Genomic DNA, 72089 nt, shown 5'->3' with positions numbered 1-72089 from the left:
CGTCACCTGTACTGCCATTTCGAAAGCCTCCCAGTTCACCAACGTTGCCTTCTTGGTGCGGACCACCGGTGGGCCATTGCGTACTACAAATTCCATAATGTTATGGTCGCTGCCTAAATTTTCACCGGTGTTTGACCACGCGGCGGAAACGAACCCTCCGGTTAGAGTTACGTCCGGAGATGTGTCGAAACGCTGCTGCCCTGGCGGGTTGGTTTCAGGGCATCCGTCAGAAGCAATAAGCCATTCTGCTGAATGCTGTTGTATAGTTCGCGTGCTTTTTCCTGCGTGTATCTATACCCAATGTCGTGTAATGGGCGGTAAAGTCCCCTACTATAAATAGGGGTCCTCCTTTCGTGATCACTCATGCTTTGGCGAAGAGCTCATCGAAGCCGCATTGACGTTTTGTCGAGGCGGACTATATGCATTGAGAGTCAATAGACTTTTGAATTTTATTTTTTGTGGGAATAAATTATGGGAAATTTGTTGTCCCGGTATTATGCTGCAACACCGTTATAAACTTTTTGACAAGGGTGACAATTGGTGTGTTGTCATCTCGTCCCGTTTACGGTTTGTGCCTCGCTAGCTTAGCTTGCTTACCGCACTCCTGTAACGCGATTACTTCGGGTTTGTCAATGTTCGTCAGAAAAGTTTGCGGAACCGCACTTGCGAATGAGGCCCCTACAGTTCCACTGCCAAATGGCATTTCTACTGTGATGCAGAGCCATTTTTAAGGTTATGAATTTCTTGATAATCCAACTGAATTCTCTCGTCTCTCCTTGCAATTTCGACGCACCTGTCTGCCACAGCACCATGCAGGTGTTCTAATACGGTCATAACTTGTTGCTGGAAATGTTTGTAGTCCTCTTTATTTTCGTCTTTCCAATCCTTGGACGCGGGTTTTCAGATCCGGCTCGGGACCTCTTTTGTTTTTGCTGCAGGAGACTTGTCGCATCTCAATTTATTCGGTTAGCATTTATTTTTTTATTGCAGCTCCAGTAAAGCTTTTCTAAACAATCACAAGTTTTCTTCCACTGGTTTGTCGGATGTTGCAGTTATTGTCGCCAATGCGAACGTCTTCAATAAAACAGATAAAGAAAGAAAGCATTAAAAATATTAAAAGCAGCAGGCTGGATCACTGTGTTGCTGCCTATTGTCGGAAATTGTTTTCATCAGAGTCACACGATGGTGCATTGTATTAATACTGTTTGGTCATTTATTTTTATTTCTCCAAAATAACCCTACTGAAAAATCCTATATAAAACTCGTACAGGAAATCGTATACAGGTTTACTGCACAGGATTTGGGATACAGGATTGGGCTATTTCAGGGAATTCCTGTACTGCCCTGAAAAGTCCGGAATGAAACCGCGTGGAGTTCTGATATCGGAAGGGCCTGTATGGTTGATGGCCCTAGTTTCCGGAAAGAAACGCGTCGCCAGGGTGGAAAAAGCATGCAACAATATAAAATACGACTACATTTAAAATATTAAATAAAATAAATGAAAAAAAGTTTACTACCAAGTGTGGAATCGAACCTTGGTCCTCATGGTCTTTAGACGGCCACCTTAACCACTACTGTACGGCCTTTTCTTTCTTTATTACCAATTTTTTTTAAACACACAGCATACACTCTAAATACTCAACAAGAAAACAAAGCAAAAGGAATGCTAAAAGCACTAGGCACGTTCTGCCTAAAGCGCTAGATTTAAAAGGGCTTTACTGAAGCCAGCTAGTCCAGTACAGGTAGCCACTCCGGAGAATTATCTTGTGCACGCAGAATTTTTCTCAGGTATACTGCGCTCTCGATGAAGTAGTGACCGAGCGGGGTGTACAACGGTTCGCTCATGCCTGACATCCATACGCGTTTTCCATACACTATGCATACATAATAGCATCAGCATGTCATTCGGCACTCCTTCAGGGTGGGCGCATGGCAGATATAGGATACCGAATCGCGTTAATGGCAATCCCATTTTAAAGTTCGCTTCAAGATATCGCAGAGGAAAACTGACTCTACGGCTGGTTGTGGTTAAAGTAGTTATTATTCAGTATATGTAGCTACTTTTGCTCTTTCATACTTTGTATATTTTCCTTGGGTGTAGCCTTTGTGGCCGTAATTCACCGATCGCCCTTCAAACAAGCTAAATATCTTTGCAGGCTATGACGAGGGTTCACAAATGTGCCGTATCTTTAAATTGCGTCGCTTTATTGAAGGCAAATTTCAAGACATCATAATTTACTAGTGCTGATGTGTTTTTCATCGTCTACGAGCGCTCGTAAGTTTTCCTACATACAGAGATGTCCGGTGCACTAATACTTGTAATACTGGGCGTTTTAGCTTCACGTGCTACCAGCGGAGCATCGATGTCAATGAATACACTTCCGACTGAGCGGTTTCAATATGTAAACATTCGAGAACGCGTCGCCCGGTGTGCGGCTATCTGCGCATCTTTCGATGGTCAGCGACGTTTGTTTATTTTTTCTCGAACAGTTTTTTGTCATCGCTAGCGAAACGATACGTTCGTGCTTCCACTTTCGCGTTGAAGGCGGCAGATCTTGGGTCGCAGATATGAAGACGCACCGCAAGATCGTACGAGCTGCAGCGACTGTTGTACGCGCGAAAGCGACGCGACGCGCGTAAATGCTTGCTAGCGCACACTTCGACGGCTGCGTATTTTCGGGGTATTTGGAAAACGAAGCGTGCCCTTCACTTACAGAATAGTTGTATAATATGTATGGTATCATGCTTATTTAGTGCGCTGGAATGTCCGGCATGGTCATTCTGGTTGAGCTTCGTCGATCGGCCCGGCTTCTGTTCAGAAGCGGAATACTCTGCCCGGTATCAGTTCCAGAAATGACGCGTTCGTCCGGTTTCTGGTTAATTGATACACGCTGAACTGAAATGAAACCGCGCAGAGCTCTCATTCCGGAAATTCATGTATGGTCCGTGGCCCTTGTTTCAGAAAACAACTGGACGCCAGGCTGGAAATAGCCTGCAGAGCTATAAAATAACACCACTACATTTGAAAAAGAAAAATAAAAGAAAAAAGAAAAAAACGTTTACATGCGATTCGAACATCTATCTTTTCAACCAGGAAACACGCACTATAACCACTACACCACGGCAGAATACGGTCGTAATGGCTATATTTCTGCTTATGTAGTCGGCATCGCTCTTTTGTAGTTTGTGTATTTTTGCAGGGTGTAGAATTTAGGTCGTAATTGAACGATCGCCCTTACACACGCTGATTCTTTTTCCTGGCTATCACGAAGAGTTATTCGTGTCCCGCATCTTTACAATGTATCACGTTCTTGCAGAGAAACCTCAGAATGTCACAATTTACTAGTGCTGATGGGTTTTGTCATCGTCTTCGAACGCATGCAATTTTTGCTACATATAGATATATGCGGAGCACCAACACTTGTAATACTGCTTGTTTTAGCTTCACCTGCTGCCAGTGGAGCCGCGACGTCAATGAATTTACTTCTAAGTGTTTTGCATACGTAAACACTCGAGGAAGCGACACGCGATGTCCGGCTGACCTGTGCATATTTCGATGGTCAGCGATGTGTTTCATTTAGACTCGAGCGTATTATATCCTTTCTAACGAAACGCTACGTTCTTGCTTGCACTTTCGCGTTGAAGGTGACAGATCTTCAGTCGCAGATATGAAGATGCACCGCAAGATAGTACAAGCTGCCGCGACTGTTGCACACGCAAAAGCAAAACGCGATGCGTGTATGTACTTGCTAGCGCACACATCCGCGGCTTCATATCTTCTAGGTATTTGCGAAACAACGCGTACTCCACATATACAGAAAAGTTTAAAGTATAATATGTATGGTTTCTTGCTTATTTAGCGCGAGGGCATGTTGCGACGTAGTCATCCTGGTTGAGCTTCACGATCCGCCGAATTGTACTGAGAAGCAGAAAAGCTCTGTCCCGTATCAGTTTCATTCATATCAGGTTTGTCCTGTTCCTTTTAAACTGGACATGACCTGTCCTGTATATGACTCAATACAGCACTGGTCCGACCTGTTTCATATCCATACCGGACTGGGATGTCATATATAAGATGCATACTGGATTTGGTCTGCCCTGTATTAATTAACTCGATACCGGTTTGGACCGTCCGGATTGAGATTCATACTGGACGTGATCTGTCCGATATAAACCCATTTAAGCTTCATACAGGACTGGTCCGCCCTGTTCCATATCCATACCGGACTGGAATGTCATGTATAAGGTGCATACTGGAAATGGTCTGCCTTGTATTAACGGCTTGTAATACGGCTTTACGAGGCTCTGTTTGTTGGCTACATCCGGTACAGTCTCCCAGTACTCTCTAGTATGAGCATTACCTACTTGCGCACTTTAGAGAGCGTGCAAGCGCAGGCACTGAAAATATGCCTTGGACTGCCCAGATGCACCTCTAACAAAGGCACAATTGAAGAGGCACACGCTCGCCCAATGTCCATATACTTGTCACACGAACCACTTCGTGTATATTTACGAGCAATTACAAGACACCGCTTTCACCCACTCAGCAAGATTCTGGATGAGAGGCCGGACTGCAGTTTTACAAGTGCACTCCGCTGCCATCAGTCGCAAGTACCGACAGGATATGCCCTACCCATATCGTCCCACCAAACCACCATGGACGATGGATAAACCTTTGGTGCACCTTTGTGTTCCCGGAGTACTAAAGAAATCAATGGTACCAATTAGTGGACTCAAACAACTTACTCTGGCACACATCTGGTCAGAATATCCGAAATATATTCACGTTACACTGATGGATCTGTGTCAGCACAGGCATCCGCTGCAGCTGTGGTCATACCAGCTCAGAAAACGACTCTGCATTTCCTTTTGGGACATACCTCTACATCAACCGCTGCCGAACTTGTAGCCATTCGGGAATCTATTCGCTATATATGTGGGGAACCACATCAAAAATGGTGTATATTCACGGACTCGAGGACTGCATTACAAATTTTGGAAAACTCTTACGCCACACTGCCTATAAGTCCCTGGCACTAAACATTATGGAGCTCATCCCATCTGCCCAGCTGCCAGGCCACATGATAATGTTTCAATGGATCCCTGCCCACTGCGGCCTCCATGGGAATGAGCAGGCCGATGTTGAAGCGAAAAGCGCACTCATCAATGGCTTCCAAACAGCGGTGCCTTTTTTCAAGAGCGGATACTACGTGTCTTCTAAAGAGTTGTATGAATATTGCTACAGCAGCTTACTGGGCTCAACCAGACGCCCGACGCATCCGTCTAAGAAGGCTCGATCGAACATTTAAATTTAATGTTCCGCGTGATATTCCGCGTCGTCAGGTATGCTTGATACATAGACTTCGTTTAAACGTGGCTTTCACGCGCAAGTACTTACATTTATTTGGACAGATGGAATCACCGAAATGTTCAACTTGTGGCATCCCAGAGGTTGTGGACCATGTATTATTGGTGTGCCCAGAGTATGCGAACGAAAGAAATGTGCTAGCTACTTCCTTGAAGCGTTTAGACAAGAAGCCTCTGTCAGAGGAACTGCTGCTGGGCGCTTGGCAGGACAAGGGGAAGGGCGTCCAGGCAGTGCGTGCTCTTTGCCGTTATTTGAGCGCCAGCGGACTTGATTCGCGCTTTTAAAGCAACCTGCTGTGCCTTTATATATATTTCATATGCCTTCTCCCACATCATCACCCATCATGACCTTCATTCTTCTCTCCTTCCCCTTCCCCAGTGCAGAGTAGCAGGCCAGATTTGAATTATTCGGGCCAACATCTCTGCCTTTTTCTTTCAATAAATCCATCTATCTATCTTGCATTAACTCTATACCGGACTGGACCGCCCGGATTGAGATTTATACGGACATGACCTGTCCGATATAAACCCGTTTAAGATTCATACAGGATGGTCACACCGGTTTGAAATTTATACGGGATAATACAGGACCAATCCAAACCCGTTTGTCGCGATACGGGATTTTTCGTTAGGGAAAGCCTGATATATAAACATATTCAAGATATCTACTCGCCACAAGACGATGTGCTGGTGGCATTAAATGAGGAAGATATTTTGTGGCCTTCATGCAAGCGATACGCAATAAAACATTAAAATAGGCATTCACAACTTCCCGGAATAAAGCAATGCAACTAAATTTCTAGAGAAAGAAGAACGATATAACCGTAAGCAGTTTCAAGACTCCATAAGTAACTGAGCTGAAAAGTAATGGGTATCAAATGAGCTGCACAGTTACAAGTTTCATTAAACGTAAGATTGCCTGACGGAAATTTCGGCATTACAAAGGAGATGTCTTGATAATCATTCCAGCCCACATTTTTCTTTGCTTCATGACCGTCAGTTCTCTTGTGTTTTTTTTTTCTGCGATCACATGTGTAAATTCTCAACCTATGGTCTGTATTTTACTCTCATATGAGCGATGCTAATTTATTGAAAAGATTGCAATTACATTCGAATGGCTATCATAGCAACAAACTATGAGATCATGAAGGGCATGCGTCTGTCTTTGTAACAAATGGAGTACCTAACTCAGTGCAATGTGCAAGTGTTGTCCAAGGTCCAAAAGGGCAATTTCAGAATTTGCAGAATACGGACTGCTACAAGTGTCGTTCTATTGAACGCAAATATTTGAAAGATATGCTTTCACAGTTAGGTATACTTTATACAATGGGCGTGAAATTATTTCACACAGTGAGTGCCGTTCGTGGCCCATGAAAGAAAACAAAGGTTACTGAAAGTTGCCTCGGACTTCTTGGGCTCTACATTCGAACGTAATCGGTTGCCTGTTTGATGTTATGCCATAGTCGAAATTCTATCGCTAATATATCAAGCTACAACATTATTTCTTTGAGAATCCATGATTCCCTTCATAAATCACTTTTCGTAGTGTACCCCCGTCAATATAGGTTTGCCACGCTATTTATTTATAAGAATTTGCAGACGTTCTCTATGCAGCAAATTAAAACAATTTGTTCCCCGCAGCCTTGTTTCTGAAACCTATCAAAGCAGTTCGCACTGCTAACTATGCCACTCAAATAAATATGAATTCCGGGGGCATTTTATAGTTTAATTAATTACCGTTACGATTCATCAGATTCTTCAGGTGTCTCTAGGGAAATTATTCATGTAACAGTGTTCCAATATGCACTAGTGTTTCGCAAGGTTAGGTGTTTTCTCCATCGCAGTTTTTGAATTTTTTTAATGACTTCGCTTCCATTATATTTAAATGCATGGTCTTCATGCATGCTGCCGACGCGGTACTTGTTAGACAGCTATTGCATAATACAGAATTCGCTATGCTGGAATATGACGTCTATAAAACAATCGATTATTGTATAATGAATGCGATTGAAATGAACCCTCAAGAGTGAGTTGCTTCAGGTATCCTTTGAAGAAAAATGGTTAATGACTGTCCAAATTCTCTCTATAACCTGCTCTGTTCACCGTGTTGTTGTTTTGCCGCAGTACATGTCCATAATAAAATAGATGAGAGGGCTATTTGATTGCGCATGTATATAAAAACTTGCTTGTCACATGCTTTAAATAGTCTTAGAAGCCTTCCTTGATTGATTTTTAATTGAAAATGCATGGTTGTGTTCCCATTAGGAAAACATGGTTGTTATAGAATTAGTAGGGGTACATGGCTGTTCGGACTGAGGGCGCGAAGAAAAATCTCGCTTTCCGCATTCAAGCTCCCGATGAATTATATGCGTCTAATACAGAGGAAGTACTTGCACTTTGCCGAAGTTATGTCCCACCATGTCGCAAACTGACCGCGTCCACCACATCCTGAAAGGATTCAGTTTTGTGGCCTTTAATACCATAACTGCTCAGAAGCTTCCAAGTGGTAATTTAAACTATCAAGGCCGCGACCAGCTGCCATCTTCCTGATTGCAGCCCGGCTTCGCTACTGGCCCGACCGCTTCTGACATCGATCTTTGGACACTGGTTCGAAAAATCCGTTCGAAGCTTCAAGCCCTCAGCCGTTTCTGCTGGCACGGGTGCGATCATTCTTCCGTACCTTCTAACGATGTCGGTCTCTACGAACATCATTAAAGAAGAGTTGGCAACAATCTCACACCTTATCGCATCTGACACTCCAACGACGATTTACGCTCACGTCTCTGCATCCTCCTCGCCTTTTCTCCCTCCATCCTGAACGGCCCCGCCCGACACCCACATCAGCGCAACGGCAAAAGCTTAACCTGCGCCACCCTAATACGTACCTTGGCACCCCTCTTTTCCAGTCTGCTACTACTATGGCATTAAGGGACTGTTGTCGCCGTCTTCAAAACAAGCGGCGTGGCTACGGCGCCTTGTAAAACGGCATACATTCTACTTCATATTGTCAACGCTGGCCTATTCCCAGCATACCCCGTCAATCGGCTCCACCAGCGGTATCCTAGTCTGAACCTAGTGAGGCCCAGGTATTCCTACACCGGTCCCCATCATCATACCGCCGCTCAGTTTCCCCTCTCCGACCTGCACCCACTCCGCCTGTCCGCCATTCGGAAAACTAAGTGATGCAGTTTCCGAAGCTCAAACTGCACTCTACTAAATAAAAATCCTCATGATCAGGCGTACAATATGATTTCGGTTTTAGCTGAAATATTACCGGTCGAAGCTTCGATTGGCACAAGGGTTGCAATTTCTGTTATTGACGCTGATTTGTGCTACCGTTTGCGACAAATGACACCATATGATGGCCCTGAGTTTGCGCCCTTCAGCTAAGTGCACTGTTTGAGTTGTTATTGACGGCATCTGCCACCATGTGCAGTTTGCTGTATTGTCACCTTGTGCTGATCTGATGATTTTCGAATTGCATTTGTTAGTCGACCGCTTGGCCGTTATTTCCTTGTGGAGACCGTGTCAACCACATGACAGAGAGCGATTTTTCATCTGGCTTTTCTGAACGACATCCCTTCATTGCCACAGATGATACTGTTTTGCTTCTTCTGTGCGAAAAACTACGTAGCGTTATTTTTGACCACATCACTGAGGGGGAAGCAGTCATCGTACCTTGCACGCGATATCGTATTCGAGTCAAGTCTTGTCTGGTTCCGCAGTAGCTCAGCGATAGTAACGGCCACTAAAATCCCTCCTGCTGCCAAAAGGAACATCTCTTCCTTGCATAGTGGATGTTCAACCTTTGTCCCTGATTGTGCTCACCGCCCCTCCGCCTCAACAAGTTTCGTCAAACGTCTCTTCTTGCTCTGTCGAAGACTGTTAATCCGTACCTCACGCCGAACTAACGTCAAAAACTGCTTATATTGCTTCAACAACGGCTAACCACTATTGATGCCCCTTCTCCACCCCTGAGAGGGACTAGTGTTGCACACCACTGTATCTTTATTAAAGGTAACTCTATCGTCCGCCGATGATCTTATCGTGTTTCTCTCTGAGCGAAAAGGAATTGAAGAAAATGTAAATGACATGCTTTCTCGAGATATTACTCGTCCCTTAACAAGCTCATGCTCCTATCCATTAGTGTTAGTTAAAAAGGATGGATCGATACGATTTTGCGTACTCAACAAATTTACCCGCTAAGATGCCGCGAAGTGATGGCGCCCTTGACTATCTTTAAGGCGCAGAATATTTCTCGACTGGACCTCCGCTCAGGTTATTCGCAGATACTTATGCTCGAGGACGACAACGAAAATAATGCTTTTGCAAATCCCGATGAACTTTAAAAATTTAATGCTATGACCTCCGACCTTTTTAATGCACCATCGACATTTGAAAAATGATCGATACGGTACTTTGGGGCCTCAGATAGAGAACTTGTTTATTTTGTTGGATGACGTTGTTATCTTTTCGTCAACTTTTAACGACCATCTCACGCGCCTGAATGAAGTTCTCACATGCCTTGCTTCAGCGGGCTTTAAAGGGAAGCTGAAGCGGTTTTCACATTGCATGAAATTCGGTGGTTGGAAATAAGGGGTATTGTTAATCATGTGTGTCAATGTTTTTGCAATTCTTATGAAAACAAAAACGGAAATCGGTTGTTAAAAATGGCCGCGGTCACGCCCTCGTCGCTACCTTGAGCGGCGAAGGCGGTGCGTCGAAACCGCGGGACAGGCGGCTGTGACGTCAACTTGGGAAAGCCGGCAGGCCGGCTAGGCCGGCCGCGCGTTTTACATACTTGCTTCGCTCCGTCCCGCGCTTTAGGGATCTACGGATCAGCGCAGTCTGCTGCTGGTGCCGTTTGTTTTCTCCAGTTCTATCATTCTGTGCTTAAGGTTCCGCGTGCTCAAAGATCCCGTAAGGTCAACCAGCAGATACGCAGCTGTTGCGGACTGGCACTCCGCGCTGTTCGACGCCCTCCGTCTAGTGAGCCTCTTTTGTAAAATAAACGTCGTTCAGTGTTCGAAAATTGTTTTCTTGTGTCATTAAAAAACAAGCGTTCCTGTGAGTGCGTGAAGGAACTGGTGGCTATCAGCCCGGCTTTTCGTTGTGCGAACTTTGATGGTCCAGTCGACATGGTGCTTTATAGTCTCCCAGAGGATACGAAAGTTTCGGCGCTGTGGGCCTCTGTCATGAAAAGGAAAAAAACGATTGCCTTTGGAATCAGCTGTCTTTTGCACTGATGATTTGCATGCCGATGACTATAATCAAATCTTGGCAGCGATTGCGGCTATTTGGGATTTCAATTAATCAGCATAACTGAACTGTGATTGTTCCCGCACCTTTTTAGGTTGATACCACTGCTGCACGGCTGGCTTCGCCATCGTTGCACTTAACCTAAAATACCGAATTAAAACGCGATTCGCGGCTTACTGTTGTTACAAAGCTCGCCGCTCTTCTCGGCTACGTCAACAATTACCCACCAGGTACAGTGAACGAAATGAATATGATCGGTTGAATGAAGCTGCATTGCATTAGTCATTTATAACGCAGTGTCTAGATTGCCGTGTAGCTCGCGAGGCAACAGCGCGCTTAAGCATCATCCGAATGCAGCACTGCCTCCACATGCCACGCCGGCCACGCCTTCCGCAAGCTGTCCGTGGATCCCTTGCGATAGCGTCAAGAAAGCGTGCTCAAATTATTGCTGTCGTAAATAATGAGCGCAGGGATAATGGACTGTCAAAAATTAACCCTTACTGAGGCTCGCTGACTCGTACCGAGATGCTGGTAGGATAACTACGATACAAGCAAGTTTCTCTTCACAGCTCTGTTGCGGCAGTCACCGGTGCCATCGCTGCTCATCCGATCTTCCTGTAAGTACGAATACATTAGCTCATCTTCTGAGGCGGCGCTGTGATAAATAATATCTTCATTTTATTGTTAGACAAATTGATTTGCAGTAGGCAGTTATTCGAGTAGCCTATCTACTAGAGCGCTGCTCAATTTACAAGGCGCCGATGCGAAACAAAATATAGGCCTAGCGACGACCAAGAAGTGCACTTTTCCAGAACGCTCGACCGCCACGCTCGCTGCCGGTACCGCTCCAGTAAGCTCGCTTCATCTGGCGCTGCAGGCGCTGCGAACACGTTTGATTTCATGATGCGGTTGAAGCCGGACCATTTTCGGCGTGGCGTTGAACAGGGCACCGCGCAAACTAACTGCAAATATATATACGACGGGCAGCTGCAGATGTAGTACGCGTGCGTTTGTTGCGCCGTTGGGCGATACTCGAAGGTTGTAGAAACGCGTTCTTTACTATTGTTGCATCATATACAATGCCTATTCCTTTTGTTGCTACTAAGACGAGCATTAGACTGTAAAGTGCAATTGTTAAAGCGGGCCAGCTCTTACACTTTACGACTCCAAATGTGCTGACTTTGCTTTCGCTGTCGACGTACTCGGCACCGCCTTTCGTAGCGCCGTTTTTTTTTTTTTAACTGCTGGTTGCTGTAACGCGTACGGTAAGTGTTAGAGGTGTTTTACATTATTCGAACAATTATTACACATTTTAAATTGAGCTCTCAAGCCCACTGAAGCGACGCACACGCAGCAACACCGCCGGCGCCGGCCTCGTACACCCAAGCTTGACGTCATGATGGGCCCGGCCTATTACAGACAACAGCGGCGTTTGTTTGGAGGGCAGTCACACTGGAGCTTGTTTTCTTGTTAAAACAGCCGTTTGCGCTTTTTTCTGCCTTTTTTAAGTATGATTGTCTTGTTCAGCGAAAAAAAAAACTATAAAATGCCGCACAAAACTCATTTTTTTGCGGAATGCGTTTCAGCTTACTTTTAACCACTACACCAAGAAGTGCCACATTGCAAAGAACAAAATTAAAATATTTCGGCATCTAGTTTGCCATGACAATTTGTCTAGACGCTGAAAAAAGCATCGCGGTCCTCAACTTTGCTCGTCCTCAATGAACTGTAGATTAGCGCAGTTTGCTCGGCCTGGCGTTCTCTTTCCGGCGTTTTATAAGGCATTTTGCAACTATTGCTGTTCCACTTCAAGAGGTACTTAAGGCACGCAGCCCTTTCGTGTAGACTGAACAATACGACACTGCTTGTAACAACCTCAAGCATGCCCTCACATCGGATCCGGTTCTTGGCCCCTTCAGGGACAGCGCTGCAACAATCCTGGACATAGATGCCAGTGGTAACGGTCTCGACGCTGTACCTCTCCAGCGTAACGCAGCTTCACGTGAGAAAGGGTTTGCCTCCGCCAGCCGGACCATGAATCCAGGTGAGAAACATTACACCGTTACCGAGCAGGAAACTTTTTGCCGTCGTCCGACCGGTCCAGAAATTTCACCCTTGCCTATCCCATACAAAAACAGTTTTGAGGTCATGTTGGTGTTCTGTTAAGGATACTCAACATGCCGTGTTGAATTCATGTTGGGATCATACAGGAAGGGTGCCAGCATAAGAGTTAAATTTCAACGAAAAGTGGCCACTGTGATGTAGTCGAGCATTCTTACATTATTTCCACCTATTCTCATGTTGATACCTTGATGAAATTAGTGGGCTGATTCAACATACAAATATTTTCTCTAGATAAAAAAACAAAACAAATAACGACCGTGTGCTGACGTTCAACACATGAAGTCCATATATCGAGTATTTTAGATACAAAATACTGCGCACACAAACACATTTGAAACTCTCGCTCCTTATTATTACGCACCAACGCTCACAGGTTACAAAGCATGAAGCAGTTAATTTATTTGCAGTACATTCAGGGTACATTACAAAGGAGAAGGGCGGATTCTGTACAGGACACAGAGTAACTTGGAGACAGGTGCTTTTGTTATATATATATATATATATATATATATATATATATATATATATATATATATATATATATATATATATATATATTGCAAGGCTTTCCCAGACCACGAAATACATACATCAAAATACATCGCAGAAAGAAATATCCCGCCAACTCATACGAGTGTGGCTTCGCCAAATAAAACTTCTCTAAGCGCAACCAAGGGCTCTAACTTTGGTATCCAGACCCGGGCATACGTTTGACATTTAAAAACTTGAATAAACCTTTGAATACTTTAACGACAGTACATGCGTGCCAAACGGGTGTCAATATATCAGAGTGATGCCTGGCGATTCGCGAGCGCCATATACAATGGATGCCCACGAGCACAACTAAATGAAACGGACAACCATCTCCATTATCTCTAGGCGAAAATCTATTTCCATACGAGGTGAGCGGTAACTCTTTTTAATAGTCCTTTCTTGCCCGTCTCAAAAATAAACCCCTTCCTAAATGTGTAAAAATATGTCATTTATCGTTTCGGGGTTTTTACAGATGAGGCAGTCGGATCCACATGGCAAGAAAAAGGCAATCTTTCTTGAAAACTCTTTACAGACAATGTTCGAGTGTAGAGTTTGAAACAAATTTTTTTTTGTTCTCGGCGGGACCTGCTTCAAATCATTAGTGTCTGGCCCTTCAGAATATAAGGTCCTAGGACCTTATATTTAAAAATAATACGGTTAGCTCTAGCACAGTGAAACTAATTCAGAGCTGTTCAGTCGCCTATGCTGACCTCTATTATTCTTTCATTCACTGAAGTTAATAAATTAGTGAAGACTAATTAGGTATTTTGAGAGAAAACATGTCGATGAAAAATTTGTAGACCTCAAAAACAGGTCGCTATGTGCCATCGCGTTAAGACTTGCGCCGCCTTGTTTACAGGCCTTCAAAAAATGCTGTCACGGGACCAGCTGTTACTTTACATGATTTGCCAAGTGCCTACAACCAGCTTATCGTAGAGAGCACGGCCAAGAAAAAGATTTTGTTATCTCGGGTGCGACTCGAGGCTTTAAAGCGACGCCGCAGTCAGTGGAAGACTTTTTTTATTTTCTTTTGCGCCAGGCATTGTTTTCGGCTGGTAAAAATATCACTTTGCATAAATGCTAGTTTGATAAAAACAACCTAGCTACCTGTGTTTGAGGTCTACAATTTCTGCATTGGCACTTTTTCTCTCAAGCCAATAATTAAAAAAATAGTTAGTCTTCAATAAATAACTGTAGTGAACGAAAAAAATACTGGAGGTTAGCATTGGTGACTGAACAGGTTTGGATTGGTTTCACTGTGATAGGGCTAACTTTATTTATAAAAATCTTGGTCGAAGTTACCTGGGACACCCTATATATTTAACAATCTGCCTTTTGTGGGAGGATGTGGCACCATCATGCGGGATCGAAGGGAAACACACTGGATGGAACTGTAGCGGACAACACGAAAGCACACCATGCGAAATGGCCAAGCCAATGCAGGTAGAAAGCAAAAGCTCCCCCCTTTTTTTGCCTTCGGGGTGGAAAGTAGGGACAGTGATTGCAGTATCGTGTTCACGCAGTATGGGGGAATGTTTCAGTTTTCACAATCCACTCGTAACGCATGCATATACGGTCTTCCTTAAGCTGAATCTTATCAGCGAGACTTCACTGTAGTGCCCCTATATAAAGGAATGCGCCACTGATGGCTACATTACAGTAGTACTATGGTGGACATATAGTTTTGTGTGAGCCGATCGCAGAACGTTGCACGTGTTAGTTGAGATGCTGGTCTGAAAAAGCATGAAAGGGACACAGGGACGAAGAATGAAAAGACAGTGCCGTGTCTTTCTATACTTCATCCACATATTGCTTTCGCCTCACTTGTCAGCCCTGTATGAGGAGCTATGTTAGGATTGCCTAAATCACAATAATTTTGCACTTTAGGTATGCAAAAGCCGCTTGCCAATTCTGAGCATGTGTTGACCTCAATTGATGTGGACTTAGTAGAGCAACAAAAGAAAAAAAACTTGTTAACGTGGAGCTGATTTGAACTTAAGTATTTCTTGTGGGAAGCAGGTACGGAGCAATTGTTGCGACCAAGCGCCCTGTGAGTTTTACTGTTACTTTCTCATCCTGTACATTGCAGGTCGACTTCAAGTTCTAAGCACAAACAAACAATGAGCCGACAAGGTTAAACACATATCTTTTGCTCTTGTTTTTTGCACTGGCTGGATATACTCTTGCTTGTCAATGCAGAGCAACAACTCTGTACAAAGCACAGATGTGACCATAATCTACCTATAAAACGTTTGATAGCCACAGACTGCTCTCGTCTTTTTGTTACTTGCTGTAGTGACTCAATGGTTAAAGTGCTCTACTACTGAGCTAGGTAACATCGCATCACTATATTAGCCCACTGTTGCAGCTTTGTGTCGTGAGAGTGCACCTATAGCCACTAAAGTAAACCTTTTCTTTTCTTGCAAGTTCACATTGGCAACGGATTCTTTTTGGGTGAAGAGAGATGGCGATGGCTCATGAGCCGTGAGCCGTCCAAAGGATTCCTTGTTCTGCAAGGAGGTGGCGAAATTACTTTGGGGCGTGCCAGCGCTTCGTGGCAGGAGCGTGACTGGTGCCCCCTGCCGCCGCTTTCTGAACACCGGGCGGGCAGTAGAAAAACCTGCCTTGAGCCCCCAAAAGCTGCAGGCTGTTGGCTGTACGTTTCTCTGCTACACGTAATAAGATCACAGAAGCGTCCTGGACTTGGATCTATTAACACAGGGGCATGATCAGCGCTAGCTGCTAACTATATTGCTCTTTTATGCCAAGTCAAAGGGAACTTTAGCCTCACCTTGAAGGCGGCACATTGTGTGACAGCAACAATGGCACCCTTTTTCTGACTCCCCTCATCCATATGCATGCACTCTGCTACTTACTTAATCAGTTTTTTCTTTTGTGCATATGTATTTTCCAAGCACAAGTTGGCAGTGCTTGCCAATTCAGCCAAATCATGTGGTCTCATGACGCCACACAATTTAATGACCAGTGAGTGTATGGCATTTCAGCTGACAGCACACTTCCCATAGCGATTGTCATTATTTTTCACTGACAATGCCGACACTACACTTTTTGGAGAACGGGGTTTAATGCTGTTTCATTCAAACATTATGCTAAGTAAAATCCAGAGCAGGTGGCACCGACATAAGAAGAGCATTTCAACTGGGAACAAAATCTGGGCTGCACTGTGGTCTGTAACAGAAATGGCACTCCCGTACATAAGTGCCCGGCACACTGTCGCAACCACGTGAAGAAAGTGCAGCTCTTACAAGAATGTCATATTCATGGTTTACATTCAAAACACAAGTATTCTGTGACTGAAATTCAAAGTATTATTATAATTTTTTCAGATGCATTTGATGCATACATCAAGCACCCCGCAACAACCCAAGAAATCAGCAACGAAGCACGTCGTGTAAAGCTAAACGGCTACCTCGCTGACATGCTGCGGGATTTGAAATAGGCTCATAGCCTCCTGCTATGTGCTACAACTCTTGATTGCAAAGGGGTTGTGTGGGGGCCCACGGATATGTGAGTCGCAAACTCCTTGCTTAAAGTTTTATCCATTCATTGATTGCAGCATATGTGTAGTGATTGCAAATAAATAGTCCTTGAAAAAAAAGGGGCATTCTTGCCTGTGTCAATCTTTAGGGCAGCCTGCTATTTTTGGCGTATCCCTACGCTTGAAATGTATCAGCTGCACTCTGGACAACATCTCGTGCAAAGGTTTTGTAACATATTTGTGTGCCTCCTTAATATGCCGCATATGCCACGTATGCTCGTATGCCACGTTTGCCCGAATGCCACATTTCCTCATATGCCACATTTGCTTGTATGCCACGTATACCTCACATGCTGCATATAGCACTTATGACACATTATACACATATTCCATAATCTTGTATATATGTGCCACGTTTAACTCGTACGTATGAGTTTTTTCGCTAGGGCTGTGCATTGGCTCCGGTAACAAAATCTCACAAACGTCTCGTACAATTTCTGTTGCTTACCATTGCTTAGGTAATCCACTGAAAAGCGGGCAGCCAGAAATCTGACATAGAAACCACTTCTTTAAAGAAATATTAGTTCCCTCCTTTTCCAGTACCAAACTCGGAAAGCGCATGCCTAAGCCTTACTTTGCACATAGTACGGAAAAAAAAGAGTCTTTATTGTTACTGCGAAACATGAACCTATTTACTACCTGCCGTACAAACAAGGGCGCAAGACGCAGTTCCTCTACCTTGACGTTCCTGAAACAAATCGTCCGACTGGACCACTCCCATGTGGAGATCTAAATAAAGACTGAAAAACCGCGGTGGAGCTTCTGCACGTTTTTCCACGAGCAGTGGAGCACTAAAAATATGTAGAAGATTTTGCTGATAAATGAAATGTTATAGACCGTTGCTCTGGAAAACAGATAGATGCTCGGTTTCCCATTTAGCAGCTTTTTTGTTTGTTTTCGGAACCTTTGGCCAATATGATTCCGTATCGCATTAAAATTCCGCAGGGATAACCTAAATAATTTATTGAGGTTGTAGCCAATATTATATTAGCAAGGACGTCTGGGGTGGAGGACCATTCCCCGTGCAAAAACCCCTAGCACTTTCACCAGGAAACGAAACTTCCAGCAATCACACTGAAGCGCTTTACCACATGCATTATCCTGCAATACTGCACAAATAAAGGAGACAGGAGCTTTTCACGCATGTTATAACTCAAGGCCATCTATATTGTTACGGCGCGCGCCGTGGAGCGCTGCGACAGAAAAAGAGGCGCGGGACGAGCACGAGACGAGCGTGCGGCGCCAGCGCGATGGTTAGAGAACAAAAGAGCGCCGGGGCAAGTGGTGTTTGCCTGGTGTCCTCCGTTCTTCTGTGTCTATCTCTAGACGGGCACAGCGTCCCACAACATTTTGGTGTCGTGGGATCATGCCGCTCACCCGCTCCCAAATTCAAGGACCCAACGTGCCAGACGACAGGACTCTGCCACCAGGCGATGGCGCCGATGACGCAGCGGCTGGCGCAGCTAGACCTAGACGCTCGGAGGGGATCGGTCCTTCGCAGCAGCTGGATGGCGGTATTGAGCGCCTCCTGGATATAGTTACTCAGCGAATGGACGCATGGGAGGCCCGTCTGGCTGCCCAGGCTGTGGAGATGGAAGCTCTCCGGGGCGACTTCCGTCGCCTTGTGCCAGCCGAGCCGAACACAGGTCATGAGTCTTTAGGCGTCACCGCCACCGCTGCCGCCAGCCCTGCCGGCGGAACGGTGCCCCCTGAGTTCCGCCAAACCGTTCCGCCGAATAAAGTCCCTCCCCACACTCCTTCGTTCTCCTTGTCCCCTCCTTTCGTCGGCTGCGATAACAACTGAAGCTCCCTACGTACTCGTCGACGTCGCTCTGCTTGACCGGCACGTATAGGCTTTGGTCGACACCGGAGTGACTGTCAATGTGCTGGACAAATCGTTTATTGTTAAGGAGCCCCACCGGCTCCTTCCAACCGCCAAATCTCGGCTCTTAGCTTTTAACGGCGCCGCGATGGAGCATGTCGGACGTGTCATCGTAAATCTGACAGCGCTCGGAAAGATCCTCTCCACCGAGTTTGTTGTAGCAGACAGCCCTATTTGGCCGGTGGTCCTCGGGTGCGGGTGGTGCCAGCAACCCGGAGTCGTCCTTAATTTTACCACAACAAAACCACGGGCGAGCCGAACTCTGCGTGGGCCGGATTGGCTTAGCCGGATTTCCAGTCTCGGTGTCGCCCTGTGGCAGTCCCTGATGTCGGCGACCAAGCGTGCCTCAGAATCTGTGCGTTACTTCGCAACAAAGTGGCCACGTCGAGTCAAGCCGATCGACGTCACTACCGTGACTGTAGTGTCCGCCGTGACTCTGCCACCGGGTGCGGCAATGTGGGTGTATGCCAAGCTTGACAGTCCGATCACAGCGGACGTGCTTTTCGAACCCATCCGATGTTCAGCTCCAGCCCGTGAGATGACCTCCCTTCGAAGCCTTCTGCCTGTGCTCAAAGGAGAGGTCCACGTATTTATGCTTAACATCAGCCGCGCACCTCTCGTGCTGACTCCTCGCATTCAATTGGGTACAGCCTCAGTACTGAACTTCGGATCACCGGTTGCGTCTCTGCAACCTGAAGCACCGCCTCATCACCCTCCAGCACCGGCGGTCCTACCATGGGAAACATTTAACTTTGGCCCCATCCTCGCCGACGCGGAGCTTGCCTCTCTCAAGGCCTTGCTGCTCGAACATCGGAGTTGCTTTGCTCTAAGCGCCGGTGAACTCGGGTGCACTTTATTTATTTATAAATCGTTATTTATAAATCGGGTCGACGCCACCATGCCGACACGCTTTCTCCCTTTCTGCTATCGGAATCAGCCTGTTTTTCTACGCGATGCTGTTCCTTCTCTGAGCAGAGCCGACTCAGTCTTCATCCGATGCATATCACAGCAGTTGCTTTTGACGATTCCGGCAACAAACGCGCTCTCACCTCACTTTAATCAAGTAGCCGACACGTACTGCCGTCCCATCATCGAACGCCTTATCGGCTGCGGACGAAGCCAAGTGCTCGGCTCCGCCGAGAGCTACGCAAGTTCAAGCTCGATGATGGCGATCTCACTCCGCTACATGTATTGCTTTGATGAAACCCGCTGGGTCCCAGTCGGGCCGCGTGTGCTTCGCCCACATATTCTAGCGTCTCTCCACGACGACGCTAATGCAGGTAAGCTAGGTGTTTTACAAAACCTACACTCGCGTGAAGAGATTATTATTTCGGCCTGGTCTATCTTCTAGCGTAGCTAAATATGTCGCTTCCTGCCCCTGTTTTCTACGTCGAAAATGGCCGACTTCACTCGCTGGCCTCTTAACCCCTTCACTGTCCGCCACGCCATTCTAACTAGTCGGCATCGGCATATATGTTCCCCTGCCTCTCTCCAGTTGGAACAACAATTGGATCATCACAGCTCTCGATCACCTTACGCGCTACGCTCAGACAGCACCCGTAACCACTGGCTCAGCTCAAGAGGTTGCTAATTTATTTTTGCTATTTATTGCATTGCGGCATGGCGCTCCCCAGGTGCGCCTATTTTTTTTAAACTGGGAAAAAAATACGTGCGCCAGGAACGCCTAAGCGACCGCGGGACGACCATCTTACCGCCAGTCGTTGTCGAAGTTCTTTAGGCATCACACACTCTACAAAAGACTGCCTTCAGCTACCATCAACAGACTAACAGCCAGGTTGAGCGATTTCATCGCACCCTCTCGAATATTATTTCCATGTACGTCAAACCGGATCATGGAAATAGGGACACTATTCCGCTGCTCGCCACGTTCCCCTATAATACAGCAGTACTACAGCAGACTACCGGTTACTCTCTATTTTTCTTCGTTTGTGGCCATCCTCCTTCCAAAATTCTCTACAGCTCTTTCTTCTCTACGCCCGACTATTTGTCCACATCAGTACCTGCCCAGTTCGTATTCCGGGTGGCCAGAGGCCGTCACTTTCGCCGCCTCAATGCCGAAGCCTGCCACGAAGACCGCAAGTGTCGCTACTATTATATTCATCATGTAATCTCTTTCCGTCCTGATGACGAAGTACTACTACTTTGCACACCACTGTGCACCCCAGGCCTTATGGACAAATTTTACCACCGCAACCTTAGTCCCTACACGGTCATCAACAAAACTTCCCCAGTGAACTATAAAGTAACAACATTTGATACTCCAGCCGATCCACGCCACTGTGGTATTTAAATAGTTCATGTTTCTCGTTTGAAGACATTTGTGCGCTGTGGTAGATTCGTTGCTAAGGAGCGGCCAGGCTGGCTTCTTCCGACGTCCCGAGCAGATTGTTTGAACATTCCATACATCTTATTTCTGCTATATATACCATCGTCATCACCCCGCGGCGCCGCCTGTGGCATGCTGCTTAATTCGCCTTCGCAATAAAAGCCAGACACGTCACACCTTGCCTTGCCGTCTCGACCTCGGCTTCTTTCATAGTATTAGCAGTAATACAGAAGAGGTAGGGTTCAGAATCGTATTGCTTGCGACGGAGATTAACAAAGTAAATGTTGAAGCAATGAAAGCAATGTCCCTGGCGCACTTACAAATCAGGATAAGTCACCCAGCTGACCCTTCATGACACCTGTTTCTAACCTTTGACCCGAGCCATATATGAAAAATGTTCGTTTCCAATTCCTTTTAAAGGAGTCGGGATCTCAGCAAAAAATATCCTTTATCTACCTAAAGGACATTTATAGAGTACAGCAAGGTTCATCGGTGAATCTAGGCCGCTTCCTTATAAGAAAGGATCTATGTATCATAAATGGAGGAAATGTGTGCAAGAATACCACTACATATTTTTGGACCTATTGTCACAGCTACATTGAGCTTGTTTGAGGACAACGCAAGGCACACTAGTGACGCCAAGTTCGCAAGCGTTTCACCTAGAGGAAAAAAGTGTGACAAACATGCGGAGGGGGGGGGGGGGGGTTCTGGTGGTTCGTTTGGCTGGATGTCAAATACTGTAAAAAGCATTTTCACCTATAAGACCCGACACTAAACAGCTTTAAAATGTTGAGGAGGATCGACATCACTGGCTGGAAATCATTTTAGAGTACATTAGAGTTGTCAGAAAAGCGAGGTCACTAGAGAAGTTTTAAGCAAGAAGGCGTATGATGCCGAAGTTTCCACTGCACTGTCTAATATGCAATGTTTGCAGTTTCTTCTCAATAAATGGAACTTCTATGCTGTCACAAGGAAGTTCTCAGGTGATTGAACAGAGCCATTGTTGGGTCTTCGTGCGAAGAGCAGCTTGCAATTGCGCTATAAAAATAGGTAGCGCTATTTATGACCTGTAGAATATCCTGAAAACAGGGATTGTTGCATCATTTCAAAAAGGCAATGCAAACTGTTCCTGACCATTCTTCTCCTCGCAGTATATCACAGGATGCGATGTGAGAGGGATAACAACCGCAGAGTGCGTTAGCACGAATCGGGTGCAAGAGACGCTATCGCTGCTTATCATTACCCTCTATCTGCCGAGTCCAGATATGGCCGCCAGTACATTTGTTTCGAGCTATAAATCAAATGTACTGACTGGAAAAGCTCCTGCCAGAACTATGTGACTGTAGTCAGAAAGCCAAAGCGAAATGACCCATTGAAGGATTGATTTTGCATCAAGACAGCGGTCGCCTGTATTACCATACAAAAGCGCTCATTACATCTTTTTGTAGGCTCAAAAAAAATGTGGAAACATACTGTTGACAGACCAAACATTTATAGTGAAAGCCATGGGCCAGTGCTTACGGCAGTGTCAGGTAACCACAACCTTGCTAGCTTTGACGAGTAAAATATGCAACGAGTGTATATATCAGTTCAGTTCAGGCGTTCAGTCGTGTCCGACTCTTCGTGACCCTATGGACCATGTCACGCCACGCTTTCCGGTCTCTCACTATCTTCTTAACATCACATAGCTTCATCTGCAATGCCTCGAGGATGCCATCTAACCATCGCGTTCGCTGCCTACCCCTTCTCCGGCGACCCTCAACCTTTCCCAACATCAAATCTTTCTCCAGCGACTCCTCTCTTCTCATCAGATGACGAAAGTAGCTGAGCTTTAACTTTAGAATTTGACCCTCCAATGAGCAGTCAGGGTTTATGGTCGACAATATCGACTGATTTGATCTTCTGGCAGTCCAAGGAACTCTCAAGAGTCTTCGCCAGCACCACAATTCAAACGCGTCAATTCTTCGGCGGTCAGCCTTTTTCACAGTCCAACTCTCGCATCCATACATCACAACTGGAAAGACCATAGCACGAGTTATACGGATCTTGGTTGGCAGACTAATGTCTCTGCTCTTTACTAGGCGGTCAAAGCTAACCATTGCTCTCTTTCCCAGAAGCAGGCGTCTCCTAATTTCATGGCTGCAGTCTCCTTCCGAGGTAATCTTGGCGCCCAAGAACAGAAAATCTGTCACAGCTTCCACTTCTTGTCCATTGATGCTCCAGGACTTGATAGGGCAAGACACCATGATCTTCGTCTTTTTAATGTTCAGTTTAAGCCCAAACTTCTCACTCTCTTCTTGTACGCGCATCAGAAGTCTCTTGAGTTCCGCTTCACTTTCTGCCATTAAAGTGGTATCATCCGCATATCTAAGGTTGTTGATACGTTTTCCAGCAATCTTCACTCCAGCTGAAGACTCGTCCAAACCGGCCTTCCTCATGATGCACTCTGCATATAGGTTAAATAGGCAGGGCGACAGTATGCAGCCTTGCCTCACTCCTTTCTCGATCGGAAACCAATCAGTAAGACCATGCCCAGTTCTGACTGTGGCCTCTTGCCCTTCATACAGGTTCCTGAGGAGACAGATGAGGTGAGAGTGTATATATAGCTGATGAGTTATGATAAGCTTTTGATATGCGTAATTATGAGTGACTGAAGCGTAATATACCATAAACCTAAAGCAACAAGACTTTAAAATAAATCCCTAAATGGCTTTAAACAATATTCAGCGAATTCAAAAGTAACAGTTACAAAATCCGCGGCCCATAGGAAGTGAGTCAAGTATGGCTTAGCCAAGCGGCTAATCAAGACAAGCATTCTTTGTCGGAACGATGCCAGGTACCGCACTTCAGTTGTCCTTTGTGTGATATCTGATCACAAACATGCGAATATTTATATTGCAGGGAAATTGGCATGCTTTTCTGGGGTGTCGGTATCTGGAAAGACTGACTCGACACTGATTAAGCGGCGTCTGTGTAATGGACCTAAACTTACGAGGCATAGTATTTTTATGCAAGGCGGTTGTCTGAACGGCACTGCACGTAGTTTTGTTTAATAAAAGGAGCAAAACAGTTGTACCACAATCCCACGCGGCGCACTCGAAGTATATGGCGGGCTTCTTGAATGCCGGCAGGCATGAGGGAGATTCCACTATAGGCTTAAGTCGAACCATGGGGCAGCCCATGCTACATCCTTTCATTTTTTCGTGAGTTGTTTTTATCCTTCTAGCTGTTTTCAATGTAGCAAATTCTTCTTTTCTTTGTTTAATATGTTTTGCAGTATCTTGTGCATTTGCGAGTTCATTTTTTTTTGCATATTTACCAGTTTTGACCTTAATATGAGGAATTTACTAAAAAAGCACACGACAGTTTCAGGTCGTTTTTAGGTGTTTGGGCTCATTTTGTTTTATTTAGTGAAGCTGCAACGCAAACATGCTCGTATCGCCAACTTTATTGTACAAGACTTTGCCCCCTCCGAGCAAGCCTATCTGCGCGTATACGCTGTGCGAAAATGTTTCTGGTACAATAGAGAGTTATTCATCTACAAGAAAATAAATAGAATGATGAATGACGCTGGTTAGACCTTTGGAATTCTAATTAGCGTAATGCATGCATTCTACGTAACTAATGTTTATTACAGTTTGAGGTGTTTTGTTACTTTGGCTCAGCATTTTTACTCCTACATACCGTGCGTCGCTGTATAGAAGAAATAGGTGACTGCGCTGTGCGTTATTCACTAGAGAGTACTAGTAGCAAGATAAATATTTAACTGAAGGCATTACAAAAATAAAACCCTTTTGTACTACACACATGTGCTCCGAGAGAGAAAAGGACAGCGAATGAAAAGTAAGCAGAAAAACAGAAGGGAGATAAAATCATAATGGTAAAGATATGCACATTCACATGACATTCGCCTGCGTTTGTCACTGCGGTTGAGTCCGTACGTATTTTCCAAAGTTAAGCACTTGGACGCGGAGACTTCATCGAAAGGTTTGCCCCCCTGTCAGGGTGAAGACACTTGTCGTGCCCATTACTCTTATCAGAACACTGTCTCGGAATACGGCTAGCTTCCACCTTGCGAGACGGCATTTTCTTCTTTGAAATTTTGGGTGCCCAGCTTCTAGAACCTGTTTCTACGCCCAAGGTCAACTGCCCCCTCTCCACCTCGAACTTTTGATCGTCTCAGTGAGCCCTGCTTAGGCTGCGTACCTTCTCTTTCAAAAAAAAAAAAAAAAAAACGCTCTCGCCATCCCATTGCGACTACTCCTATGCTCCCGTGTCGTGGCGGGAACGCTGTCCTGAAGAGGCACCACCACCTCGATAAAACTCTTGCACGCTGGATATGAAGCCATTCGGACTCTGCGGAAGTTACATCCACATCATAGAGACCCTTTACAGCGCGAGCGCATGGGCGCTGCCATATTTGATCATGTGAACCTTCCGTCATCGCCGGTCTTCGGGCCTTCTCGTTTGACGGCTTCCGGCGAGCTGCCACCCGGCTGCACAATTCTGCGTACCCGCTATCGCTGGGGGCAACAAGCTTGCAGACAGCCCAAAATCTTCTTGTGAATGCGTGTCGACAAACCCGTCAGCCGTCGGCTTGTTTTTTTTTCTCTTTGTGTGTGTCATTTTCCTTTCTAACGCTTTTTCTGAAAAACATGGTTTGCTGTAAAACGGAATAGATTACAAACTGATTATCCCCTGAAACTTTTTTTTCTGTTTTGTTGCGCGAATGACGAACATATGTTCAGACCGTGATGGCTGAGACGTATTATGAATGTTCACTATTTAGCATTGTGCACAATATTTACAGCCAAAAATTAGTGAAATATAATTTTACCTCCCGCAAGCTTCCTGGCTTCAAGAGACTATTACGCTGCTCGAAGGTCGCATCAGGCGCTCAGCGCGGCATTCACCTGTGCTTGGGCGAAAGTGTCTGGAAATTGCACCGGAATTCAGAACCTGCAGTAGGCAGCCCGAACAAGCGGGAATATAAAATTTTTTTGTGATAGCAAATTTAATCATTGACCCGTACATTAGTTTCATAAAAGAAGCAGTTATCACACGTATTGCAGATATGCATGACTAATTAAAGTAAGCAGGTTCGCTGACATGCCCACACTGATTTTGCCTTTCTGCACAATCAATTCTTATGAATGCATACACATTAATAGCTACGTCAGGTACTTCTTAACACCCTGCAAAAATAACGTGGCAGCAGTGCAAAAACGTATATACATCACCTCAGAAGACGTCACGGTCGTTCTCGCATTCCATGGCTACTGTCGGTGCCTAAATGAGCTGGTGCGTGAGGTATAGCTTTTCCCTGTGACTCACAGGAGCTTTCTTGTCCCAGCAAAAAACATGATATTGTAATACACCTCCGAGAAAAACGGTGGCCTAGGCAATGCTGTGCACCTTATGTAGAAAGCATCCTCTGTTCTTTTGTTAATAAATAACAGGGTCATTAGCTGTGCTTCCCCACAGATAACTTCGACAATACAGATGACACCTGCATCAAAAAAGCGGTGTTTAAAAGTCAGCCGGCATTTTTACACAAGATGCATAGCAGCAGTCCGCACTGCGCATCGATGCATTCCGAAGGCCAGCAATGACGGCCGTCCTAGTGGCGCCACCTGTTAGAGAGAGCGGAACTACTCTCTGTAAACAGTATATACCCGGTAAGAACTTCAGTCTGGTCTTCAAGAGATGCTGTTTATGATTACCACCCTCATTTTACCATGCGGTACGTTGGATGTGAGTATGGACTACATGACGCTTTTATTTTTGTTTCGGCAGTAACAAAGACACATTCTTTTTTCAAGAATCCTTAGTGTGAAAAGCAGAGCCTGAAGTTGTGGGCAGAGCAATGCTAACCGAAAGGTGAGAATTTTGTTACATGTCTTTAATTCAGAACAGAAATTAGGAGGGCATGCCTTCTACATTTGCATGCCTCGCGATTAGTTTGAAAACAAATTATTTAGTGAATGCTGTGAGAGGAGGCGCTATGCGGCGAAATGTTTGTACGATTTTTTTCTGGAACGTCGTCGCTGATAACGCTTCATCCGCTGCAAGCGCTTAAATAAGTTTTTGGTTTTCGTAACAGCAGCCACAATCGTGAGAATTTTCGTTTGCTTTAGACATGTTTGTAATCCTTTCGCGCCCGTAAATCAGTGTCCTTAGGTACAAGATAACACGCATATTTTATTCTTATGTAGTCGCTGTAGCTTTCACTTAAAATATGATCGCGATTCACTCATTTAAACTTGTAGCGCATAGAATTATTCTCCACTTTATTATTTTCTGTTTCATTTTTCACCTTCCTATACCATCGCTTTCTAAAAGAGATGGTCAACCTGCGGCTTATATGATACTTAGTTATTTGAAACTTTGCGGCTGAATACAGTTCAATAGCGAAACAGCTGTCCATGGTTAAAAGCAGAGGCTCTCAAACTATTAGTGTCCATCCATTTTCAATGCGCTACAGTCAGTTGTCTGGCATCTGCCAGTCGTCTGGCGCCTCACCGCATTGTCATGATTATTGCTCGACAGAGCGTCAAAAATCTTCGTTTTTGGATAAATTTATATTAAAAAAACAATTTGTGCTGAATGACTTGTGGTTTTACTACGGGAATCATTAGCTGTATTTACATGTATGCGTTTTTATGCTTTCTATGCTTGTCTGTTTGAACAATAAACATCGTTTCAGTATCCGGCCGTTATGCCTATGCTTTATTCTGGATTTTAGATGCCATGCATGAAAAGCAGGGCGTACGTTTTTAATACTGAGATTCATTGGCAAATGAGTGCCGGGTTCGTTAGAGCAAAATGGCGGCAGGAAAAGCACGGATCTTCATGCCGTGCTGCAAGCCAGACATATTTGATAAAAAAAAAAGATTTCCTCAGATTCCTTTTGCTTGCTTTTTTCACAAGTCTGATGACTGCAGGAGAACAAGTCTAATATTATATGGTTTGCTGCTGGCAAGTGATAACAAAGGGAAACAAAATACTGCAGTCTTCCTTAAAAGTAAAAATAACACTACTTAGAAAACAATGTGGGGCCACAAACTTCAGCCAGTAATTTTCCACTGGTGTTTTAAAGGCAAAACCAATGGTTCACTGTAAAAAAAATTTCGCCGATTTACGTAGAAACATGGAGGTAATTTATTGCCGAGCTGTTTCCGTATTTCATATAACGGACGTTCCTAATATAACGTAAAACCGTAAAACGGACTCTGTTAATTGGTTACGGAATCTCTGTTTTCTGATTACAGCATAATGTTTATTTCTGCATTATAAGGTTTCCGTTTTCGAAATACAGCATTGAGTTCATTTCTGCTTTACAGATTTTCTGTTTTTTCAATACAGCATCAAGTCCAAATTTCCATTATAGGGCTTCTGTTTTCTGAATACAGCATTGAGTTTATTTCTGCTTTACAAAATTTCTGTTTTCTGAATACAGCATCAAGTCCATTTTTGCATTATAGGATTTCTGTTTTCTGAATACAGCATTTAGTTCATTTCTGCTTTACTGAATGTATGCCTTCTGAATACAGCATCAAGTCCATTTCTGTATGACCGAATTTTCCTTTTTCTAATTACATTAAGCAACCTGTTACACAGACCTTCTTTTGCAATTATGAAGCTGTCTGCTTTCTGAGTCACGCGCATTCTCAACAAAAAATGAAATCTGTTCTTTTACCGACAGTACAGCATCGGCTGGTACAGTTTGTACCAGCCGATGGGATATGATTGTTGATTTCTTTTTAGGAAAAATGTTGGTGTTCTTTCAGCATGCAGTTGAAGTGAGAGTAGCGTCGGTGACCACATGTGAATTTTGCGATTTATCTAGTGAAGAAACATGCACGCATGCAAATTGTGTAGGACTTTGTATGCAAATATATTTAACACCCATTCAATGGAACACGTACATACGGTTTATTTCCCTTCGTACATTAAACTGCCTTCGGGGCATGCATCCTCTTTTGTAATCTGCCATTCTGTCTGAGATCCTCTGAAAAGCACAAAAAAAGATAGTTTTTCAGAACCGTTAGATTCTAGGCACTGGAAAAAGACGGAGAATTGGTTTGGTTTGGTTTGTGGAATTTAACGTCCCAAAGCGACTCAGGCTACGAGAGCCGCCGTGGTGGGGGACTCCGGAAATTTAGACCACCTGGGGTTCTTTAACGTGCACTGACATAGCACAACACACGGGCGCCTTACTTTTCACCTTTAACGAAAAGACGCAAAATGTTGTTTGCAGCGCTTCTAAGGCAGTGATAAAATTAACACCTGAGTTTCTCGAATCCGACACAAGAAATAAAATAAATTATGAAAAATCTATGAACCAAACTGCAGCCGAGGTGACCCCACCGGGGTGGTGCAGTGGTAAGACGCCCGACTACTGTGCCAGAGTACCCGGGTTCGAAACTAACATGCAAAGAAGGGATGTCAGACATATAAAAACCTTTTACTGATAATTTGCACGCTTAGATAGGGTAAAGGACTTGAGTTTAAACTTAAAAAAAAACTGAGTGACTATCAGTGATCTTAAATGTACCACTGTACAAGGGCAAAATTATTGCAGAAGTCAGAACCATTTTTGGTAGGTCAGCTGTTTCAGTTTTTCCATGAGCAAACTTTCGACAAATGGGACGCTGGCATTTGAATGTTACCCCTGGACGTTCATTTTTCTCTGCACTCAATATTGGGAAGCAAGTGGCACATGTTTCGAATGTATTACTACATGCTAAATCTGCCATGCCTTTTACTTTCTCTATGTAAAAAAGGTAAAATACTTGTTGAAAGTCACGCACGAGATGAAATGGGAAAAAAGCTTAAGTGATACGGAAACGCAGAATTTTCAATTATTACACTGTCTCCAGGATCATGGTTAAACACACACACACACACACACACACACACACACACACACACACACACACACACACACACACACACACACACACACACACACACACACACACACACACACACACACACACACACACACACACACACACACACACACACACACACACACACACACACACACACACACACACACACACACACACACACACACACACACACACACACACACACACACACACACACACACACACACACACACACACACACACACACACACACACACACACACACACACACACACACACACACACACACACACACACACACACACACACACACACACACACACACACACACACACACACACACACACACACACACACACACACACACACACACACACACACACACACACACACACACACACACACACACACACACACACACACACACACACACACACACACACACACACACACACACACACACACACACACACACACACACACACACACACACACACACACACACACACACACACACACACACACACACACACACACACACACACACACACACACACACACACACACACACACACACACACACACACACACACACACACACACACACACACACACACACACACACACACACACACACACACACACACACACACACACACACACACACACACACACACACACACACACACACACACACACACACACACACACACACACACACACACACACACACACACACACACACACACACACACACACACACACACACACATATATAAATGAGGAGGCATCAGTTGTTTTTAACGTAGCAAGAATTCATCAAAAAAGATCAAGAGAGCCATGAAGGCGTGCAGTCAAGAACAACCATGAGAAAATTGACATACATGCTTAGTGTATCAGGAGATGGAACGAAGCTTCTGCGCCAACTTCATAACTGTTGAATGGACGCTGGTGAGTGACTTCTTTCCGCCTCGCCACTTGCTCCCTGACAAGGGACAGATGAAAAATATTTGCATGTAAAACAGAAATGACTTGTTTTAGTTATGTTTGTTTTACCAAAGAATACATTGTAACATGCTTGTTATGTTTGTTGCTTAGTATTTCATAAACCGTATGAAACACTGAATAGTTGGCTAAGTAGTTCTGCTAGAATATTCAAAGGCGAACAAACGTTTTCAGTGCAACTATTTAACATTCATGTAATTCTCGAACACTGATGTGTATCGCTGATTGCTTACTATTCCAAAAAATTCGGCTGCAGAAAAAGGTGAAATAGTGGCTAAACAACCTGTAAAAATTCTTTTAGTTATTTATATATCTCTGGATATAAGTAAATAAAATCGTAATGTACAGTGGCATAGATTCACGTATTCTGCAATACCCCCAACAAAAGGGAATTGCAAACACGCACAAAGGCACAGGTGTATATTTTGTTGGAGCTACGACAGGTTGCACACTAACAGAGCTTAAATTATGTGCAAAAATATTTCGTAGATTTTTCTTACAGTAAGGAACAGATCTGGCCATCACATCGGTGCATGTCAGTAACGTGTCTATTAAAAAGCCCTTGGGCTAGGTGTTTAGAAGGCTCTTGACGAAAGTGACAAGGGCACGTTGTGCGGCCTAGTCCCGCGAGGCAAGAGCCATGGTGGGGTTCGAGGCAAAGAATAAGTGGAAGACTAGAAGTCTGTATGGCGTTGTGTGAGGCAATATTCTATATCTGCTTATATATGTGAACAGCTAGGGCACTGCGACATGGAAGAGTGTTTGTACAAATAAAGTTTGGCTGCTGTGTGAAGGCGGAATTGCTGAAGGATGCACTTTTCACAGATCGATAAGGGTGGGCGTCCTAAGTGGCAAGTTAGCTGAGTCAAGTCACTGGTGCGTGCATTATTCATAGCCTATCGCTTTGTACACCGTCTGCATTCACCCTCGGTGGGCTCGTCCATAGGAGCCTCAGCACCCGGTTTACAATAGAGCAGGCAAGCTAGTAGTAAGCCAGCTCATAGAAGTGCACAGAAATTATGTTTTCTTGCCTGCACCACTGCTGAATTTGACAAGATAGGGAATACTATTTTCTTAATGAAAAAGTTGAGTCCTGGAAACAAGACTAGAAAAGTAACGTTACATGCATTAGTATATACAGCACATAATTATAAATCAATTCTAAAAGCAACAAGAAAAGTAAGGCCAGGAGGAAAGATATTTTCAAATGGTCCTTTGAAGGCACTATCCTGAAATGCTTCGCCTCAACAAGTACAATAAACAAAGAATCAAGTGTTAAATGGAGAAATGACATTCATCCCATATATACGATACAACCAGAAAAAAAAAAAAAACGATAAGAGCCTCACCTCTGGATAAATTCCAGCGTCGCTGCCGCTGGCTCTGCATACTCAAGATTCAGGACTTATTACAGCACGAAAAGCAGGCAAGCTGCCTCACTGAATGATGCTGGCTCTATAAATACAGCCTCCTGTTCACAAAACACGCACTGCTTTCCATATATGGTATCTGAAATAGAATAAACATTTTTGTTTTGCTTCTAATGCAACACAGTGTCAGTGCTTTATTTAAAGTAGCCTAAAAAGTGAAGGCATCATACATACGCACTGGTGCTGTCAATATGAAAGGAGCAGGTAATTTGCAAAAAAAAAAAAAATGAAGACATTTTTTGGTTAATTTTTAATAACATAAATATTGACTTCAGTATTGTAAGCCATAAAAAATGCTAGTAACAAAAAAAAAAGAAAGATGTGCCTGTGGCGCAAAATTATATAGTAATCATTATTTGAATACTCGAAGTGGCAACTTTGTCCCATTCTTTTTCGGAAGTCTATGCCTTCAAATGGTCATTTTGACTGAAATAGGAACACATAGTGATCTTGTATAATGCTCGCATATCTACAGTTTACAAGAACATATACCCATACCCATTGGTTAGATATATGACAATATCTCGTAACCTATGAAGACAGCTTCCCAAAATTTAAACCGTAATTTAATTTGATTCGTTAGCCTTTTTGTGAATGAAGAGCTAAGCAATCCAGGAAAAGGCATGGATCACTACAATTAGTCCAACCACACAATCTGCTGCCGCATCCATATGTACAAAGCATGATAATAAATACCGTCATCAAGCTTACCGAGTACAAATATAACTGGCATGGACGGCAAATCGGAGATCCTGGATGTAATGCTCGTGCCTTCCTGATAAGAGACGGGAGTAAAATCAAATTCATGTGGCAACGAACAAGAACAGTTTATAGTGCTCCAAAACAGTGATAACTGACTAATTTTATAGCCATGCTTCTTTACTCAGCCGATGCACCGAATCCTTTGGTTTCTGGGAACATATACGCGGCAAACAATACAGCTGCGGGTATTCCGACAGTCACCTGCAGATTTAACTTCAATGGTACAGCTCTCTTTTCCATACTACAGATGCTAAGTATTTCAACCAAAATAAAACGGCGGTGACAGGTGTACCTTTTCTTTTTACAACTAAGAAGTTTCCTTTCTTTGATGGGTTCCACGCTCCTATTCCGTATAGCCATAAGCATCAGTCTTGCAAGTAGAGAAGAGTGGTGCCAGCATATGGTAGCTACCGAACCTAACAAGCATACTGAAAAGACGTAAGGGAAGTCAAACTGCAATAATCAAGGTTTCTAATAATTATAGTTCTTTCTTCTTTCTTTCATACAGTTCCAAGTTTCAATGAATAAGGCGAAGAAGGCTGTTAGGTTATACCTGACACCACAATGGTTTCACACTATTTTACAATCTCCAAAATGGATTGCTCAGGATTCACTACTGAGGTACAGTGGGGTTTATAACTCACTTCAAAGATACGGTAGAGAGCACGAGTGTCGTCCTTGAAGTATGTGGCAAGGAGATGCATTACCACATCTGTTTCAGCTCTGATGTTGCTTTTTGTTTCTTCGAGCTGCCGCTCTGCAAGCAGGTACATGATTTCCTTTGAAGGTGCACTGTCAAGGTACTTCACAAGGAGTGGAGCGCATATTGCAATACTGTCCTGAAATGTGGCCTGGAATAAATTAAAACATTTTTTTATCATCATTAGCAAGCAAAGATTATTGGTAGGCTTCAATGGCAAAAAGCAAATGTTTGCTTTGACATGTATGCAGAAATTTAAATTTGCAGCAAGAAACACTGCAGTATGCTACCAATTTTCTACGGCTATCACAGTATCACCATTGAATGTGATGCGGGTCTGGCAGTCCTAAACCAAAGAAACAAATTATCGGGAAAAAAAATAAACATTTAAAAGTTCTCATAAAATGATGCCCATTTACATCTTACTGATTAAATTTAGCTGCAGATCTTCACCACCCTAGGATTTCCACAACTTTCGCTGCTCTGCACAAGGTCTGTGCTTGTAATGTTCAAATTTTTCATTCGCAAAAGCAAGATCTTTCACAGCATAGCTTGGTTTCCTCACATATCAGTCAGCAGAACTGAATATTCACAACTCCAACTTGTTCACTGCAGCCATTCTCCTTATCTTACCTGAACATCTTTCCCAAGAAAGTTATGTGCGTGACTGTAGAAGAATGGTCTGTGAAATAACAATGGCCATTCTTCTTTCACTTGGGCTGTGGTATGCAAAGAGTTAGCCTAGTTGATGAACACCCGTTGGTAAAAATATGTTTCTTTCATGTACGCCATTGCAAGCGGCACGTCTATATCTCTGAATGTTTTCCTTCCTTCCTTTTTCAAAAAAATCAATTTTTTCATGGTCATTTTCGGCAATTGGCTTTTGAACAGGCTGCCAGTTCTGACAGCCATAGCTGCTGCTTTTACTTTTCTTAGCTTGTTTTTTGATCTGCTGCAGTGCCTGTGTTTCACCATGCTAATTTTCTACTCGGTTCTCTATTTCAAATGGTCCACAATATGTGACACAAGCTTCATCTGTAATGACTCGTATCTCCCGCAGGATGGCACAGTACACAGGAAGGCAATGTTTTCTGTTTCAGCATGGTTTCTGTGGTGCCTGAAGACATGGCTTCTGAAGGTTCGGTAGTTCTTGAACGTAGCATCGCACGGACTGATTGGACATAAGGCTCCACCGAGTACACTACTATGATAAGAAAAATGTTCAAAGTAGGCCAGCCATGTAGAAAAGCTCTGCGCACATCTCGGGCATCTGTTCATCTTTCAGCACCATCCGGTAATAACGCTATAATAAAAAATAAGTTGTCATATAATTTACAAACAAGCTGTCATACGAAGACCACCCCGCGCACAACCCTCTGAACAATCAGCACCATGTCTTGTCACCTGCCAAAGACACGCCCGTGATTTTTCGCTGACAATTAGCCGAATTTTCTGCTAATCGGCAACTTTAACGCTATCGCATTATTATTGCATACTGCGGTCGAACAGCTCCAGTTGAAAACAAACTTCCACGGTACAAATGAGCGGCTTAGTTCGCGATAGACAAGTGGTTTATGCCTCCTTAAATCTGATCACCGGATCACCGCAGCTGACCAAAATACAAGCCAAGGTGCTGCTGTGTGCTGCTTAAGTACCGCTCAACACCGGACGTTCGTTTAGTCGGACAGTGCTATAAAATAGTTTCGATATGGTCCTAGTAGTTCCTCTGTCTGGACTCATCATGCGGAGAAACGAAAATCATATGAGCAATGCAAATAAACAAGTTTGTAAAGATAGCGCGCCCTGTATCAAAATTGTTCATTGAATAAAACGTTTGCACCGCCTGAATGGCGCCTTTGCGAAACGCGCAGCACTGCTCTTAGACACCCGTACGAAGCCAGTCACGAGTTGCACCTCAAAGACAATTGTAAGATTGTTCTCACCTGTTAGGCGAACACGTTGTCTTTTTTTGCTCGTCGGTGATCCAGATGTATTCGCAAGCGCACAAGATGGCTGGGTCGTCAAAGATAAAAAGTTGCAATGCAGTATCGCAGTCCAGACGTTCAGCTCCACACGTCCACGCCCTGTGCTCACTTGAAAAAGGCGCGAGAATGCAGTGCGCAACCGCTACGGCGCATGCGTCATTGCCCTAGCGACGAGGGGACGAAGCAGTCGTCGGCGCGGGCGCGGGCGGCTTTTTGCAACAAACGGTGCGGAGCAAGCGCGAAGGCGTGAGAACGTTGTTTTCCGCTGGGAGATGACACGTACAAGGCGTGATTAAAAAAAAAAAAAGAAAAAAAAATTGGCTTACATCGAATCGGCCAACACGGCGACAACCGAAGAGCCTGGGAACGCCGACTTCTAGAGCAGTTTTCTATTTGTTTTTATAGTAAATGGCGCACTACCCAAGGTCTAGTACCTCTTACTTGTCCGTGGGCGCAGCGCCGGGAGGGAAGAGGTGAACGAAATAATGAAAAAAAAAAAAAAAGTACGCCAGCGGAGGTTTCGATCTCAACTTACACTGAGACCGCATAGCAGACAGGCGCACCTGTATTTTGACTCCATTGCAATACCGCCGCCGCGGCCGCGATGAATGCGCTTCTCCGATCACCGGCCGAGAGCGCTTTGCTTTGCGCGTTAGGTGATGCTGCTGTGTGTACTATGCTTGACAGCAGCAGCATCCGGCCAGAGGAGAAACGGCTTTGGAATGTTGCTCTTGTGCAGGTGGTTCGAGAAGCCCAGCCCGGCGGGAAGGCGTGGGAGCATGTACAGTGTGCATGCTTGGGGATCTTCCATACTTGGGCATGCGGGCGTCGCTGTGGCGTGAACTCCTCCTTCATCCATGCCCGGTTCACGGATTTTCAATACGTATTGAATAAAACGGAAGCGCCTGAAATTCGATTCACGGATGTTCAATACTTATTGAGTAAAACGGAAGTGTCTGAAATGCTTATAAGGACATTCTCCTTCATCCGTGCGCCAATTCTCGGATGTTCAATACGTATTGAGGAAAACAGAACCGTTTGACGTTCTTTCAAGGAGATTGTCTGCGTAAAATTACGGCTTTTTTTACAGTGTTTGCCATATTGGTAATCCAGAGGGTAGCCAGATTATACCAGTAAGTATAAACCCCTTTTTAACTTATATTGGACCGATCACTGGCGATGACCATATGGGACTATTGTGGCAGATCATCAGCCTTTTTTTTATTACGTCTTTATTTCTGCTTACGGTAGGCGTTTACCTTGCGGCAGAACTAAATTGCTTCATGGATGTAGGGGTGGGGGAGGGGTTATGGGTGGGGGTGAGGGTATGGGTGGGGGTGGGGGTGAAGGTTGGGATAGATATGAGGGACCGGTGTCCACTTCTTTCTTGAGGTAGGGTCGTCCCGAGGTCGGCTCCGCGAAGTAATTTCCTGGTCCTTCTTCTTCCTTGAAATAAGAAAGAAAAGTTCGCCAGAGCCGGGTTGCGTCTGATGGCCCGATGTGCGATGGGGGATCGACCCATGCCTGCAGGGTTGCAGGTCGAAGCCCGCCCAGGGACTTGAGTGCTCTCTCGCGTACTGCGTCAAAAGTAGGGCAGCTCCACAGGAGATGTTCGGCCGTGCCTCTGGCCGGGCATGCCGGGCACTGAGGAGAAGGGTATACCTGCGGGTTTATGAGGTGCAGCTTCGCGGGTGACAGAAGCTGACCAGTCTGGGCTCGCGAAGGAGTACTGCTTCCACTCTCCGGAATGAGCTATCTGGGCGGCGATACAGTTGCTCAGGGTTGGCCAAGTGCTAGAGTATGCTTCGACGATAGCGTTGTGCTCGATGCCATGTCTCCGCCCTATCCATATGAGGCGACGACAGATGCGTAACGTCCTCAGGAGGCCACGAAGCGGAAACGAATGCGGATCCAGGCAAAGGTGCGGAAAGAGCTGCTGCGAGCGCTGCCTGGTGTGCCTTTTCGTTTCCAGTGATTCCTTCGTGTGCAGGAATCCATTTGATAATTAGGGTGTAGCCCTCCTCTCTCAGGCGACGGGCTCGTGTTCGAATAGTGTTACAAATGGCATAGTCTGCTCCCCCTGCGCGGCATGCAGTGTACGCTGCTTGTGAATCTGTGTAACCATGGTAGGTGCACGGAGCCCGATCCTGTCTTGCTACTATTCGAGTAATGGCAAGTCGTATGGAAATGAGTTCGAGATTGGTAACAGTGTGTTCCTCGGAAAGCCGCTGAACTACCGAGGTATCTGACACAGAGTCATGACAAGCTATAGCTGCGCAGTGTTGAAACTGAGCGGCGTCTGTGTATAGTTGGATAGCTCCTTCCTGGGCTAGCTTGTGTGACATCTTCCTATGACGTTTGGCGGCAGCTTTGCGCCTTTGAGGATTAGCCGAATTCATATTCATTGGTAATGGTATACCATGTGCTAAGTCATTCAACTCCCATGTTGGGGCGGCGGACGAAAGTGGCTCTAAATTGTCAACGTTGTAGCCTAATGCCTGCAGGATCTGTCGGCCAGCCGCCGTTGTGGAGAGACGGACTCGCTGGGCTTGCAATTGCTGCTCTGCCAGACCCTGAAGGGCATTGATATTGCTGCATGCGTGTAGGTTCACTACTGGGCAGTACTGTGGCCGACCAGTAACTAGGCGCACGCCTTCCGATTGATTCGCTCAAGCTGAAGGCGTTGGGTCGCGTTAAGTCGCATGTACGGATATGCGTACAGGATTTTCGATGTTATGAGTGCTAATGCCATCTGATGGAGACGCGGCGCATTAGGTGTAAAGCCTGATGACAGCTAAGCATCGTGTTATGAAGCCAGCTTTTGGCTTCTCCATCCTCGTCAATAAGCATGCCTAGTATACGGATTGTTGGTTTCTGGCAAATAACCGAGTGCCCTAAATGAAGAGAGATAAGCTTGCGTTCGGCCTCGGCTCGTACCCGCGGGCCGTTTATGACAACCACATACTCGGTTTTTTTCCGGAGAAGTTTTCATTCCCCACTTCTCGATGTATTCATGGACGGCATTGAGGCCTGTCTGTAGGGCTTGTTCTTGCTCTGCGGGGGACCCTGAATTGGTCCACAGCGTTATATCGTCCGCATACACGGCGAAATTGAGACCAGGTATCAACGACAACATTGGCGGGAGACCTGACATAGCTATATTGAAGAGAGCTGGTGATAAGACAGCTCCTTGGGGGACGTCTGTTTGGTTGCGTTGCCAACCACCCTGAGTATCTCCAACGATTACTGAAAAGGTTCTTTCTGCAAGAAAGGCTTTCACGAAGCGGCAGAGGTTGCCGCCTATCCCCACTTCCTGGAGCCGGCGAAGTATGGTCGAGTGGGGAACGGAATCAAACGCCTTTTAGACGTCGACCCCAACAACCACTCGGAGCTGTGCGCTGCTAGGGTATGCGAGAACGTCGTTATGAAGCCTTCTGAGAATATCTTGGGCGCAGAGACCTCGAATAAAACCTACTTGCATAAGAGACAGGACGTTGTACTTGTCTAAGTACCATTCAAGTCTTCTTAGAGCCATACTTTCCATGACCTTACAAAGGTTGGACGTCAGTGATATCGGCCAGAAGTATTGTAATGTTCGACTTGGCTTGCCAGGTTTTGGAATTGGTATTACCACTAACTTCTTCCAAGCAAGAGGAAGATCACCGTCGGCCCAGTATTTGTTCATCTCTTTCAGCAGGGCAAGTTTGTGTGACTTGGGAAGGTTCAGAAGTGTTGAGTAGCTTATAACATCCGGTCCTGGGGCGCTATTGTGATTGGAGTGATAAAGTGCTGCCTCCAGTTCGTCTAATGTGAAGGGAACGTCGTATTCGTTTAATGTACCGTCTGTTACAGAAGTTTGCGGCCCAACGCGCCGGGCAGAGGAGCAGTATCGCTCCCGAGAGGCGGCGCTGCGCCCGCCGGCGCTGCCTGGTGACGTAGCTATAAAGAGTGAGGAGACTTGTTCTCTTCCCCTCATCCCGCGGTTGAAAGAGTGAGGAGGCTTGTTCTCTTCTCCTCATCCCGCGGTTGATATCGCACATCTTTGCTCTCAACCGCGGGATGAGGGGAAGAGAACAAGTTTCCTCACTCTTTATAGCTGTGTCACCAGGCAGCGCCGGCGGGCGCAGCGCCGCCTCCCGAGAGCGATACTGCTCCTCTGCCCGGCGCGTTGGGCCGCAAACTTCTGCAACAGACGGTACCTGATAAGGGGTTCGCAGGCAAGGCATCCGCATTTTCAGGTTGGGGAAAAAATACCTTCCCTGCTTGTATAGCTAACTCTGCCGGGGAGACGTTCAATTTCAGGGCCATAATTTGGGCAGGGGAAATCGTTTTCTTGCTTCCAAGCATAGCTCGAAATATGTGCCAGGCCTTCGACAAGTTAACTGTTTTATTGAGTGAGTGACACAGCAGCTGCCAGTCTTGGAGAACGATGTGCAAAGTATACTTCTCAACTTCTTGGCTAATGCGAGCGAGAGCACGCCTCCGATGGGATGGCCGGCCTGATCGGCGATACGCCTTGAGAGCACGAAGCCTGCGATTCCACAGACGCAAAAGGTGAGAGTCTGGCTTTGGGGCATCAAATTTGAGTGAGAGCTTCATTGTAGCTTTCTTCTTGGCATCGGTGATCTGAGTGATGAGCTCGTCTAATCCTTTGGGAACGTTCACCGCACCGAGCATCCTACGGAAATCGTCCCATGAGACGTGCTCCTCTATTCGACGGCCTTGTTGTCGCTGTAATGACTTTCGCCTTCGAGGAGCCCATGAGACCACCACGGGATAATGATCACTGCCCATGACATCATCAGCACGTGACCATAGGATCTCACTGGGATGAGACACTAGTGTCAAGTCTGGGGAAGTGTCTTGTTGACCTTTGTGCTGGCCAAAGCGAGTGGGTAGAGTGAGGTCGTTGGCTATGGTCAATTTCGCTCTGAAAATGTGATGCCAGAGGTGCCTTTCCCTAGCATCTGAGCGATTATATCCCCAGCTGGTGTGCATGGCGTTAAAATCACCCCCAACCACAACGCGATCCTTGGGATGTATCCTTAAGAAGTGCTCTAAAAAAGACATATCCATTCGATATGTCGTAGCACCGAATGATCTCGCATAAACTGAATAAACTAAGGCTTGTTGGTCGCTATCCAAGCTAAGGCGTACTCCCGCTACCTCCTGCGTCTGCGTGCACTACGCGGAAGTATCTAGTTCAGTATGGACAGTACGCGACGGAACAAGGACGCATGCCTGCCCATTGGCCATTGGAGCCGCTGTTCGCGATCCTGGCCCGGGGCGTCGGTGCTCTAGGGAAGGGGTGCCGTAAGAATTGTACCCTATTAAATTGGGCTTATTTTTGGCGGTCTCCTGAAGCAGGATAGCTATAGGAGGCGTTGACGTGATGGACAGTCTCCTCTGAAGTTCCGCTTGTTTGCGATGGATTCACCGACAATTCCATTGCAATAACCATGTAGGAGAGTCCGAAGCAAAAATGTCATGTGGTTTCGCGCTAATGCCTGCCATTTTTAAACTGAAAGGTACGTGGAACAGGAGATGATGTGTGCCCAATTTCGCACTCTTGATTAGGAAAAACCTGTGACATTCCCAAATTGGCAGCATACGCTTGATCACCTCGGCAGTGACCAGTTCGATAATGTGCGTGAGCTGGTTTTCATCTAAGTGTAGCGTATACGAACGTTCTTTCGCAAGATTCATTTGTGCGCCGCGTTGCGTATCACGGAGAGATTCAGCGTGAGCCCGATGTACGCGCACTTGCTTTGGTGCCGTCGCGGTATGCTCAGAAACTGTGGCTAGGGATGAGGTGGCGTTCCTTTGACTATTGCTATCAGATTGTGTAGAGGATGTATGCGCGTCTTGCTGTTTAGTTTTACGTTCATTGTCTCGTGTTTCGGCAACGCCTGACTTTGTAGGGGAGGGAAATCCTGATTATCAAGCACAGTTGCCTCCGAGGTTGATTGCTGTATGCTGACAGGGCTGTTGTGCGCCGTCGTCGCCGCCGTTTGGTTACCACGTAGAATCTCGGCTTGTTGTTTGCGATCTTTTCGTCGCGACACTCGTATACGGCGGAAGATGTCATTCCTCAAGGTTCTTGTGGCCTGCTGCCGAGCAGGACACCTTGGGTCCGTGGCTACATGCGGACCTCTGCAATTGCGGCAGAGTGGTTCTGTCGGACAAACCTCGAGGTTTCCATGCGCGAGGCGACCGCAATACGAGCATCGTCGTTGATCGACTAATGGACACTAATTTGCCCTGTGTCCGATTTTGTGACAGGTCTTACATATGACAGACTTCGGGTGATAAGGTGTCACCGGAAGGAGTATGCTGCACAGATGCATTTTGCCCTTTATTGCTTCAATTCGGGCGACGCTTAGAAAAAGCACTGTTTTCCCCAAATGCCAAGCTTGGACTGATATTCCCGCAACTTTTTGACACTGTTGCGCCACTATAGGCCCCTTATTGGCGTGCTGCTTTGGTAGCTTGTGGTCCTCGGCCTCCGTGCTGACTGGTGCTAAATAATGATCTGTAAATAGTGTGGTTTTTTATGGTTTGTGGGGTTTAACGTCCCAAAGGCGGCGTAGTTGAGGACTCCGTAAATTTCGACCACCTGGTGTTCCGTATCGTGCACTGAGATCATACAGCACACGGTCTCCTTGTTTTTCGCCTCCATCAAAAAGCGGGCGTCGAAGCCGGGATTAGATCCCTCATCTGAAAATAGTGTATTAAGACGCCTTTGCTCATCTCATCAGCGCTGACTCGGTACCATCGCCACCGTCAAGGGAGCAGGCAGCTTTCGATCACGAAGCGGTTGACCTGAGCTACGAAAATACTTCATACAGCACAACATCTCGCATATTAGCGCTGTACTACCAAGACCACGATTTTCTACGCACGTTAAAACAAAGATTGATTGATGATTGAGCATAATTTATCTCGTATTTTGCGAACATTCATACTGTTTTCTTTAAATAACGATGACACATGGGCATAAAATAAATAAGTAGCCGTTAATTTTCTTCACTTGAAAAATATTTATTTCATGCGAATCTTATTCATATGCCACAAAAGCATTTGACACGATGTGTGATGCTATATTCCTACATAAGCTCTACAATTGTTTTCTTGCGTGATTTTTTAGGTTGTTGCGAAATTTCTTGACAGATCATTCCCAATGCCTTTCAGTTTGAGATAATGAGAGATCCTGTGGCTGTCTTAAAAGGGATGTACTACAATCCTCAATTTTGTTTTCATTACCTCTTAACGTCTATGTTGAGGACACGTGCGATGTTGTAGCCACTTGCATATTATGTAAATATGCAGATGATTCCAAATTTCAACCTAAAGTGTGATTTTTTCAAAGTGATTCTCAATTCTTCAGAATGATTAGGCAAAAATATTGGCCTGGTTTCATACAAATGTGATCGTTCTACGTCAAGATTGGTTTTCTTCTGCTTACCAATTGAGAGCGTCTCTTTCTTGGTGCCCTCATTTGCACAGATCTCGGTGTGTCAAATACTTTTGTATTGTAATATTTTTTTCGTATTCGGTGAACATATTTAATTGTGGGTTTCTTTCCTTCACTAACTTGTCATGTATGTGTCCAAAGTTTGTTAAATTGTGTGCTTATTGTACCGTATTCAAACTGTGGCATAAAGTGCCTTCAGGTGCGGAAATACCACATTGTTCATTGTTCTAGTACATGGCGTTAAACTGTGAATGGGCTGCTAAATCTGCGTTAGAAAACGTTATTTATAACATATACACTGTACAAGAGGAGAAGATTTTTTAGATGCTGAAAATCCTCTATTGGCCATCGCTTTTTGTTCAGGCAGTGGTGCTCAAAGATTTCTGAAACGATACATTTAGTACAATAGAAATATATTACTGTGCTTTGCCGTTATTTAAGTCATGCACTTATTTTTCTGTCTCACACACTCAATTTAGATTTATAACATATTTTCGAATTTATAAAGGGTCAAACATATTTATTGATTTTTCTTGCTGAACTCAATTCCTGTTAATCTGTAGGCAATATTCTCCAAACCGTAAGAGAATTTACACATGAAATAATTACGGCGTTAATACTCTTTCTCTCATCAGGAACACCTCCTTCATTTCTCCTTATTTTTGTTTTAATCTTGTTGTCCTCTAAGTTTATCATTCAAAGCCATTATTGCAGATTTTCGAAAATAGCTAGTATTTGGCTGTCGGCTTTGGCGTGACATGGTAATGTGATTGCTTAGGAGGACCTGATTTTTGTAATTTTAGTCTCAGGGTTGTTAACAACACCACAAACTATTGTTATAGTATAATACACCAGAGACACTAAGTACGTAAACCTTTCCCAGATTTATTAATTGCTGAAGCCTGCTGGATCCCCTGTTTTGAATGCACACAGCACGGCATTAGGAAACGTCCATCCCCGAGTGGCCCTGGACAGAATGCTTTCTGTCGATGTTCAATGTTTTAAACAGTTGCAATTAAATTGGCACTGCGATCACTCCGAAAATTCTATTAGATAGGAACCCTGTAGTCATATAGTTGAATTATTGCTGGCAATTGCCATGACGGCATCCCAGCAAACGCCAACTGTTCAGTTTTGAACTCGTTTGTATTGGTTTGGTACCGTAATGCAATTAAGACATTATTGTAAAAAAAAAGAAAAAGCGCAAGGACAATTGGAAACGCCTCAGTTACCCGAAAACAACTTCTTCAGCCGCCAGATTTAGCGCTGTTTTTTCCTCTCATTATCGTCCTGTTTTCAAAACATTGAGAGATACACGCCACGCCTTATAAGACATGGCAGAACGAGGAATGGCAAATATTGTTCCAGTCGTTCATTTATTCACTTCCTTCGCATGTGCGTGGCTTATAATTGCAATTTTACCATAGAAAACTCGCAAACGACAACGATACAAAATGACGACAAAATGCGTAATGGTGGAGTTTATGACATTTCGGTGGGCGATGTCAGCCAGTTAGGAAATACGTCTCCAATTCTAGAGTATATTTCTCAAAATAGCACAACATAGAGTCCAAAATGTCATTTTCTTGTCGATATGTAAACGCCCTGCAGAAATAGTAGCATAGGACCCCTCATTTCTTTTCGCATAGGTCCTTGTCATACACAAAGTACTTTTCCGGTCCGCAGAGCAAGTCGAACAAAAACAGGCAGAGGGATTTCACATTGTGTATTTGTCCCGCCTTCAACCAGAGCTCACAAGCTAGAATAAAATTAGGAGAAGCACATTGAAACCTCGGGAGGAGGAGGAGAATGAGGAGGAAAGGCAGGGAGGTTAACCAGTAAAAGCAACCGGTTCGCTACCCTGTACTGGGGGAAGGGGATGAGTGGATATAAAAGCTGTGAGAGAGGGATAGTTTAAGTTCGGAGTTTGTTAAACTTCCCCGACAACTTAATACTGTCGGGTTTTCTACCTTTACCCGATACCTTACCATTACCCCGGTGTGGCACCCTCAGAATGTCGCAGTTATCACGCTCTGAGGCGGCAATCCCGTATTCAACGGCGAAATCTTTTTCTAAAACGAAAACGAAAGCACATTTCAAGTGCTATAAAGGTTAGAAGGCTGTCAGTATTACAGTCTCTGTCCAGGCAATTAACATAACATATTTAGAAGACAAAAATAGAGATATTGAGGAACAGAAAATTAGATATGCCACAAAACCTCTTCATCTCGCTTTTCTGCTTCCTAATAACTAAAAGAAATACTACAAAAGTAATGTGTGATTCAGTATAGATAAAGGATCCACCAGGGATACGTGTTTTTTTTGTTGCTACTTGTACTCAGCATTGCCATTCCTGGGACATTTAAAGTATTGATAATAAATAAATAAATAAATAAATAAATAAATAAATAAATAAATAAATAAATAAATAAATAAATAAATAAATAAATAAATAAATAAATAAATAAATAAATAAATAAATAAATAAATAAATAAATAAATAAATAAATAAATAAATAAATAAATAAATAAATAAATAAATAAATAAATACATACACATTCGATGCAGAGAGCGCGAAAATGTCGAAGAGAAATAGCAGGAAGTTTAACACTGTATAAAAGACAACAGTAATGTTTTTTTGTAACACACTGCATCTTTTTAAAACACAAATGTCGGCCCGTCGGTCGATGCTATTATGGATAAATTGAGCATCACAGCTCGTAAATAAAGAGTGTGCTCATTTCGGAAGCACAAATTAACGGTCTTAGTATGAGATGGTTCATTTTATAACCACACCAAATTGCCTTCGGTGTTTCATTTCATTATTGTCTTGAAAACGCCTATTGCCTAATTCGTTAGCGTTTATTTCAATGTCCCTCGAACTACGAAACCCACTGGATCAATATAATATTGTTGTTTTACTGAGGCTTTAAAAAGCAAAACTCTTATGCACCGAATGGTTGTAGGTATTATTTCGACCACATCGAGGACATAGCACGTGTAAAAAATGCTGAAGTATCGGATTAGGAAGACACTGCGCTTACTATCAGTGTACTTGCCTCAATGTACTCTTTGTCAGTTAAGTTACATTGTTTTTTTTTTTTTTTGAATGAGTAGCAACAGACACGCTTCGCCAGAAATTTTAGTCTTCTCAAATAAAGTGATCTCTAGTATGCAGTCGACACAATCCCTCGCTTACCAAGAGCTGATAACGACTCAATTGCGTTTGGAGTGGAGTAATCTTCTGTTGCGTAAGCCCAGGCAAAAGCTGTTCGGTTGCTCCTGACAGAATAAAAAAATAATAGGCATTTTATATTTTTCAGTCACAACAATATACCTTTGGACACAGAAACAGTATATTCTCTAATTCTTCACGAAAATTAGAGGTTGGTTATATTAAGCTGGCTGGAGAAAACAAATCTGAGTTGTGCGTGTCATCGCACTTCTTGGCAGCTTCAACAGCCACACAAAGCCACGGAAGAAGACGAAATGTTCCCTCAACAGAATTATGCCTAGAAATCATTTCATTGGCAAGATATGTTCAAATGGGGCCTGGTATATGATTACATTCGGTGGACTAACACTGAAGACTCACTACTATTTTCGTGTAATACCGATTTTTTTCTAGAAATAGAAGCTACGCAGTCACCGAAAGTTGTGAATGCCCTTAATTCGTCTAGCTGCTCATTGGGTTGCGTGCTGCGTCCTGCACGCAAAGTGGCCAAATACGCTAATAGGAACCGAACATATGCTTAAATATGGCTTTGAGAATATTGAATACCGTCTAAGCTGCAGTGTCTAAGAAAGATTATAAAACATGCTTAACCTTTCACACCTGACATCATTCTCGAACAGTTGCTTACTGCTTATTTACTAACAAAACCATGTTGCTATAAAACGATTACAGCAAAACAAGCAATTTGGCTCATTCTACCCAAACATCTAGGTGCGCGGACAGAAAGTATTCGGTATATGGCGTGAAAACTCCTCCATAAAATAGGAAAAGGCTTTTGTAATAGCACCTTATGTAGTTTAGACAAAATCAGTGTGGAATTTAAAATACATTCTTCATTTCTGAAACTGGAATTGATATTCTTAACTTGTGCATTCTTGCTCGGTGCAATTGTTTTTTATATGTAGAGTGCAATAAAAGTTTTTCACCACCCTGATTTCACTGATGATCTGCAGCTACATCCTATTAATGCTGTTGTGTGTATATTTTTCTTATTCTTTTTATTCTATGTTTATATAGAATGATCCTAGTCCGTTCTAAGCCAAGAAATCCATATATCATTACCAAACAATACATCTTGCATCCTTTGCATGGTACTCAATATTCTTCGTGCAAGTAAAGCGCGATTAGGGAAATTAGAGGATGAAGCACCTTATAGCTTAGTTTTCATAAACACCGACAGAAATTGCAGCACAGTTTGAAGGTAGCTTGCCTATGCATAAAAAGCATGTCACGCGCACTTGTACCTCATACGGGCTCATACGTGAGACGATTTGTGCAGGCATCCAAACTTCGGCTGTCTCATCAATATGCTTCTTACACTATTTTGATTTTGGCGATTTTGGCCTCATGGCTGACTTTCTGCCACTTTCTGGCCACGTTGTTGAATAATGAACAGCCAAGAAAAAATAGGAAATTAGATTTTTTCCTCCCCAGCAGGGATATTTACTTGCGCTTTTGTTGGTGCTTGCTACGATTGAGAATAAAAATAATAATAATAGCATTGAGAGTGCGCCTCTTATTTTTAGGCGCTAAGTTGAGGCTATACAAAGGCCATCGAGGATTTTTTCGTTCTCTACACTATACAGATTTGGCCGTGAACACTCCAACCCCATTTACCAGTCCCTTAAGCAGATGTGAAGTATTGTGAACGAGCGTAATTGAAAACTTTCAAATTATATTTCTGCGCCCATACTTTGGTTGCCAACAGGGATATACAAAGAATTTTGTCGTGGGGTGTAGTGCTGAAAATGTGTTACATTGATACCGACATACAAAATGTCATGACTTGCATTATTTTCTTACGTTTGCGTGGGCAGCATGAATGTTTCTTCGTATTCACCAAACCGAAAAGCACTAAGACTATCGGAATTTTACTTACGCTGTCCCATTCGTGGGGTCGGTTGCATTGAATATATTTTTGGTGTACTTTTCCTTTTAGTTCACAAATAATAGCTATGAGGATACACATTTCTTAAAGCCATAGAGCAATTCATCCTCGTAAGGCCTCATGCAGTGGTAATATTTTCCGGGGACGGTTATTGCCTGTACCAGGAACGGTACTGTACAGCTGTCACTGTATTGCACAAAAGAGAACATTCGTCAGCGCCTCAACGCGTGTACGTGCATTTTATTTATTTATTTCGATACCCTCAAGTGCCGAGGCATTGCAGAGGGGTATGGGCAAGCAAACAACGTAAGAATTTTTTTTTTTGTTGTTAAAGGCGGCATGAAAAAGTATCAAGTCTATTAAAAGCACCAGTGAAATTAAAAGTGACATCATATCATTCGAAGACACGCTCTTCGAGGCATGCCTCAGTGCAAATAAAATAGGTACGCACTGCACTTGGGAAAGATAATTCCCATCATCCCAGCGATTAAGTTTATAGTACCATGCTTTCCCATGCATATCTTGGAGAGTTAGTTTTTACTTTATATTCAGCAGATACTCATCCAAAAAGAACATATTATTGCGGATTTTGTCTCGTAGCCGAAAATGTCGACTCTTACTTTCAGTGATCTGATAGACATTACCTGTTTGTTTCATTGCGCGCTCGGTTGGTTTGTACGGTTTAACTCTACAAAGCGACTCAGGCTACAAAACAGTGGGGGGCTACGAAACTTTCTGCCTCCTGGGATTCTCCTGCATGCTCTCTTATTGCACAATACACGGAAACCTTGCCTTCCGGTTCCATCAAATAGAGGCTGCCGCGGCCCATATCGAACTAGCGTCCTAGAGACAAGCAGTCCATTTCCGGAACCGCTGAGCCGCGGCGGAGCTTGTGACGCGATTAAGATTACATAATAATATATATGCGCACATTGCTGAAACCTGTCTATGAACGTCAAAAGAAATATCTTTTTCCTAAACTTTCCCTAATGACGCTCTAAATACAACGGTCACGAGCAGAAACAGACATCTGCAAGTGGAACGTGTCGTTCAGTTTGGGATAAGCGGATATACCCACCTAAAAGACACAAATATATATATATATATATATATATATATATATATATATATATATATATATATATATATATGTGTGTGTGTGTGTGTGTGTGTGTGTGTGTGTGTGTGTGTGTGTGTGTGTGTGTGTGTGTGTGTGTGTGTGTGTGTGTGTGTGTGTGTGTGTGCGTGTGTGTGTGTGTGTGTGTGTGTCACTATTTTCAAATTAAAATAAACGCATTACTTCCTTTTAGATGTATGGAAAGAAATATCATAAAAAGAGAGGAAACGAGTGCGCTCAAATACTGCACAAAAGCGGACTGCCTAAAGTTTTATGTTGCGCAGGTGAGAGAATTGTAATTCTTAAATATACAGTTGGCATTAGGCAAATTCTTTATGCTTACCTTTCAGGCGTCTTGATTGTTTGATAAATAAGGCTTGTGCTCACTGAGTTCCCCTTGAACAAGGATGAACACCATCATCATAACAACAAGACGCGTACATCCCGTAAGATGTCTTGAATTCCTCAGTGTAGAGGGCATCTAAAAGAAGTACAAAGTGGAAAGAAAAGAATTTTTTATTGGCAGAGTTATTATATGTGCAATATTTGAAACGCAGCATTGATATTTAAGACATTCGGCATAAAAAGAGCTCAGCGAAGACATACATACGCTTAGCGGATACTATCTGCGTACGCGTAGTGGAACTGGTAGTACTACTGCGGATGTGGAGCTTGCAGTGCGCAGTTGGCATCCGCTATATCAGTACAGGTCTATGCTAGAACGTGCCTAGTATACAAAACATCTTGTTTCAACCCAATTCTTTTCAAATGCCGAGGTCATAATGCTACATTCCTAAGTGATCAATCTCATAGCGCATGGAAGTAATCATGAGTAAAAGAACCAGGCATCAAAACACACACTAAAGGTACTGCAAATTCCACCAAAAGCAAGAAAAACCTAACGCTTTATGAGCGTAGAGAAGTCCGAAGGGCTATTAGTGCAATATTGGTGGCCTAGTTGAGTAGACTGTCCTTGCAGGTGCGCAATTGCTCTCACATTTCTGACTATTTTGATTAGTAGTTTAACTCAGCATGAATCATGTGATCGCGCCTTGTTAAAAACATGCAGTGTGAACTCAAAGCAATATTGCCATCTGGCAGTTTGAGGTAGCGATTGAAAGACGAAGAAGTTGTAAACTCTCGCTTCGACTAGCTAGGACTGTGGACTCTTGATCCTGTGTCTCTATGTTACCGTTTCCCGTGAACCCCTGTCTTGACTGTGTGTCTCTGCCCTGTTGCGGTTTCCCATAAATCTATGTCTTTGTGACAGTTTTGGTGGAGGTGCTGGGTATTTGACCTCTCAATGTCGCACACCCCTCCGCGAACCAGCGACACTGAGTTTTTGCCGGTGGACCCGCCAGTTCATCGCGCCAGCCGGAGGAACCTGGTCCTTCTTCCCGAACACGGGCCCTTAGAGTCCACTTCAACAACGAGCCTCCGGCCAACCACGCAAAGCACTACGTCGGTCATGCAAGGTACTCCTGTTTACCTTCAAAACACCCAGTGCCGAAATCGTTCCATGGCACGGCGCATGAAGACGTTGAGGACTGGCTAACTCAGTTCGAACGAGTCGCATCCTTTAATCACTGGGATGACCACTTAAAGCTACGGAATGCCATTTTCTGCCTGGAACACCATGTTTTGACATGGTATGAGAACCGAGAAGGCACATTAACATCACCCCGCCGGGGTGTTACAGTGGTACGACGGCCAACTACTGTCCGGAATTCTCGGATTCGACCCCGACCTCGGCCGCTGCGTTTCGATGGAGGCGAAACGAAGAGGCGTCCGTGTGCTGTGCGATGTCAGCGCACGTTAAAGATCCCCAGGTGTTCGAAATTACTCCGTAGCCATCCACTACGGCTCCTCTCTCTCTTTCCATTTAACTCCTACCTTCCTCCCTTCCCTTACGGCGCGGTTCAGGTGTCCACAGACACATGTGTGACAGATACTGCGCCTTTCCCTTCCAGTGAACCAATTATTATTATTATTATTATTATTATTATTATTTATTATTAACATCATGGCCTCAGTTCCGCCGTCTCATCATAGAGGCATATGTCAGTCTCGATAGGCGCGAACGAGCAGAACGTACTCTACAATCTCGGATACAGATGCCAAACGAGTTCATCATGATGTTGAGGAAATGACGAAACTATTTCGAAATGCGGATCCCAACATGTCTGATGGTGATGGTGATGGTGGCTGTACCCTTTGCAACGGGTCGCCAGCGCCTCGCGACGCGGTGGAGCCAAACAATTCTATAACAAATAAATTAAAATACACACAGCACAAATATCTACGACCTAAACGTAACATCCACCGGCCTGCTCGTCGGTCACAGTCCCTGAAGCTCTACGCCCGTCCTCGCGCCGCAGTGGCGGCGCGACCAACACTCCAAGCGTTTCTTCGTGCACTCCACTGACTCCACCGCAGACCGATTGGCCTCCGCCGAAGCTTCACGATCGCCGCTGTCTGAAGACAGGAAGCTGCGCCACCTGATGCGCGGGGTTAAAGAACAGCTTTTTGCTGGTCTTGTGCATAGCTTACTAACTACAGTTACATCATTTTTAACAGAGGCGGTCACGATGTAAAAATTGCTACTCCAGCGCTCGGCTGTCTACGACAGCCCAATTCTCGCAACGACTGCTGCCGAGCCTCTTACAGCTGCTGTAAGTAATACTGACCACTTCCGAGATCTTATTCGTGCAGTTGTACGCGAGGAACTGCAGAAGATTTCTGGAATGTTCGAACCCAGGGGCGATTCTCTTGCACATATATTCCGCGAAGAGATTGAGCAAGTTACGCAGCCATCTCTGCATGTTACTGAAGCTCAAATTACCACTGTTCCTGGTTATTCTCGTCCGACCTACGTCGACATTCTCCGACACCCAGTTGCAGTCCAAGCTCCGTTGTCTCCATTACCACCAACCCAGTGCATGCCCGTCCAGCAGCCAACGCAATATATTCCTGTACAGCAACCAACGCGGTACGTGCGGCCACCACGGTTACACATACGACGAACGGATGTCTGGCGTGCCCCTGAGAGTCGCCGCCTTTGCTACCACTGTGGGGAACCTGAACACATCTTCTGGTGGTGCCCTTATCGGGAACTCGGACCGAAGGGTTTTTACGCCAACGCACCTAGACACACGTTCAGTCAACGACCTCGTGACATTGTAGCCAACCTCGCACAAGAGAACCTCCGGATGGCACGCCGACTATCCAGGTCACCATCCCAACGTCGGCCATCCCTTTCAACAACAGGTGACTTCCCGCGAGCACCTCCTGGTCGCTCGCCGATCCCCCACCGGGGAAACTGAGTAGAGCGACCTCCGGGGGCGGGGCCGCTAAATGTCAGCACAAAGTCCCCTAAAGAGAACAGATGTGAATTTGGAGCAGAAATGACAGCATTTGGTTCAGGAGACCGGCTATCGCTGGACATCCCTGTGTGCATCGATGGCCATTACGTCAGCGCTTTAGTGGATACCGGAGCACACTTTACGAGTTTGAGTGGGAAACTGGCAGCGCATCTTAGGAAGGTTATGACACCATGGTGTAGCACGCAGATAGGTACGGCTGGAGGGCATGCAATTACTCCTATTGGACAGTGCACAGCTAGAATCCAGATTCGTACGCCAACGACGCAGTTCTATTAACTCGAGCTATTTCTCTTATCTACTCAGTACACTTCTTGTACCTAACATTACACCTACCAATTCTTATTCCATAGTTCTCTGCCTTGTTCTGAACTTAATTAGAACGCTTTTCTTTTGCCAGTACGTTTCTGCATTACTGGAAACTACCGATGAGATATAGCTGAAGCTATATAGTATATATATAGCTGTATCATAAGTATATAACATATTATATACTTTGCTCTTGAGAAAAGGCATATAACACTTTATAGGGAAGGGTTTGTAAAAACCTTCATGCACGGGGCCAAAATGTGTGCTTTATCATTTTGACTGTGACATAACGCCCACATCCGTCATTGCGGGAGCTATATTCTAATCGTTCTTTAACGAAGAGCTGTAGTGAGGGCTTGATTAACGGATCTAAAGAAAGCGGCACGATAAATGGTAACATGAAGACAGGCGAAAGTTATATTTTATATTAGCATAGGAGCCTCATTTTTTCCCGAACGAAATTTTTCCTTCCTTCTCTCCTGACTTTAGACATGCATGCAAGGTTAAGCGTTAGGCTGTTTTGACGCTTCACCAAGAGTGTGCATCAGGGAGCAAGCACCTACACCTATTAATAGAACCAGTTTAGAGTCACCTAGCTCGTGATGGTAACGTATAAGACAAAACAGGTGTTCCCGTCGGCTTGTGTGTCAGCGCAATCGCGTTGTTTAGATCTCAAGCCTAGATATCTGGACATGCGCAGACTCTTTCCTTGGCGCTCTTTTTTTCCTTTTTTTCTCTTTGTTCCCCTCCCTATGTTTAGTGTATAGCCTACTGGGCATTGCATAGTTAACCTCCCTGTTTTCTATTTTACTATTTCTCTCTCTGTCTTCAAGCCTAGGGGCTGAGCATATTTACGAAATGGGAAATATATCACAAAGGAAGCATGAACTTGGTCCTGTCAGTGTGCGTGCAACAGTCTCGCACCTATATCTCATCCCGCCTCCCCTATTCCCCGTTCACCGAAAACGTAGATTACTAGCTGGTCGAGGGCACGAATCCCACGAAGACATCATATTAGAAACTTCAACACCCTCTCACTCGAGCGATCCAGAAACATGGACCGCGTTTTTATTGTGTAGACACCGTGTTTTCCGGGCAACCGTCCTTTTTCGTCTTTCCTTCTGTCGACTTACGGTTACATCGATGCTGTTCTGTAACTAACACGTTCAGCAGAGCAGGCTTAAATATTCGCCTTTTATTGGCTTGAGCTGACAGGGTCTATATGGCGGCTCGGATATGGTTTTGCTCTCGTTAAAGCATTTCAGTTTTGGTTGAGCAACGCCGTTCGCGGAATAAGAGGAAAGAGGGTCATTCTGTTTTTGTAGCGAGAGCGGCATTCGGCTACCAGTTCAGCATTTCGCTGTGCAACCGCTCTGGAATGTATGAAACGCGCCGCAGAGAAGAGGAGCAGATCCGTGGGGCGTGACATCAGAGCCTCACTGCCGGGTGCGTCCCTCGTTGCCGTTTTGCGCAAAGATAGCACGTGGCATGCGCAAAAGGCCATACACGGCGGCTGCAGCAGAGTCTGCATAGAGGAGAGTCGGGCCGCTACTCAGTGGCGGTATCTACAGGAGACGCCCAATTCCTCGAATCCAGTGGTTACCGCCAGCCAATTGGCCATTCAGTACGGAAAGAATGAATACCGAAAGGCCGAGAGAGCAGCAGAGACTCCTGAACAGAGAGAAAACGTCTCGCCAAGCGGAGACAACAGGATTCAAAGCGTAACAGGCGGCGCATAGCAGCTGTTGGACCCTTCGCAAGATTAGGGTAAACCGACGATGGCGACAGAAGAAGATGTAAAGGCCCGTCGTGTAATTGATCATACCTTTTGATTGTCAAAAAAGTTCATTTGCGGCTCGAACATTTGAAGCAGACTTCATGAACAATACTTCGTTCGGGCACATGTGCAGTGTGTGTGAAGGGCTGATCGCATTTTACTATACTGATTACCGAGCCGTCTTCCTTTAAGTGCATCACGAAAATAATATGTGACGACTAACATCCCTTCATTGCTAACCAATATAAGCTCATCAATAGGCTCGGCAACATATACCGACCCCAGAGGAAAGTAGCACCGCTTCGGATATCCTTGCGTAGCCGTGCTAAGCCACTGCTAATTTTTACGTGTTTACTCCGACCTCGGTTGGCCCGCGGCACGATGTTCCAGAGGATAGACGCTGTCGTCCGAGGTCGTTGGTGCTTTCACAAGTTGTGGTGTGTCGGATTCCGTGAACTCAGTGCGCGTACGCGATCTGGTTTTGCTTTTCTCGCCCTGTATCTCGCCAGCTTATGTGTACTCGCTCAAACATAAATTTTATTGCTCGTTTTCTTGCTTGGTATATTGTCTGGTCACGTCGCATGTTATTTAGTGTGCTTTTCTTGCCTTGTGCGTTATTACAGGGTCGTGTAGGATCCGCCAGAAGAACGGTGGGCCCGCCAGACTAAGCTGTGGCAGGCTGCTGCTAAGTCAGAAGGCCTGCCCATGAGAGCGCCCACCCAATAGGCGATCTACCTGGGTATTAGGAAGAGGCGTTGTCGAGAATATAGGAGTTCGTGTCGTCAGCCTCTGACTAGGCGAGCTCCGGCGGCTCCATGTGTCTGGTACTCTAAATCTTCGTGCGTCTTCACTTCAACTATGCTAATCTGAAGTATAAAGTTGTGTTCGTTTGTCAGTACCTGCGTCGTCCTCGTCGTCATCCTTCCCGCCCAATGCCAAACAATGGGCACGAGGACCTACCGTAGCGCCACCTCTCGACAGCCCCGTGCGACGCACAGATAACGCGCGTTGAACTGCGGCTGTGCGATTATTTTCCATATAGTTTAGTTGTGCGCCATTGCTGAATTTCTATATTTATTTATTTACACCTCGGTTTGGGCCTGTTTAAGCTTAATTTAGGGTATTATAGCCCATTCGATTATTCAGCAGGACAGCACTCCGAGTCAGCTAGCTGCCAAAGCGTGGGCCCGGCCAATAAATTTACTTGGACGCACGGGCTGGCCAGCTTGTTGTCATTGTGGAAGGAACTAAGTCTTCCACACAACCAGTCAACAGAAGCTGCCAGTGAATCTAAGTTATAGGAATTCTTTTATAGAGAAGCAGAGCTACTTGCCAAGCGCCTGTCTGATACTGACCGCCTTAAGACAGCGGCGGCGGAAGAGGTGCCGTTCACTGGCTTCCTTGGACAAGTTAGAGTGCAAAGAACACGCGATTCAATTTTTATAGCAAGTGTGAAAAAGTGCTTCCCACTCAGCGAATTCTCTAGCACTGACTACCGTCATTTGCCATCGTTGTACGGGAGCGCATATATATTTTCTGTAAGGCTCTATTTCCCATTTATTCACGTTCTGTAATATTTTAAATTACATCATCACTAAAAACACTGCCTGAGAATACTCATCATGCATACCGCTGCGCATGGCTTCAGAATCTAATTTTCAGGGTGAACGCGTTCATTCAAAATCAGAATAAGACCTGTCTTTCGGAGGATCTTTCCTTGTTTCGGGAGCGTGCTGCTTCGTGAAGACAGCATCTTTTTCATTTCGCCAGCAATACGTCTTCGTTAGCTTCACAAGTGATTAGCGGAAATTAAAACGCGCGCACCGTTACTTCTGCCGCTACTCACCGAAATCTAGCGCGAATTTCATGGACGACATTTTCCTCACTGAGATGTCTGCTGCATATACGAGGATGACTACTCGCTTCTTTGTCCATTCATATCTTCTATAAAGAAGACTCCGTGAGCTTATTTATTGGGCAGCAATGGAAGCTTGCGGCGGGTTCCGTGGCACACGTTCGGATACAGAGCAATAACGAACTCAGATTGAATACAGTTCAACAACCTCAGCAATGATGGACGATCAAAAGTGTAATGCTGCCATTCGTTACGCAAAACTACAGAAAAAGGCGATTATTAACGCTTATAACACACAAATTCAATAGAGCACCTGCTCCAGCAGCAGTAGGAAGAGTCCCATGATCACATTCGGTCACCTAGGTCGACGCTAGCGTCGTTCGCTCCAGGTGGGGCGCTCGCGCTAAATACTTATAATAGGGTTGTCTTTATTTCTTTGCATCAAATAAAACAAAATATGTGACGACCAATGTCTCTTCATTGCTAACCAATATAATCTTAACAATAGGCTCGGCATCATGCCGAAACCAGGACAAAGTAGGTCCCGCTACAGATATCTTTTAGTAGCCCAGTTAAGTCACTGCTAGTTCTTACTTGTTCACTTCGGCCTCGGTTGGCTCGCGTCGCAATGGTGAAGAGGGTAGATACTCTATTCCGAATTCATTTGCGCTTTCACAAGTTGTTTTGCGTTTAATTTCATGAAATCTATGCGTGTACACGATTTAGTTTCTCATTTATCGCCCTGTTTTTTACCATTGCATACATGCTAGCTCAAACACAAATTTTATCCTCACTCTTTCTTGCTTCCTACATTGTCTGGTCACATCATACTAGCATCGCATGTTATTTATTGTGCATTTCATGATTTGTGCATTATTACCGGGTCACGGGAGATCCGCTGGAAGAACGGTGGGCCCGTCAGTCTAAGGTACTGCAGGCTACTGCTGCGTCAGAAGGCCTGCCCATGAGAGCGTCTGCCCAATCGGCGACAAACCTAGGTATTAAGAAGTGATGTTGTCGAGAATCTAAGAGTTCCCGTCGTCAGCCTCTGACAGGGAGAGCTCCGGCTGCTCCATATAACTGGTACACTAAGCTTCATTCATCTTCACTTTAACCATGCTAATCTGAAGTATAAAGCTGTCTTCATTTGTAAATATTTCTTTCGTTGGCGTCATCCTTCGCTCCCAATGCCAAAAGATGTTCAATAAAGAGAAGAAAAGAAACACTGCTGGCGCTGGTCGACAGGATTGGCACTACCACTTACAGTTCGAATTAAGAACACCTCGCCGTCGTATCCGGAGCAGGGCAGACAGGCCTAGACCTGATACCCCTGGAATTTGTGGCTGGTGGGCAGTCTACGGATTATGATGCGAACGAACAGTGGCAGACAGACCTACACCCAACAGCCATTGTGTCTGCGGGTGGCGGGCAGCATCTGAACCTTCTTAGCGAACTAGCAGTGGCAGACAAGCCTAGATCCAAGAGTCTTGGAGTTTGCGGGTGGCATGGTAATCTCCGACTGTTCAAGCGAACGTGCAGTGGCAGACAGGGCTAGACCTGACAGCCCTGGACTTTGTGGCTGGCGGGCAGTCTACGGATTATGATGCGAACGAACTTTGGCAGACAGACCTACACCCGAAAGCCATTGTGTCTGCGGGTGGCGGGCAGTATCCGAACCTTCTTAGCGAACTAGCAGTGGCAGACAAGCCTAGATCCAAGAGTCTTGGAGTTTGTGGGTGGCATGGTAATCTCCGACTGTTCAAGCGAACGTGCAGTGGCAAACAGGCCTCGACCTGACAGCCCTGGACTTTGTGGCTGGCGGGATTAGGATTATGATGCGAACGAACAGTGGCAGACAGACATACATCCGACAGCCATTGTGTCTGCGGGTGGCGGGCAGTATCTCAACCTTCTTAGCGAACTAGCAGTGGCAGACAAGCCTAGATCCAAGAGTCTTGGGATTTGCAGATGGCATGGTAATCTCCGACTGTTCAAGCGAACGTGCAGTGGTAGACAGGCCTGGACCCGACAGATTAGTATGCAAAAGTCACAAAAGTCATTAAAGGACATAGGTATGTATCTGACTCAGACGTACCCAGGTGGTTCGATGAGGTCGAACAAGTGTTCACTGCTTATAATGTTCCTGATTGCATTTAGGTGCATAAGGTGCAAAAAGCCTATTCGGAGAACAAACATGGCAGCGAAATACAGAATAATTCCCTGATGTTAATGGGAGACAGGCAATGAAGTCTGAGCCTCAGACCCGGGAATGCATCCGCAAGCAGTAGGCACATTTTAGTTTTTTTTTACGTGGCCTTCATGTGTTCGCAAGTGTCATAAAGGATACCGAACTTTGGCGTAGACTGAGAGACAGCGAACAGTATTCACAGTGCGCGACAAAATATGTAAACGCCGGCACTGTTTTGTCTTTGCGTACCCTCAGTGCCTTTTTTTTTAGGTATGGTTTAGCTTGTGGTTACACCTGAAGGGACGCGAGAACGATGTGCATGGCTACATTAAGGTTCGGCTTGAATGTAAAGACAAGACTTTTGAAGATAGTATTTTACTCTATGGTTCCCGCTTTATTTATGCCATGGGGGAGTCACTTATGAGCACCCCTTGCCTTTCGTCGTTGAACAATCTCATTCAGGTGGAGAAGACTTCTAGTGGTATGATAATATCGGGTATCGAACTGGGGGGCCAACCGCCGTCACAACATTCGAACGAACATTCTGTGCTATCAAGTGGCAGTTGTCGTTCACCTCTACCAACTCCCGCGTTATCTGCCTTCTTATTATTTGTTCAACTTCCTCTGCGGGGAGAGGAGGTGGTGAAGGAGGCTATTCCGTGCCCTACGGGGATGGGACGGTAGGTGGACGCAGCTTGCTGCGGGAGCTAGCCTGCCATCAAATTTTTATCTTTTGTCGGCCGTCATTGCACCCGCCACCGCTTAGGTGGTGGACGACGGCTGGTGTGGCGCACCTCTTTCTCTTCCTCTTCTTTTTCTTTCTTCTCTATTTTCTCTCTTCTGTCAGCACGAGGCAGCGGAAGTGGCCCAGCTGTAGTGCCAGTAGAAGGCCCGTGCATTTGCTTTTTCTTCTTCCTAAAGCCACATCACCATCAACAACAACAACATCTTCTTCCTCTTGTTCTTCTTCGTCTTTGTCCTCGTCGTCCTCTTCTTCTCCCAGACAGTCACGGTGGCATGGCGGACGGGTCAATGGAGCTCTTGCTACAATACGTTTTTATGGTATAGGCAACGCGGTTAATGGAAACGAAGAGAAAAGGGCTATTTTGTTTTTGCTTGACTACTTGGGCCTCAGTTAGACCGAACCACAATGAGGTGCAGAGGTACATGCTGTCGTCACCGGGTTCGTCAGGATTCGTTCGTGCTTTCAGTGGTTGCGCTGTGTTGGATCGCATGAAGTCTGTGTGGGTATGCGAATTAGTTTTCTTTTTTTGCTTGTGTATTACTCGTTCACGCACATGCACTGTCGCAGGGACAAATCCCTATTGGTACTTTTTCTTTTGTTTAAATTTTGTCTGCTACGTGACACCAGTGTTTTACGCCGTTCAGCTTTTTTCTCGGTTTTTGTATTACGTCGCCACTTGGGATCCGTTAGAAGGGCGGCGGGCCCGCCTATCAGCGACTACAGGCTACTGCTGCTGCTTGAGAAGGCCTGCTCTTGAGACAGACAGCCCAATCGGAAACGAGCTGAAGGATTAAGAACAGATGTAGTCGAGAATCTAAGGGTTCTAGTCATCATCATTCTTTGAAGAGATCTGGCGGCTCCAAGCATTGATACTCTAAAGATTTGTCCGCCTTCGTATCAACCATGTTGTTCTGAAGTACAAAGTTGTTTCCATTTGTAAATATCTGCGTCCTCGTCGTCTTCCTTCGCCCCCAATGCCAGTCAATAAAACGGAGAAGAAAGAGGAGAAAGGAACTTCTAATAAACGCCTTGTATTACTCCCTGCCTTACCTGCTTCGTGGGAAAATATGCGGTTATTAATAAATGCGGCTTTATATCTTGTGCCAACTTCTTGAGGTGACAGCTAATTCTTTCGCGCTTTTCCTTTTTCACGCCCAGGCGGGGCTGCTTTTTGACACGTGTATTGCTGTCATTACTATTGTCGACACTAACTTTAAATGTTTTAGGTCTAGCCTTTGAACTGATGCATAATAAAAAAGCGTTTGTAAATGTGACGCATCCTATGGGGAATTTGGCGAATTTATATTCGTATGCGAAAATGCGGCCGCCCGTTAAATATTTTTCCGCCAAAGAAAAGCCAGGGCGCGTGAAAATAATCAGCACAAGTTTAAGCAAAATTCAACAGAAAAGGTAAACTAAAAAAGATGCCGTTTCAGATTTCCAAAACACTGGAGGCAACCCGTGTAGAGCTTCAACGCTTCCCGCTTTCGGACTCGATGCGACACATGTAAAGTCCGAAAATTTCTTTCGAATAATATGCTGAATTTCAAATAACAGTAAGTCTAAGCAAAATCCTTTCTGTTTCAAAACATTACACACACATCATCGTTTGTGTCCAGGACACCTTCACATGTTCGTGTAGTCAGATGCATTTGATCGGCTCACATTGACAATCGCTCGCGTGTTCCCTTTTATACTGCTTCTAGCGATACAATGTGAACTATAAATCATAATACTTATTCATAATTCCGCGCACTCGTAGCGCCCGCACACAAGTATATTAAGACTGTACTTAGCTGCCGTTAACAGTTAAACCGTCGATTAAGGGCTAGAACTGAGTTTATACCTGGTCCTGAACTGTAACCTGCGTAGCAGAAGTGGAGAAATGCACACAATTAAACCAAGCAACAGGAAGCCAAACTAGCACTCTAATTTAAAAAGGGCGACATCCGCATTTAAGCCTAAAAACAAGGTCCTTAGACCTGTTTTCGCATTAAAACGTGCCCACTGCCCGACCAGATTTCAGTAGTCTTTTTGGCCTTATACTTTCTTCTGCGATGTCTTCATTTTTTGGCATTGAAAAAAATTGATGGTGCCATATACAGTCTGTGACTATCGCGTTGCGCTTCTTTATACTTGCCATTTGTTCATTTGCTCTTTATCATTTTCATTTCGCTTGCGTTTTCGTTTTGTTCTTTTCAGTGTTTCGTTCTTTTTATTGAATTGGTTTCTAAATTTGCTTTCACTGTTGTCAATCGTAGGCTTACCAGAACAGAAGGGCGAAGTGTGACCACGCAAAAAAGAAAGTCTTTAAAACACTAATATAAATAAAAATAAGAAAACGACAGTGGAGAAAAAAAAAATTTAATCAGTCAGTTCTTCCGCATGTTTTTTAAATTCTTATTGTAAAGAACTTGCGCAACGAAGATGTTGTGTGCAGAAATGGATGAGAGAGAGAAAGGAGAAGTGGTTTTGCCGTCCACCACAAGCTATCCCGCCATCGCTCGGGTCCCCAGCAATGGCAGAGGCTAACTCAAGTTTAACACTTGATGGAAGTGTGGGGAGGCAAACCCGCCGCCCCCCTGACTTGCACAGCGTACGTAACCTCAAGTTTAGAGGGACGGCCGGTTTGCTCTGTGTTGGCTCGCCTTTGCTGTGGGCTAAGAAGGCTCGCCATCTCGGCTCGTTCGTGCTGCAGCTAAAAAGAGTTTATGAATGCAGTTATGTGCACATTTGAAAAAAGGTCTCCAAAAGTAAGGTATTGCTCATTTTTGTCATAGGAGTAGAATGAAATAATATATTTCAAAACTAGATTGAAGACCACTGCATGTCGTGACAAGAAAAAATACAGGATAGATTAAAAGCTCAACGTCACTTGCTTTTTGCCATGGAATTGAGAGAAATAGCTACTTTACATCCACTTCAAGCAATCATTAACATTTCCAGCAAGCAGAAATTACTTTATAAGCATTGAGAAGGCTTTGGATATTCCATGAGATAACATGTAACTCAATTCAGTAAATACTAAATTGAACTTTTTACGTCTGCTCCCTAAGAGTAGGGCATAAGCACTTGTATAGAATAAAAACATATGACTAGTTTTCTGTTTATTTTTATATTTAACTTAAATTGCACAATACTTTTTAGTGTCTGATGTTTTAAAGTATTTAGGATTGAACTTTGAGCAATTACTTAAATATCCACTTCCTAATAATACCATTCAATTTCTTGGTTATGACAAAAATTACATTTTTAAGACTTTTTTGTAATTTTCACCTAAGTACAGTGATAAAGAAAACGCTTGGCAGCATGACACTTTTCCTAGAATTACTTAATAATTTATGAAAGCGGCACGAATGAGTCGAGGTAATGAGTATTCTTGTTCACAGAGTTTTATATACCAGGAAAAAGGCCAGCCAGTAGGGAGTGAACCCACCGTCCAACTAACCTGCAAAAAATTAGCCTGCAGTTTAGGGGGGGGGGGGGGGCGTTCGCTTCCTGTTGACTCGCGTTTCCTATGAGCTATAGACACTAATATTGACACTGATTTGGCCAAGTGCATTAAATGCTTTCTCGCCTTCGCTCACACTATGTCTGCGCTAATAGCAACAACTCATCATTTGCTGATGTACTATTAGATATTCTTCAGGGTCGCTCCACGGACAGTTGCTTCTCCAAACTTAAGTAAGTGATAGCGCTTCATATATGTCATCTAACATACAGTTATTCGCTGATGGCTGCTTTATTTTGCGTGAGAAAAACGATTATGATAATAACATCCTACAGCGTGGTGGAATCAGGGGCTAATGAAACTAAACTTTAACAAAAGCAGGGCCATGCATGTCACCCGTATTGCTAATCCGTGCCTCGTATACTATCTGAATGTCAGTGCACTTCATAACGTCCATTCTTATAAATACCTCGGTATTCACACTTCATCCGAGCTAACTTGGAGGCGTCATATAAATTACGTTATCAATAACGCTGACAAAGCGCTAGGTTATCAGGAAGGTCATTTTCCCTACGCACCGTCTACTTTAAAATCAGTTCATTATAGAATCTTAATACTACCAAAGTTAAAAATCTCAGCTGTAGTCTGGCACCCTATCCTTTATTACTTCAATACTACCCGTGAACGCGTTCAGAACAAATCTGCTTATTTCATTTTTTCTTACTGATAAGGGATTTGTGCACGAATGAAAGGTAATCAGAGTCTACCATCATTGGCTTCACGACGAAAATGTTTTTCATAAACTTTATTCATATCGCATTGCATTGATCAATTATATAAAGTAGCCATCCTTTAATGCAAAACAGATCCTTTTTTATGCTCATTTTCTCCCCGTGCTTACAAAAAATGGAGCATGAACTGCAGGGCAAGTGGTGCAGTGCATCACTTGCAGATGTCAGATGGCACGAAGCGCCGTTGCGCTTCGTGCCGTTGCGCTACAACCCTTGATAAAGAGTGGAACGATTTTTCAAGTGAAATTGTGTCGATCACTGGTACAAATAATCTTCGTAAACTTCAAGCAGTTCTAGCTTGCACTCTATAGGCACTGCCAGTTATGCCTATACCAATAACGTTATTGTCGATTTCACAGCTAGGATTGTGTATGTTGTGTATATTTTTTGTGTATAACCATGCAGCGCCGGAGGTCTTCGGAATGTGTATATAGCACCATTATTTATGTACCCATTTTTCTTGTATATATATATATATATATATATATATATATATATATATATATATATATATATATATATATATATATATATATGTATATATATATATATATATATATATATATATATATATATATATATATATATATATATATATATATATATATAAGAAAAATGGGTACATAAATAATGGTCCTATATATTGGCCCTATATATATTGTCACGCGCCTTCGTAGAACGTCGGCGGAAGATGAAAAAGAGCGGTCGGGTAGATCGGTGAAGAAGAAGAAAGAGCAAGGGCAGATGAACGTTTGTACGCTTCGCCGCAATCCTCTTGTACCGATCCCTGTAAATAAACCCCCCGTGCGTACAAAGTACGTAACATCGCGTACAAAGTACGTAACATCTTGGTAAGAGGTGCTTGGGTAGCGACCACGGAGCGTTTCATCTACCGAAGAAGCCGTAGACTTGCTGGCCTACCACCAATGCCATCAGACATGGCTGAAGACGGCAGTACCGAGCAGCCAGGACCATCCATGGCGAACAACTGGCCCCATTACCGAGAGCCGCGTACTTTTTCCAGAAAACCTGAGGACGTTGATGAGTGGTTGAAGCACTACGAAAGAGTGAGTAAATACAATCACTGCACCGCCGCTACTAAGCTGGCTAATGTGGTGTTCTTCCTTGCCGCCACTGCCTTCGACTGGTTCGATAATCACGAGGATTCATTAAGTACATGGGCTATCTTTACCAGCGAAATCAAGAAAAATTTTGGAGATGAACCTGCAAAGAAGAAGCGCGCTGAACAAACTTTGTTTCACCGGGCACAAGTACCCGGAGAAACTTGTACTGCATATATCGAAGCCATCTTAAAGCTATGCAGACTTGTCAACCCCACTATTCTTGAAGAAGACAAAGTCAGTCACCTCCTGAAAGGAATAACAGAAGACTTTATAATTTTCTTATTAGCAAAGAGAACCCGAGCACCACCGCTGATGTTATAAAGCATTGTAGAACATTTGAGGCTCTCAAGCTGCGACGAATTACACCCAAATTCGGAAGACTGGCCAATGTCACCTCTGTAGCCAGTGTTGAAGCCTGTCCTTCAGTTTCCATGGCCGATATGATACGAGAGATTGTACGCGAGGAATTGTCAAGATCTAGGGACGCCATCTGTAGTGAAGAATATGTGCGGCAGAGCTGTGCACCGCAGGCAAATGTTTCCGCCCTGTCCACTCCGTGGGTTCAACCTAGCGGCGCTTCCCATATGGACGATCAGCGCAGCTATACTCAAAGTTATGACCACCAGCCGATGGAAAAGAGGCCCGCCTACTCTGAAAATGTGGTTTGTCAGCAGCGAGAGCCTCGCTACAACCAACGTCGTGACTTTGTTAGTGAGGACTCTTATGCTGATCGCTGGCGCCCTCAACCTGTGTGCTACAGGTGTGGCATTGCGGGGCATATCGCTAGATACTGCCGCCGTCGTTTTCCAACTGTACAAGATTACCGACCCCACGCGAACATTCACGGACGGCTGCACACCGAACAACAACGATCCCCGACTATGCCTACTGGGGACTCACACCATTCGACACATTTGCGGAATTCATCTCCTGCATCTGATCGTAGTGTGACGCCGCCACCCCAGCGCCCGCACAGGTCACCTTCCCCTCGACGTCGTTCTACCCCGCCGCCTCCGGGAAACTAGGGGGCGCGGCCGATGGAGGTGAGGCCGCCGGCGAGTCGATGACGTCCATACCTCTGCCCGTGTTTACGTTAAGGAACAAACTGGAAATGTTTGTTGATGGTGTGAAAACAATGGCTCTTGTGGACACTGGTGCTACAGTATCTGTTATGAGTTTGAGTTTTAAGAACCGTTTAGGTAGAAAAGTAATGTTCAGTGGTGACCGTGCAGTGTTATTCCGTGGTGTCGGTGGTGAACCTTTAGTTCCTCTTGGTGTGTATGCTTCGGATGTTGTTATTGGCGGCCTCAAGTTTAGAGTAGAATTTGCAGTACTGCCTCGGTCTACGCATGATGTGATTCTTGGGATTGATTTTCTGCAAGAGTGGGGTGCAACTTTAGACTGTGGTACGGGAGAGATTGCTTTGAATCCTTCACTACTTTCGGTTCTTGTGGATGACTCAACACCTGAATTTGGAGCATTTGCTGTGGAAGAAGACACAATTGTGCCAGCGTTATCTGCAGCATTCGTGCGGGTTTTCTCTATTCGGAACCAGTGCGAATCTGTTGAGGCTATAGTAGAACCTACGAGATTCACCTGCTCTAAGAAGAGTATCCTTGTGCCTCGTTGCGTCATTCCCGTGACTAAAGGCCGCACTGAGCTATGGACAGTGAACCACTCCGAAGAGCCAACTGTGTTGCCTCGGGGCCTAAAACTCGCCCGTTTCAAGGAAGGCATATGCGGTTCCGTCGCGGCGTTAAATAGCTCTGTCACTGAGCAGCAGGTGCGACCAGGCATGGAGACCCAAGTTACGGCTATGATTAGTAAGTCTCTTTCTACAACTGAGCGTCGTATTCTAGTGGAACTACTACTGAAACACGTGACAGTGTTCGACTTTGCCAAGGATGACTCAATGCCACTGCCTACCAGTCGTATTCATCACAGGATCAACACAGGGTCCGCCCCTCCAATACGTCAGAAGCCCTATCGAGTCTCAGCAACTGAACGTAAGGTAATAGATGAGCAAGTTCAAGACATGCTAAAGCGCGGCATTATTCGAGAGTCCTGTAGTCCTTGGGCAGCTCCAGTTATCCTTGTTAAAAAGAAAGATAGCACTTGGAGTTTTTGTGTTGACTACCGCCGTTTAAATTCAGTCACGAAGAAAGATGTCTACCCGCTTCCACGTATAGATGACGCAATTGACTGTCTGCACTCAGCTTCATACTTTTCCTCTATTGACTTGAGATCCGGTTACTGGCAAATCCCCATGCACATTGCAGATAAAGAAAATCGGCATTCGTAACACCAGACGGACTTTACGAATTTAACGTTATGCCTTTTGGATTATGTAATGCACCTGCCACATTCGAGCGGTTCATGGATACAATTCTACGTGGACTAAAGTGGCAAATTTGTTTATGTTATTTGGACGACGTAGTAATTTTTGGCAAAACATTTAGTGAGCACAACAGCCGTCTGGATATCGTACTTAACTGCATGGAACGAGCTGGTCTTGTACTGAATGCAAAGAAATGTCATTTTGGCGATCGTGAAACAATTGTCCTTGGTCACTTAGTTGAAAAAGGTGTTCGACCAGATCCCAAGAAAATTGAAGCCGTCAAAAGTTTTACCGTGCCCAAATCAGTAAAAGAGTTGCAGAGCTTTTTGGGGCTATGCTCGTACTTTCGACGCTTTATACCAAGGTTTGCAGACATCGCTTACCCACTTACGAGTCTACTGCATAAAGATACACCATTCAATTGGACCAGCGAATGTGACTCAGCTTTCCGTCATCTGAAGTTTCTTTTGACCTCGGGCCCAATCCTCCGCCACTTCTGCCCATCAGCTCCAATTGAAGTACACACTGACGGAAGTGGTATCGGTATCGGCGCTGTACTTATACAACGCCATGGACGCGATCAGCACGTGGTAGCGTATGCCAGCCGCTCGTTGAGTAAATGTGAAAGAAATTACACGGTTACGGAGCAAGAATGTCTAGCCGTTGTTTTCGCTGTACAGCGCTTTCGTTCCTATCTGTACGGGAATGCTTTCACGATTGTGACCGACCACCATTCCCTTTGCTGGCTCGTGAGTCTTCGTGACCCCTGTGGGCGGCTCGCTCGATGGGCTTTACGCCTACAAGAGTTTAATTTTACTGTGGTGCATAAAAGCGGCCATAAACACTCAGATGCTGACTGTCTTTCGCGTTTGCCGCTTCAAACGACTGATAATGACTCAGACAATTTCGATGAATATTTGGCTCCAATTGCACAAACCTTCCCCGATCTCCGAGTTTTCCGAACCGAGCAACGCAAAGACAAAACATTAACTTCACTGTTTGATTCCGCGAACGATCCTATGAAGAACACATTTAGCATTCGCGAAGGAGTGCTTTACAAGAAAAATCTCGCCTCTGGGGGAGCACCTATGCTTCTTGTCGTTCCGGAAAGCCTACGTATGACAGTTCTAGAAATGACGCATGATGACACCACTTCTGGTCACCTGGGAGTGGCCCGAACACTCTACCGCACACAGCAGCGATTTTACTGGCCGAAGATGCGTTCAACGATCAAGCGATATGTAGCCAGCTGTGTGCAATGTCAGCGCTTTAAGCTGTCGACTTCAAGCCCACATGGAAAACTGCAGCCAGTCACACCTCCAACAGCCCCGTTTGAGCAAGTTGGCATTGACCTTCTTGGACCTTTTCCACGGTCCTCTAAAGGAAACCGATGGATTCTTGTGTGCGTTGATTATTTAACCCGCTACTGTGAGACAGCCGCGATACCATCCGCTACTGCGTCTGAAGTATCAAATTTCTTACTTCGACTCGTCATTCTTCGGCACGGCCCTCCTGCAGTCATCATTAGTGACCGTGAACGCCAATTCACAGCTGACATTGTCGAAGAACTTCTTCGTCTCAGCGCCTGCAGTTTTCGCCACTCCACGCCATATCATCCCCAAACGAACGGTGTGGTAGAACGAACTAATAGGACGCTTACCACCATGTTGGCTATGTACGTCGCTGCAGACCATAAGGACTGGGATGGCGTTCTACCGTTTATTACGCATGCATATAACACAGCGCAACACGAGACAACAGGCTACAGTCCCTTCTACCTTCTCTATGCTCGCACGCCTCGCTGTGCCCTCGACACCATACTGCCATTTTTCATTCATGACGAACCTTCTCTTGCTACCACACTCTGCAGAGCTGAAGAAGCCCGCCAGCTGGCCAGAGTTCAAATTTTATCTTCACAAGAACGTTCTAAGAACCGCTACGACGCCCGACACCAACAAGTTTCCTATGCTCCTGGTGACTATGTGTTGTTGTCGACACCTCTCCGTAAGCGCGGTCTTTGTCAAAAACTGCTTTCACACTACACCGGACCGTTTGTTGTGTTAGAACGCATCAATGACCTGAATTACGTCATAGCACGCATAACGGCGAATGGTCGACGGTCACGGCAAACGCAGGTGGTGCATGTAGCCCGCCTCAAGCGATTTAATTCCAGAGGATCTCTGTAACTCGCTCGACGGGCTTCGTCTACGAGGAGGGAAATGTCACGCGCCTTCGTAGAACGTCGGCGGAAGATGAAAAAGAGCGGTCGGGTAGATCGGTGAAGAAGAAGAAAGAGCAAGGGCAGAGGAACGTTCGTACGCTTCGCCGCAATCCTCTTTGTACCGATCCCTGTAAATAAACCCCCCGTGCGTACAAAGTCCGTAACAATATATATATATATATATATATATATATATATATATATATATATATATTGCCACCTGGCGGTTCGAGGTAGCGCTTGAACGACGCAGAAGTTGGAGACTCTCGCGCGCTTCGGCTAGCTAGGACTGTGAACTCTTGAGCTTGTGTCTTCGTGTTACCGTTTCCCGGGAACCTCTGTCTTGACTATTTGTATCTGCCCCTGTTGCCGATACCCATAAATCCTTGTCTTCGTATATATATATATATATATATATATTCAAGAAACATTCAGACTAGGTGAAAAAAAGAATCTATTGACATTTCGTTTTGTCGCGGGACCGGCTTTCGTCGGCAGAAACTAGGTCACAGGTAGCATACTGCATTTATACGCTAGGTCAATCAGTACTGCTCACGGTCATCATATAATATAAAAGAAAACCTAACATAGGTAACACCCATGCAGTCACACATGCGTCATCATGCAGATTACACATGTTTGAAGATAAGAAGAAAGTAATAACACGTCGTGGCGTGACATTATCGAGAGTCCTTCGAAGCCCACGCGTACGCAACAGTGCACTTCCATTCATTGAATTAGTAAGCATACCAAGGCACGTGGCAAAACTGCGGACAATGAGGTGATCACTATACGTACACATAAAAAAAGAGAGTCAGAGAGATAGAGAGGACGGAGTAATAAGATAACAGTAATTTCCCTGCTGATCTTTCTAAGTTGCAGAAATCAGAAATACTGTTGCATAGACAACTTAAATTTCCTACGCTTTTGTTATTACCTGACGATACAACTTTAAATGTGTTAATTAAAAATAATTTTCTGACTTCACCGTCGTGGTGTGATCGAAAACCGAATTCCAAGATAGTGATCTTTAATTGATCAAATAAATGACACTGAATGCTTACTTGCTTGGACAGTGGTAGGATGGGTAGGCTTGTGCTGTGCGCATTGTTATTGTTAAAACGCAATCTAAAAAGTTCGTAGTCTGCCCTTTATACTGGAGCTTGCAGGCGGAACATGCAAGCAGGTAAATTACATTGGCACGATCACAGGTGAAATTGTCTTTGATTTTTATACGGTAGTTGGAAGCCGTGCTATTAGGTGCTGATGACGTTGTCATTTAGGACCATATTTTACAGCGATATTTATTGCGTGTTGCACGCCACTAAAATCGGGATGGATGATACTCGAAGAAGTGAAAATATCACGCAGGTATTTAGCTCGTCTCAATACAGCTCTGGGCGGTTTCCGGAAGATGTCTTTTTGGCGGTCACTTTGCATCAGGATGTTGTGATGTCTCCATAGAATACCTATTGCGTTAGCGAGAGAGGCTGAGTAGGTTAAAACCAAGTTAGTTTGCTGTTTCAAAACAGGATAGTTTGTTGAATAAAGTAAGGACTCGCGGTCAAGTGCGTCGCCGCGTTTAACCGCATCGTCAATTAACTCTGCGGGATATTTTTGTTTACTTAGAACGCGTCGAAGTTCTTCGCAATTCCCGTAGAAGCCAGATGGTTTGAAACATATCCTTTTAAAACGAACGACAAACGAACGATCTGGCTGCACGGAACACTGACTTTGCAATGCTTTACATTTCTGCTGTTAAAGTGAAGACACTGTTCGCAGTCAGTAGGTTTCATATAAAGGCAAGTAGTTAGTTTTCCACCGTTAAGCAATTCTGTCACACCAATAAAACTAATACTTGAAGACCAGTACGAGTGCGTGAAAGAGACTGATGGATGGAGCCATGTAAAACATTGCTAAACCAGAATTTCATACAGTCAGATCTTTTGTTTTAAATGGAAAGGAAGCAGGCAGTAAGCGATGCCAAGGAAAGCGCAGGGGAATGTTTTATGACCAGTCTATGCGGTTCACACAAATTCATGTCGAAAGCTTTTTAAGGGAGCAAAGTATATGAATACAATGTGAAACAACAAAGGACTAAGCTCCGATGTTAAGCACCGAACCCATGACCTCCGACTATCGCGTTCGGCGCTCTTATCAACTAAGCTAGAGCGACGGCTGCCCAACCATTTACTGTCTTCGGTATTATATGCCTCTTGTAACCGAAACTGTCCTGTTGCCCAGCGATGCTTTTTTATATAGCGGCGGACGTTGAACGTCCTGCCTTTTCGCGCGCCAGTCACGAAGAATGTGATCGACGCGGAGAGAGGAAGCTGTGCAACAG

General features: G+C 44.7%; 2 long non-coding RNA genes and 1 pseudogene across 2 annotated transcripts; all 3 read right to left on the bottom strand.

Moving 5' to 3' along the window:
* Positions 1-28983: 28983 nt before the first annotated feature.
* Positions 28984-30906, bottom strand: LOC146200335 (uncharacterized). Its single transcript, XR_014704819.1, has 2 exons — positions 30854-30906; positions 28984-29083 (listed from the first exon to the last, which is right to left on the bottom strand). It is a non-coding gene; the product is annotated as an uncharacterized LOC146200335 (long non-coding RNA).
* Positions 30907-33041: 2135 nt separating this feature from the next.
* Positions 33042-36030, bottom strand: LOC146200334 (uncharacterized). Its single transcript, XR_014704674.1, has 3 exons — positions 35810-36030; positions 33811-34017; positions 33042-33179 (listed from the first exon to the last, which is right to left on the bottom strand). It is a non-coding gene; the product is annotated as an uncharacterized LOC146200334 (long non-coding RNA).
* Positions 36031-36503: 473 nt separating this feature from the next.
* On the bottom strand, positions 36504-50040 carry LOC146200333 (uncharacterized; annotated as a pseudogene).
* Positions 50041-72089: the final 22049 nt, after the last annotated feature.

The sequence above is a fragment of the Amblyomma maculatum genome, chromosome 2 (assembly GCF_055883805.1).
Source record: "Amblyomma maculatum isolate TAMU_Amacu chromosome 2, ASM5588380v1, whole genome shotgun sequence".
NCBI lineage: Eukaryota > Metazoa > Arthropoda > Arachnida > Ixodida > Ixodidae > Amblyomma > Amblyomma maculatum.
Note: the sequence above shows the minus strand (reverse complement) of the source record. Positions and strands in the feature narration are given on the sequence as shown.